The 72,089-nt window shown below is 37.4% G+C and overlaps 4 protein-coding genes across 4 annotated transcripts in view; 2 read left to right on the top strand and 2 right to left on the bottom strand.

Annotated features, from left to right (window-relative positions):
- The window catches only part of LOC135471791 (uncharacterized), a 17,444-nt gene extending 11,565 nt beyond the window's left edge, over positions 1-5,879 (bottom strand). The window contains exon 1 of the mRNA XM_064751132.1: positions 5,726-5,879. Within this exon, the coding sequence (XP_064607202.1) occupies positions 5,726-5,747 (22 nt within the window). The 5' untranslated portion in view covers positions 5,748-5,879. The remainder of the gene's footprint in view (positions 1-5,725) is intronic.
- Positions 5,880-14,855: 8,976 nt separating this feature from the next.
- LOC135469972 (transmembrane protein adipocyte-associated 1 homolog) lies at positions 14,856-24,580 on the bottom strand. Its single transcript, XM_064748645.1, has 11 exons — positions 24,499-24,580; positions 21,104-21,403; positions 20,492-20,624; positions 19,688-19,777; positions 18,472-18,544; positions 17,752-17,831; positions 16,976-17,104; positions 16,675-16,735; positions 16,257-16,359; positions 15,651-15,731; positions 14,856-15,213 (listed from the first exon to the last, which is right to left on the bottom strand). The coding sequence occupies exons 2-11, from the start codon at positions 21,241-21,243 to the stop codon at positions 15,018-15,020; spliced, it is 1,086 nt and encodes a 361-aa protein (XP_064604715.1). The 5' UTR covers positions 21,244-21,403; positions 24,499-24,580; the 3' UTR covers positions 14,856-15,017.
- A 147-nt stretch (positions 24,581-24,727) lies between these two features.
- LOC135470577 (uncharacterized) lies at positions 24,728-52,342 on the top strand. Its single transcript, XM_064749599.1, has 31 exons — positions 24,728-24,980; positions 26,114-26,283; positions 27,124-27,199; positions 27,825-27,889; positions 28,109-28,231; positions 29,058-29,205; positions 29,580-29,707; positions 30,082-30,252; positions 30,944-31,203; positions 31,646-31,823; positions 32,095-32,303; positions 32,591-32,687; positions 33,691-33,817; positions 34,375-34,579; positions 34,930-34,990; positions 36,584-36,724; positions 36,976-37,109; positions 37,542-37,677; positions 38,433-38,590; positions 43,330-43,480; positions 43,826-43,960; positions 44,616-44,801; positions 45,306-45,413; positions 45,663-45,791; positions 46,186-46,386; positions 46,889-46,996; positions 47,441-47,548; positions 48,209-48,312; positions 48,963-49,029; positions 51,218-51,324; positions 51,575-52,342. The coding sequence occupies exons 1-31, from the start codon at positions 24,848-24,850 to the stop codon at positions 52,176-52,178; spliced, it is 4,728 nt and encodes a 1,575-aa protein (XP_064605669.1). The 5' UTR covers positions 24,728-24,847; the 3' UTR covers positions 52,179-52,342.
- Positions 52,343-55,086: 2,744 nt separating this feature from the next.
- On the top strand, positions 55,087-62,772 carry LOC135470530 (uncharacterized). The gene is made up of 6 exons (XM_064749533.1): positions 55,087-55,305; positions 55,901-56,113; positions 56,949-57,080; positions 57,534-57,602; positions 59,383-59,506; positions 60,253-62,772. The coding sequence occupies exons 1-6, from the start codon at positions 55,239-55,241 to the stop codon at positions 60,695-60,697; spliced, it is 1,050 nt and encodes a 349-aa protein (XP_064605603.1). The 5' UTR covers positions 55,087-55,238; the 3' UTR covers positions 60,698-62,772.
- Positions 62,773-72,089: the final 9,317 nt, after the last annotated feature.

Here is a 72,089-nt window from a genome sequence, read left to right as displayed (position 1 = left end):
CATTATTCGCGCAAAAAATTTGTTGCAAATCTGATAAAGTGCTTCGACAGAAGGTGTCATCGGAAGGCAGATCATTTAAGGGCGGTGTCGTGTTTGGTGATGTCGCCAGGGATGTAGCTAGACTAACAGAGATTTAAAGGACCAAATCCCAAACAACAACAACGCCTGTGTCTTAACCGGAGGTGTGGGACCTTGACACCTGCAGGGTTGGATTACCTAGGTGTTACGTGATCAAGTCGTATTTGACTTCACTGGCCCGTCAGTGTGTGTCAACTCCGCCTGCCTTCTTCACTGACAACTGTAATAAACATGACATGTTTCAAGTTTGAAGTGTATAACATACAGGTAATGCAACATCAACTGTTACAAAGCATAGAAATCGGATTGGGCGTTTTGGGACAGGTATCTAAGGCGTGACCTAATCGAAGATCCAAAAACTCGTAGAGCCAAGATGACATACTCGTAAAAATTACATAAACATTCACCTGCGTCGCTCGTCGTGTCGTTGTAAACAAAGTCACATTCTTCGAAATACTCTTTGAGAGAAAGATAAATTGGTTAGTGAGAAGATATTTAAAGAATCTGTACTGCAAACTTCAACATTTAGTTTGACGGTTACCGCCTTATTGATGACGGACTATACTTCAGCAGGTATATAAAGGATATTTTAAATTTAAATTTACTGTTAGTTAACTAAATTAACTAACTATATTTGTAAGTGTTATAGAATTCAAATTTAAAGCAGACAAAGGGCAATATAAATATTAGCAAATGGCCTAGCAACATCTGACGAAAGAAATCAATGGTGACCCAAATATGAACCTGTCTCACTATGACGGGAAAACTGTTCTACATCCACGAATCATTTCTCTTATAAAACATGATTTAGCATGTCATTAATTGCAGATTATATATGCTTAATAATGGTGGGTACGTTTACATGGAAATGTATATATATATATATATATATATATATATATATATATATATATATATATATATATATTGATATGTATTGATTATACATGCTTAATAATGGTGGGTACGTTTACATCGAAATGTAAATATATATATATATATATATATATATATATATATATATATATATATATATATATCTTGGCCGTCATGTTGTCATGTAAGTCAACTCCAAGTAAGCTTACAGGTTCCTATTTGAAGTTCATCGTCAACATTTCTTCACATGATGTCCGCATTTTACATGTCTACAGCCCTAGTCTTGGACAGAATTCAAACACTTGCAGGCCCTCACTTAAGTTAGATGTGGTTTGAAGACAAAGACTTCCAACAAAACTTTCTATGGGACATTCAAAGAATTTTTTAAAAACCTGCCTCTTGCATCCTGGAATCAATTATACAATATATACAGGCCTTGTACACGGTGCACTGTTTTCTCAGACTATATTATTCGTCCATTCTCCATGAAACAAGTGCCATGAAAGGAGGCTGGGCATTAATCTGTATGTATACAGCTTGGATTTAAATAAGATAATCCTGGGAATTAAAAAGCCCTAGAAGCTTTCACACCGCACTGGAACGTCAGCGACAGAAAAATCGAAAACAAGCCGAGAATATTTTGAGGCACATAGAATAAATATCAAATTTGACAAGCGTCACGTTTAAAAGCCAGTCTAGAGAAAGAACCTAGACGCACAGCAAGAATAAAATTCAGAAGATGGGTTGCCTCAACTGGCTCCGTGTTGACCAACTGGGACATCTTGGGATTGTTGCTCCAGCACATGCCAGCAAAATGTACCAGAGATATAAATAACAAATACAATACAATGCTACGTGTACACGTAGAGAGGCATGAATACACTGCACTGCTATTTCTCTCAACGCGCCATTTCACGGTGCCGAAAAAATACAGATAAAGAGTAATGCAAGTACACCATGAAAGTCATGAAATGCAATATTTGCCGCCTAAAAAGTGAAAATGACAATTGCTGTCTTGAAATAAGAAACACCTATTTTATGGCGTAATCAACACCCTATGATTGATAGTAACCCAGCAAAAATCTTCGAACAAGATAAACTACTGACTATGACAGTTTAAAATATTCGTGAATTTAGAAAAACGCATCCATTAAGCTTAAAGATATGACAGTGATATGCACAATGCAGATAGAATCAACAGTGTGAAACAATGTTGTGAAACTGTCAGTGAAAACCCCATGCCAATTTTTTACTGTGTGTTACCTGGTCACATTACAGCTATTTCTATCTTTAATACATAAAAGGCGGTTTGTTTAATAGCTATTGTAGATTTGAATTCACCAACCCTAATTTAATCTATTAAGCTGATGACTAGGAAGACAGGCTGATTACTGAATTACATATTAATGAATTTTAAAGTATTCAAAATCCTCAATTTTCAACAAGAACAGTCCAAGCACGACAGAAATTTTGCATGATCAGCTTTCTTCAAACCAAAGTGTCAGTAATGCGACGTTTTAAATCTTGCCTTAATTGTGCTCGCGCATTATGAAAGCACAGCATATAGGTAAGTTTTAGGGACACACACTTTTACAAGCAGCACGTTTTCCGCACAAAGTGTCTCGACACCTCGTTGTGTGAGCTGACGAAACTGGCGAGATCTATTTGCTTTTGCACCACAAACATATGCTTTTTCCTTTCTGTCAACAACATTTGGCATGCTTAAGCAAACTTATCTGACTTGTGCGTCAAAAGTCGAAGTTTTTGTTAATAGTCCATATGAACTCATATTCCCTGACCATTTACGCAATCATAAAACGTTATCGATATTTGACATTAAGAAAAACTTGTGAAACTGTATATTCTAATTGTTCCACTGAAAGCAGACATATTCTACAAAGCATAATGACACTGAAATGTTTTTCTCATACTTGCTCACTGATCATGTATTAAAATCAAATGATTATTCGGCTGAATTCTGGGTGAGCTCATAACTGGAAGGTTTTTTGGCGTAGAGAAAGAAGCATCTCCGCATCTATTCCAGGTGCAGATGTTTCACAATGATCACATGCAGGAGCGGCGAAGTTGCAGAAAATTGTTAGTGTGTGCCGGAGTGCCGGACGTTAAAAAAAGCGAATGCGGACTTGGCCACAACATACACGGAAACGTCAGATTAAGGTCGGCTCCTCGCTCGCAGAGACCGGCTTTGAGTTCAAATAAATAAGGTACGTGAAGATTAAGCCGAGCGGATAGCTGTCGCAGAAGCGTATTGAGCAGGCTGTATGCTATGTAGAGGGCACATTTACCCACCAGGTTGCCTACAGCAACGGAAGATGAACACAATGAAACCGCCTAGAAAGAGTTTCATCTTTCGTAGCCATGCTGAGCTGATCACACTGATGGGACAAATGTTTTTAACGGCTAAGTTCTTTGGATTTATTGCCAGTGCTTGGAAACCCAGTCTTACCCCAAAAGCCATGGAGACATGCTCTGAACAGTTAGCACAAGAAATACCCCTTTGACGATTTCATTATTCAAATGGATCGTAATAGAAACCAACCATGCACTGACAAAACATAGCTTACGAATATACATCATATAACTGAAAACGGACTTCAATGGGGACACAACTCTTAACCTAATTATAAATCATCTTAGCTATAATGAAATTGTAGCAAATTTGCATGGCATTATGCAGGCAGTGTGCAAAATGTTTTATACCTGTTCAAAGTGTAGGTATATAGCGTGTGAAGGGGAATCTCGTTCGTCGATCTGAGGCATTTTGTATGTTTTTCAGAATTGCTTACACATGTCATTTCCACACATCCTTAAACTTAAATATACCCCAATATTTATTTTCTTGCAAAAGTGATAAACACATTCTTGGGATACAATGTGAAACTTTACTGACCTTGTGTCGCAGGGTGCAAAATTTGTCTGACATTGAAGGAAAGTTGAGTAAGTAACAGTTTTTGTTTTTATTTTGGCGGAGGGGGGTCATTTCTTTATATTTGTGCAAAAACATGCTAAAGGTCACAGTGAAAAGGCGCCACAAAAAACCTGTAACACGTTTGTAAATATAGGTGACCTAATCCATACATACATCACTGATATATGGAATACCACACACATAGACATGTAGATAACGTATGTCCAACTATATCAGAATTAGACTTTACGGAGAAAAAGAGATTTAACTCCATGTGTACCAATTGGTCACAATGGTTTTCATGGGCGTTTCTATGTTCAACAATCTGAAGATGAGTAAGCCACATCAATGGGTGGAGTCAACATGTTGCCAAGGTAATTTACACAAGGCACGTGTTCACTACCATTGTCTGTACGGAAAGAACACAAAGTGCCGCCAGATTTTGCCAGGGAAAATACATGTAAAAACGAAGGGAGGGATAAAAGGTCTCTTGTGATCCACAACATGTGTTTGAACGACCACAAGATTGATACCGTAAATATTGGAATCCGCATTCGTTTAAACATGAACGCTAAATATAGGTTGAACAAACACTCCAATATTGGTAATTCTAGTACGCCCTATATATGTGCTGAAGATGAGCCTATTCAACATCAAATAAAAGTCGGACTTTCCAACGTCTAAAACGCAAATCAGTCCCAAGCTCCTTCAAAAAAAACTCAATTGGTGAAGTATGTAAAAAACAACAATTTCATGAGTAAGAAGCCGACTGATATGGTCCTGAACGTCCAGTTTATCAAGTGCAATAAGCCCAATCAATACATATTTTGAAAGCAAAATATGTTTAAACGTGTAATCAGAGAAAAACTTAACTTCATCCTTTAGCGCTGAAGTTGAATTGTCCAGGTTTTCCTTATTGTATAAATTCAACGTTTTAATCTTTGGCCTAATTTTGTGTAAATATAAGTCATGTGTATAAACCCAATTAATCAAATGGAACTTTTCCCATCTTTGCTGTCTTGTTTATCTCAAGAGTAGTGTCCAATCACAATCGATGCGCTGGGCAGAAAAAAGGTAAGTGCATGTTCAGAGTTAAATTTCCACATGCAGCAATATTTGAATATCATGCTGGATTTCTGTGTACGGCGGCAATTTTTTTTTGTTGTTGTTGTTTGAGGTGATACGCTTCCTCATTGCGTCAATCTTAGTGCAAGAAAGCCGTTTAGCTGTAAGGTGTCTTTCTCTGAAGTCCAGTGAGTCACAGCTGGAGTCAACCTTTGAATCCCAAGGAGCTCATCTCGGGTGTGAACTCAGCCCCTTACCCAAAGCTGTTATTGGCCAAGATTGTTTGGAGAGTAATAACTCTCATCCTGGAATTATATGCATTTAGAATGATGCTATTTTAAGAAAGGCGACCTTTCTTTTGCCGACGAAGGTGAAATGGCTTAGATCGTCGTCAGTAGTTAACGGACGATGACCTTGCCTTTTACATCAGAGACACCGTAAGGGTTCAATTCCACAATCCCATTTCTGATTAATATGGAAATTTAAAGCTATAGTTAAATGATCAGTTTTAGTATTGCAAGGACAATACTGATGATGTGGAAGAAATTTTGAATTAATCAAAATAAAAAAGACTTAAGATGGTGTTTCAAATTTTGACCATTAAGACAGAAATGGCTTTGTGCCAGGCCACACGTGATATAGAGAATTGGGATATTTATGAGTCTCATGGGATTAATTCTTGTTATGATATATTGTTTGTTATGTAACTTACACAAACGATAAACAATAAATCAGTAACTCGTTAATGAAGAGAAACTATGAGCATCAGATAAATACCTTCAGCTGTATCTTCGGACATGTCTCCAAACGCTACGGAACTGCTTAGAATGAAATCCAACTTGTGAGAGATGAATGTAACAGTCCGGTTCACTGAAGTGTCATATCCTTAAATCATTTGAATTTCAACTTCAGGTCTGGTCTAAGCTATCATGGATTGTGCTCTTTGTTGGAACGCTGACATCACCGAATCCTTTCCAGCATAGGAGTATACATACATATATACCATGTTCCATAGGTGTGGAGGTGCCTTTGTTATCACGGAAACAACGATATACTTATCTCGACAACAATGCCACGTACGAATGCCATATGTGACCCATATGTCGTAGATGAGTCATGATACAGACCACTTTCACTTATCCTATAGGCTATTTCAGGATTTCTGGCTTTCCAGGGGAAATTGTGAGCTCTATAATTGCTTATGGTTTAATTATGTATCTTGCTTGATACAGATTCCTAAGATTACTTGAATGTGTTAGAGTAAACCGTCAAAATACGTTCTAGTGCAACAATATGGAACAATTACCAATATATAACAACAGAAGGCAACAAACTATACAGAACAGTTTAACTACTACTTTGCACAAATGTTACTGTATTATGTTAATGAATTTCTGTGGTGATCTAAATATAAACTGGATACTCATTTAAACGACGTTTTATTTTGGGCTTCTATGTATTCCCGTGTAACTAAATTATGACAGAACACGTGTTAGCATGGTGTAAATAGGTCTGTATGTAGAGTCATGTTAAGTTAATATTGGTAAGCACGCAGCCTATTGGATCACTTTTGTTGCATTTTTCCCCTGTGCTGGGAGTTACAACCTGCTACCTATACTCTGGTCACCGCCAAAGTGTACACATCAGACTCATTCGTGTTTGTTTCTCAGGGATATTGAACAGCATCACATATATGTTAGGAGGTATGGTGATATTATATATAGACACGTTCCCATCTAGTAAATCATATCTTCAGGAGTTTGAGGACTGTTAGCTTTATCCTTATCCGATCGAACTGTCTACGTTTACAGCTTCTTGGCAAGGCTTGCAATATTTTTCGACAAACACAGAAAATCACTCCAGAATATACATGGTATGAATTATTGCAGTTCATCTGGAAACTGCCAGGAGCTTGCTGTCCACGTGATATTGAGAACGTGTCCGCAAACCGCATTGTTACATCAACAGAATCTAGTCCAAACACAATCATTGATTTATCGAAATTTGGCAAGTGTTAGCGCAACGCTCCGGTACAGTGCTATGTGTATAAGTAAAAGAGGGGGTATAAGGGCCAAGGGTCCATTCCAGAAACCCAGTTTTGACTTGAGCCAATTTTTTGTCAACCCATACCTTTCGATGCTTAAAATTAAGCTTGCATTGAAACACATATCTGTAGCAGGTATTCTGCTAAGATGTGCGTTACCTAATTTTACTCAAGTAAAATAATTCGATTTGTGGAATAGACACAGGTATGGTATACTTTGGCGATTGGCTTTCTTTTACAGGTGACAATATGACATTAACATTCCATAATAAGGGAATATATGCAAATTACACAAACTGACCATAGTCATATGATTTCGGTTGCATGTTACATCAAGGGCCTTCTTAATTTGGGGTGTTAGTAATGTAATATTTTAATAGACTCAAATTGTACTGGTTTTTAAAACATTCGCACAGCGCAAATTTCAATGTGGAGCCTATCTCTTACTGTACGTAAATTTAAATAAAGTGTATACATTTTAAACCGCATGTAGTCCACGTGTCTGACTTATTAGTTTATTGTTAAGTCCGTGAATGAACTAACGGTTATGGCTTAACGCCACTCCCCAATTACATATAGGATGCTTTTATATGGTCTCATGCAATCTGACAATTTCACTTTAGTGGAAACTGTTGCACTCAAATCCTTTATGCTGATAAAGTGTTTTCATTAATACTCAGTCATCATCATTTCTTCATCATTGGTCATCATTATGACGCAAAGATTATCTTCGAGACCCTTAATGTTGCTCACTGTAATAGTTGTTTTTCTTCATTTCAAGACTGGTCACGTTACATTTACTTTCTTCCCCTTTCTATAACATAATCACACATTGTTTTTACTGCCTGAGTTTATTTACAGCGTTTGGAAGAGTATAGAAATATTATTATTTTCAATTTAGACTTCCGTAGCGTTTTAACCAACAGGCCTAATCGAAACAACTTGTTAAAGTCAAAGATTTACGATTAAAGGGACTAATACCGAAACGATTAAAACACGTACCTATTATACGCTCTCGTTTATTCCCTTGGTTGGCTCCTCTCCCTTGTACTTTATTCCTCCTCCTTGGTTTGATAGCGTTCGTTGGTCGGACAGCCGGGTGGGCGAATTCCTCGGCTTCGTTAAATCTTTCCGGATCCTTATTAGATGGTTCGCTTTTAGGAGGCATTGTCTTGGCAAATTTATTGAACATATTCCATATTACAGCAATCCGATATAACACATCCTATCCGCATAGAAGAAACAAAAACTTGGCACGGTGATTATTTCATTCACGGTCTTCTTGAACATGTGGGTATGTCCATGATGGCCGGAAAGGTTGCATCACTGTAACACGCACGACTTTAAGGCCGGTTCGAAAATGGCTTCATACGGTATTCTGGTTTTATGATTTTCACACACGATAAACAAGGTGTCGGAAACCGAAGTTCGACGATGGTTAATGATCAAAAAGACTAGATATGACAGACTGAAGTTGTTCTCATGCCTTCAAACTTAGAGCATGAGAAGTTTTATGCTTATGCGCCACATGTGCCCTTCAATCAACCCAAGTGGAAAACACTTCTGACTGGACTCGTCCACTTGCCTTCTGAACAATGCGGTGACTCTCACGGGCTATTACGCTGAAACCAAAGGGCCATTCAGAATCTTTAATCACAGGGCAACTCAGCTTTTCCGTGCCTCAGCCTCTAAAACCTATGCAGAAGGCGGCAAAACGACTGTCCTGCCTTCCCGCAAAGTGTACGTATGAACGACGAAAGCCGTTATCGCATCCCAAAGCAGTTCTCTAGAATATAGCCCTCTTATGTTCGTTTTCATAGAGATGTATTAAAAATAATATTTACATGTGAATCATACATGGAGGCAGAATAAAAAGTTCATGTTCAAAAGCGTCCGAGGTTCTTGCACTCATATTTCCCCTTCGATGTCATCTACCCTCGATCTTGTGAGGGATAACGACCAAGCCCCTCTCGCGGAGAATCCAGACGTTGTCAACTGGTCGGGTTAAGGAATTGTCACTGTATCAACCGAGCTAGGGGAGAGCCATGAAGGGTTTGTTTGCATATGACGGGCTTTAAACTTAGACAACAAACTGTTTGTCTGGTCGGCTGTAGCGAAGGCTTTCTCTCAGCTCGGGCAGCTTGGCCGCGTGATCTTGCTCCGCGGCATGTCTTCTCTCACTTGATCCCTGTCTTGGCTGGTCTTCGCGAGGACTTCCATGGCATCCGCTCCTTTCCTGCGCTCCTTTCCCTACGTCCACCAACTATATATCTCCATACTCTCCCATCAACCTTACATACAGAACAAAAACTATGTAGAGGCACTGTTGAACTTCTTTTGCTACATAGCTTAACTCATGCATAAAGAGTAACAACACTTTGTATATAGGCATAGAATTTCATATAAGTTTCTGTATATACCGAAGTTTCTTAACGATGTATTGTGAACCAACCCAATTCAATGATAAAAATAACGACGCATTGTCTTGTCATGTAGTGTATTTTTCAGTCATGTTTTACAAACTATATCTGTATATTTGTCATTCTTAAGTTGGGTTTTCCATTCCCTTGCATTCTACACCAAGTGGCACCTCCAAATCGGCTTTGTATATTAACACGAAACTTACTTTAATAGATAGCTTATACATTATAGTCATAGTTTATTCTGGTAATACTTCACAAACATGTCTGCAGGTTTCCCTTTATGCTGTGAGCTCAACTCTTAATTTTAAAAAATGGCTGTACGTTTGTAATTCCGTCCATCTGTATGCCATATTCTATACTTTGAGCTCTGCTCACTTTCTCGTGTTGCCTACGGATACTTAATGTTTGTGATCATTGTAATTTGAACTCTGGTTAGTAAATAGGGGCCCAGATGAATGGATACATGTAGTATTGCGACTATTAACCCGGAAAGTCCATTTTGCTTGACGGCTGGTGTCCAAATATCTGTTTTGACGCATATATTCATACGTGCTGGTTGTCATGGAGGCTGAAATTCATATAATTACCTTTGAATAAAAATATATCAGTTGAGTAGGCAAATAACTTAATGGATGAGTAGGCAGAAAATCTGGATCTTATTCAATTGCCCCGGTAGATAGACCATAAACATTTTAGATACCATATAGTCTGTGTCTGTGTTTTTTAAATTCGACCTGATCTATCCCTTGCATCGGTAATCTTGTGGTTAGGGGAGACTACTCAGAAAGGAGTGCAACAGAAGGGCCAAAGAATACCTCCTTACATCCTTGCTTATGATACAAACGTCTGTAACTCGCCCGGCAAGTGATAAGAATTATGGACTTTTTTTCAGGGCCACAGCTTCCAAAAGGATTGACGGGAGTGATTTTCTGCTTTTCTGGGTGAAGTTAAGATTTATGATTGGAAGAAGAGGTTCGTTTCTCACCTCAGGGTTTCTAGTTATAAAGAGAAACCCTTGCCTTATAGAGACCTTTCGGGTGAATCTCATTTGATGATATCATATAGAAGAGAAAGGGGGCAATTAAGGTAAATATAAGCATATAGAATAAAATTAAAAAGAAAAAATCAGCAAAAAAAACTGTAAAAGAAAATTAACAATGTTTGCATTCTGTTCACCAATCATTATATCGCATAGATTCTGCTTAACTTATCATTCGCCAGTATGAAGTATGTAGCACTGCTATTAGTTGTCAAGATACTTTTATTTTCTAATTATAACCTTTCAGTATTAAGAATATATGTGTGCTTGGGGTTTTAAGTTGTACAATTTGTCAGTCATACGACGACGAGAAGCCATTCGGTGTGTGTAAATACTGTCTTGTGGAGGCGTGTCCATGCCGCCAATGTGCTTCCATTAATGAAGTATCATGCCCACGGCACTAGACATGATACCACATCCACAATACTCCATGACACCTCACTAACCAGTGCCATTTCATTTCTCTAACCTTTCAGCTCTGATCGCCAAGCGAAGCAGCGACAAGTGCCATTTTTGAAGTCTTTTTGAGCCCCATACCCGGGCTTTAATCCCTTCGACCACTATAGGTCACGGAAGCCGTTGTCAAAACAAAAATGATTTGCTGAATTAATTCAAAGAGTTGCAATGCTCATAGCAAATCATTGCATTTCTTACTTCCATACAAAAAGCCACTTTGACTTCACTGAATATCTGAATAATGATCACGTTACCAGTTAAAAATCCAAATACATCCATCAAGGGTAATATTATTCACCCTCATTCAACATCATGGTCTTATAAACTAAACTTCATTAAGAAGAATCCAAATTTGGACTATAACAAGAGATATTCGTGTATCCATAATTGCAGTTCTTGAAAACTTGACACCAAAAATAACACAAAGTGTAGGACAAAAATATACACTTCAGCTTTGTTTAGTGTATGAATATTAATAATCCACGCATCACAGCTGGAACATGTAAACTGATGAAGATTCCAACTAACATGTCATATACATATCCTTGTATGTCGTTTGCCTCTCACAGGGACAGATCTGGACAAGTAACGAACGAGGCCAAGCAATATTGCAACCTTTATTCGTGGTTTCAAGAATGTCGCCTGATTACAAGATACTGGTTTGTGATGGGAACTAGAAACGAAGGATTATGCTTGGCACCAACAGACTTGCATTTTTATGAGAAAAAAAAAATTAAGACAAAAACAATGTACAAGATACCAACGCAATAGAACTGTTTTATGACAACCAAGCAGCTTGCGTCTTAATTTCACCACACAGGCAATTACCATACAAAATGACAGTCCATAAATTAACTCTCCAAGATGAAGGTGTGACCAATGATGCTACAGGCTTTTCTCTCGTCATTATGTGGCACTGTTACAGCAGTGGATTGGTGCCAAACTACAGAAAGTATGAAATAACAACATTCGAGAAGAAAAGAAAATTCCCCGTGTAACGAGTTCTCCAGTCTAAAGTCAATAGTTATACCTCAATGTCACTGAAACAGTCCACAGCATTCGACAAACTAAACCCACACCCTGACCAAGAGCTCACAGGTCTATATATACCTGTTTTCCCATTAACCGACTGAATTCATGCATATTGTATGGGTATTTATATAAGCTGGCCACGGTCATGTTTTAGCACACTGCTTATCTGGACAATGCAATATAGCGTACAATATACATCCCAGCAGACACACAATAATCTATATCCAAACATCTTTGTGTTTATGTACAAGTAGTTTTGAAGCAATTCTTAGGAGACAAAACGACAAAGATAGCGTTAACATATTTGCTTTCAAAAATATCTATAACTTAAGGAATAATTCTTGCATTCAACATTGCGTTTATCACATACGTATACATAAACCATTTCTCCGTACTCAAACGAAGCAATGCCGTTCTCCACATGATATGCCTTTTTTCCCTTTCCCAGAGGATACGGCAGGCAAGATATGCATCATCGGGCAATATAACCGGGTTCTAATTGCTGGAACATTACGTCATCACGTCTCCCAGGAAAAAACGGGTCTTATTCTAAACTGAGTCGAACCACTCATTGCATCGCAATGCTTCTCTTTGTACTTCCTTTACATGGATTAGCATACACCCACGAAGACGACAGAAAACATACAATTCATCACAAATACAGTTTACACAGTATTCCCGTAAGCATTTAGTTGAAGGAAACAGTAACGCAAGATATGTACATGTATATCTACATGAAACAAAATTCTGTCCTTCCAGAACATCAAACAGGTCAGCACACGTCCAATTCGATACAAACATCTTCACATCTCAAATCTAGGCACAAGTAAGGTGTGAAAAATTTCACTTCCTTCAATAGCCAAGTAATACAAGTTATTTAACACTGTACAAGAGTCATTCGGAACAAATAACAAAATCAAAGCAAACAGCCCCTAGATGTATTGCACAAACCAAACAAATACATAACATGACCATATTTGTAGCATTACCAAGTCCACCTGTTGATTTAAAATGGACCTGAACATGCCTTTATTCATGCCCATAGAACTTGCACAACCAATATGTTTCTCAAATTAAGTCTCAGATAGATGTTTACTGTATACTCTTTACTTAGAGCTTGTATGCCATGCACGTTGCATATCAGATAAATACTCCATCAAGCTATAAGGGGGGGGGGGGGGGTGGGGGGGACGTTAAGGCAAAGGCTTTCACAGTTTACTTTTGAGATTTACAAGACACATAACAAAAATAGGGATACACATTGAACATCAATTTAAAACAAAATTCCTAACAACCTCGGAAGCAGTACTGAATGATGATGGAAACCAGAAACGCATTCTCTAGTTACTGTGGAGACCACTGTGGAGAATCATGTCTGCTTCCCTCAAGTATACTTCCAGCTATTATTAATCCAGAGTGATGCATGGCCTTGACTTCAGCGAGACTGGTCTTTTACACATTCTGGCATCACTTATCAAACCTATCTGAAAAAACAAGTACGCCGCTTTGCGAGTATTTTCCACACACAAAGGTAAGACATTAATAAAGCCTGCTAAAACAATGAAATAATGAAATTTGGTAACTTGCATCCTTGGCACAAATATAAGAGAAAGTAGATCCAAGACACATGAACTATGGGTTACAGTTGGTTTCATACCTGCATCTTAATTAATAAATGTCTGTATGATTGATGTGTGTGCATATCTATACATAAGTAGTGACTGCTGGCTGTCGAGATGACTTTCTCTGGAATTACTCCCTTTTGATTATTTTGTGTTGTTTCGGTCTGGATTGTAAGGTGTACATCAAGTCAATGATGGTTCTGTCAAAGCACAAAATCATTGTGTGACATTATTAAAATATGAACTGTACCTCCTTTTGTTTTCACTTTCTGACATTTACATGAGCATAAGTGGATATTCACATACGTGTCCTTTATACAATAATATGAAAATAAATACATGTGAAAATGGGAAGAAAACACTGACATATGAAAAAATACTCCCTTCTTGGAAGTTTGTCAGTGTCAGTAATTGCACTTGACCTTAATTCAAAAGACATCAGTAACAATTTTGATACAATACTGCAATCAATATTTCACTGAAACATTTACACTAATGTCTAACAAAAGCACCAAATGATACAAGCACTATTCCAAACGAGTCCTCAAAATACACAATGTAAAATACAGTACTACGAAAGCTTTACTTCAACATTGCATGACACACTGTGTGATAATATAATCTTAAACTCATTCAAAAGGATAACCCATGTGCAGCCATCAGTTACAGCACATGATCAAGGGAGGTTACTCAACACATTTTTCTACTTTGACAGTCTTTTTACATGATAAAGAGGAACATACACAAAAATACTACAAATGCTGCTTCTTATGCAAAGATTGTAAATACTTCATGAAATGGTACTTCCTGAGATTTAAATTGCAGTTATTTTGATTTGTTGCATACAAAAGCAAGTGACAGATTTTTAAACTGACAATGCAAACCAAAAAAGGAGACGACAAAGGTGGACAAAAATAAAAAAGAATGCAGAGAAAAAAGAGAGAACATTCACAAAACTCATGCCAAGTACATGTATGTCCATTTGACAACAAAAAACAATGAACTTTAAATAGTCTTGAAAATCTCTAACCATTTATATCAGTATCATATGATAAAGCACTACTTTTTGTCACAAAATGCTATCAGTATCCAAGGTAGAACAGCAACAATAATATATATCCATAACTCTGCGTTACACTGCCATATTAACACAAAAAAATAACTACTATATACACATTATATTAAACAATACATTGTGAAGTATTGCTATATCTTGTATTCAGTATAATATATATATATATATATATATATTAAGACAGTTATAAACATATGCAATATAGAACTACAGTAGCTAATATCACGAACGACATACTTACAACTTCTGCTTACATGTGAAATGTGAACTGCAAAGCAGTAACATGGTTAGCCCAGTAGGTTAGCATATAACATGTTTGACCCTTATTTATTCTCCTTGTTCAAGGGTCAACGGAGTCATGTTGTAACCTGGTAATTGTCACTGGATGGAGCCTGCCAAGTCTGGGTTGCTATGGCGGTCAAAGTGGGTACTGTCATAGCTGCCACTCATGATGCTGTCATCTGCTCCCGCATGCCCATTAGTATAACCCTGATATGGCAGGCTGACTATGTCCTCCTCTGGGACATCATCCACCTGGGCTTTGTAAGAGAATAATATGTTTGGCTGTGCAGCCCTGTAAAGGAAAACATGCAGCAATATCATGTAGGTGTCACACTCCTGCCATGGGTCATACATACAGTTACATGTCAAGACGTTTATTCTTATATTCCAATCATCAAAGCACAATAAAATATCAAGTATTAATTAAATCCTGTTCCGTAATAAGATAAAACAACCTGACACAAGTAACAAATGATAGACATTGCAAAGAAATACATAACAGACCCAAATGTAGTCTAAACTGATAAATATTGTAGTATTTCAGTTGTCAAAATACCATATTCCGTAAAGTTCATTCATGGTGATTCCAATATCAGAAACATGATAATGGATACAATTTAGAAATATACCACTAGAAAGCCTGCTAATTAAACAAGGCAAGTGCATTAGTAACAAGGAAGGTCTCTATAAATGTGGCATCACTAATATAACCTGTTGCCATATACTTACTTAAAGAAGTCCTTGAGAAAAGTATAGTACACCAGAGGGTCAAAGCAGGTGAAGTAAATGTAGGTCGTCAGATCAACCACACTGCAAAATGACATTCATTCAGAAAATTCATAGGGTTGAAGCACAAACAACAGCAATCAATAATTCCAGTGCTAGACCACTAGCATGGAGACACAAGACACTGGGAATTGAATTATAAAGCTTCAACTGTTAAACCAACATTATCTTTATGAGCTACATGTACAGTGTACATAGTGCACTTTCATGTTTAGTGACATTCAGAAATGATAACTACAATGAGATGTACAATGTTAGGGAAATAGAACACTCTGTTTTCACTTACATTGTTGACTAAATGTCAAGACCACTTCAGAAACACAATAAATGTTGCTGATTCCTGGCCACACATATAGTTAATCAATGAAAATTTTCATCTCTTCAATGTCCAATCTGGAAAACCTTTAGAAATGGATGAATGTCCCAATGACTACTTTCCGTAGTCTCAGAAGAGAATTTAGCGAGTGTGTTGTGTGCTTATATCTGTTGCAGGGGTTATCGAGTTCAGTGTGAATGAGCGCAAACTGGTACCAGGCTGCCTATACTCACCACAATCCATTTTGCACCATGTAATAAATCAAACAGCTGCCCACAGCCTGTATGAGGTTTAATGCTGCGAGGAAGGCAGCGTAGTAATAAAATGATCTCTTTGCTGGAAGAAATTCAGAAAACATTTCTAATAAAATGTACATACATGTAAGTAGAGGCTATCACTATACACTTACTTTACATTCATCGATTTATCAGATTTGACCTGCAATTTTCCCTGGCCAACAGGAATCGCACTATAATCAACATCATTCCGCACAATAACCTGTGATATTTGCACATTTTACACATGAAGTTATAAGTAACATGCACATATACATGTGCATCGTCATTATAAAACAATACAGATTTGAGACAGTTTCCCCAATTTATCCCAGTAAAAAATGACAGCTGTAAGAGGTCTTCGGATAATACTTACAAGGCAAAGATAAACGTTCCTTCAGTTTTGTATAGGGTAACAGAAATATAACGCTGTATACCTGTAAAGTAAAAACAATGTCAACTGTCTCATAAATATTTCATATGCAATGCCTATCTTATAGATGTAGATAGATGTCATACGTTACCATCAATCATTTTTCAAACAAAAATAATGTGGCGACAACACATGTTGTAAATGACATTGTCTATTATTCATTCAAGTTATAATTATATGTATATTATAACAGGTGCAATATTTATATATTAACTTGAAAAACATGAAAGAAAAATGCACTTACAACAAAGAATATCAAGGAACTTGTAAACCAGAATATCATTCCTCCATGTGCAAAAATGTCAAAGTTTTCAGATGTAGATTTTTTGTCCACATGAAACCGCTGATCTGGATAGAGGAATTCCAAAGTGCCCTGGATAAAGGTGGAGTATTAAAGGAAAATAAGTAACAAAAATAGCTTCTTTGCTTTGGGTTTGTTGTAATGTTAATATTTTTTGGCCATATCGTGACTGTGGCTTCCTTGTATGAAGCTGCCTCAATGGAATCCCACGACAAGACCATGGACACAGCACCCACCGAGTCACAGAAAGGTGACAATGAGTCTACCTCTTTGTGCTCAGTAGCAGGTGACAACTGATAGAATTCTTCATGGTCTTTAATGGTGTAGCAACTAAAGAACATAAAATAAACCAACGCCCTTAGACAGGTACCTGCCAAACCTCTTGACTTGAAGCTACAGACGAAGCAGCGAAAGCTGGATTTGAACAAGCAAACCAGTCGTTGTATAATGTACATGTACCAATATAACCTATTTTAAAGACTTGCAACTGTTATTATCATAAAATATACAATCCATTTAATGTGCATTCACCATCTCTATTTTGAAGTCTCCCAGATTAAAGGCCATCAAAAGTGTCCTCACTCTAAGAAGAGATAACATGAATATAATGACTGACTTGTTAAACTGCTAATACAAATAATTTTGTTAACCAAACCCTGATATAGACTTTACAATGAAAGCAATCCCACATGTATACATAAATGTTGCCTGTGGTGTACCTGAATGATGGAGTAGAGAAGAGCAATACAAGATGTGACCACAAGTACTCTCTGTATACTTGTTCTGATGTCCAGATGACCTGTAAACATAAACACACATATTCTGATACATCAATCAGATTTAAAACATCAAATTGTACATACATTGTACATAAAGCAGCAGCAAACATCACGCATCAATAGTCTACAAAGGATGCTCATTCATACCATGCATGAATTTTCTCAGATCTTCAAATAATCCTACTAATACTGAGTGCTTACAGAAATAAAATTTTCAGCCATTTCCATACAAATTCCTCAGGTGATTTCTCACTTTCCTGGAGCGATGTCCTTTTCCTGGAGTGACATAATCTGAAGCGTCTTCTATCACACTAAAGCCTATTCAAGGATGACATGGTGTTCTGAGCAGGAGACATCAATTGGAGTTTTGTGAAGTCATAGTGGCATCAAATGAGGTAATTTGACGCCACACCACGAATTTATATGCACATCACCCAACATTTTGTTTTTTGCACTCAAGTGTAATACATGACCTTTGAACTACCCAAGAAGCTTAACAAATCTTTATGTGATAATCGTTTGTACATACTATGTACCCATGTCGCATACTAGCAATTTAAGCCTGAAATGTGCGTGCACCGGAATGGCTCTTTAACACTCTACATCAGAATTCAAGAAGTAAATGACTGTGACACAATATACACGTGCAGCTGTACCTACCAAACGCAAGCCCGAAAATGATTACTGACATCTCAGTAGCCAGAAGAAAGAAACGTAAAATCAGCCATAGCATCTGAAAATAGCAGACCAACGAGCTCAAGTCTTTTCATTAAGTACAGTTTCAAAATCATTAAGTACAGTTTCAAAATCATTAAGTACAGTTTCAAAAGCCATGGAGTCTATACATCCCAAGCACAGCATTGTGTGTACATTTAGGAAAAATGTTTCTTAGATCTTCCCTTTTCGATTACATTACACCAGCTGACCATATAAAAAAGAAACTAAAATATTTTTGCTTCCTATGCAAAAATCAATTCATTGTATTAGGCATTAAAGGGTTCGCACACCGGACGGCCCAAAAAATCCAAAGGCTTTTCAAGTACTATCAAATACTTAAAATACAAATTCAAGTACCTCAAACGACAGTCACAATCTCCGCTTTCATGTACAAACTGCAACAACAGGTGCAGCTTGAATACTTTTTTAGTGTTCGCGCCTTTAGTCTGTGCAGACATCACTGATAATCAGACAACCCATCACTGATTCTTATCAACTTTCCACTCTCCATCAGAATAAAAAGCACAGCTTAAAATATTTCCGCACAAGGCAAGTAAACAGCGCCACTGTCAGTCATGAGTAGTCCATGGCAGACTTGCCCACAGTGGAGACATCTATACTTCGGAGACTCAATCGGCAGTATGCCAGTCCTTGATATCTGGGAACTGCAGCCATTTATCGCTAAAATGACAGTTGCCTGGCATCTCTAATGTTTTTTTTTTCACGCACCAAATCACTCTATATGACTACAGCGTAGGTTCTTACCGCCAAACCAATAAATGGTGATCTCGGCACTCTCTGTAGAAAAAAGGAAGTCTGTAGTGGCACAAAACTATAACCGCTTTCATACCAGTGGCAGCCACTTTAGGTGAATGCCTGTTGACAGTTGTTTCACAGATTCATACCACCGAATAACTTTGTTCACGTGACACAAACAAAATCAAGTACTTTCAAGGACCTCCACATAAAAATGGTCAAATTCAAGCACAACCTTGAATTACCAAAATAAATGAAAGTACTTTCAAGGTTTTCAAGGACCCCTGCGAAGCCTGCCTGTAATTTGATCAGAGAAAATAAGATTTCAAATGGTGTTAATCAAAAAGGGAGACAAATAATTATTGTCTTGAAGGTCTAGAAAGTAATATAATATAAAGGTTACCTTGTCTGCAACGTCCCCTGCCAGAATAGAGGCATTCACCGTCATTGACACAATGCATCTCAGCACACTTATGACAGCTACAAGAAACACCTGCAAATATGAACTGAATGTTGTATACTTCAACCCTCCGGGCATTCCCATCCAGTTTCCAGATGGTTCTAACCTTTCTGGTCCTATATTTACACCAGTTTAAGAACGTGAAACACCAAATATCTTGTTATCCACTGATTTCCTCTACAAAGCACATGCAAACAGGACTTGCATTTGTAAAATAGGTACAAAGCATAGTGCATATAAATATCTGAAGCAAAGAACCTCTCAATGGGGATTTTCAGTGAACTCATTTTGTGTCTTTCAGTAGGATTTCCCATGACTAAATGCAAATCGTAAGGCAAAGGAGAGCTCAAAAAACTCCTTCTCATCCATATCAAGATGGTCCAAAGCTCAGAACTCATTTGTTTTTCTCTTTATTATGTCACAATGAACGGTTTGCTCATAAAACATGTATGAAGTGCAAACACCATGCAACGTCACAGAAAAAAAAAGACGTCTCCTAATGTCATTTGGACCTTCTCGTCCACGAGTCTCCCACTGCTTTTAACACAGCATTGCTACTTTTCAGTGTTGAAAGTGTTCAACCACCTAACTGATCTGTACTGAATGCAGGTTACAAAAATGTATGCCACTCAGTTTAAATTAAACATGTACCTGTCAGATCTGATTTTAATTATCTGCATGAATGTCTACAAGCTTCTACAAAAAATGATCAGTAATTATCTAACTTTCTAATGTTGTTGAACTCACCAGACCATAGAATGCTGTGAATATGGGGCTGTTGACATTCCTCAGCTTGGCAACAACAATCCTCAATCTCCAGACAAGGAACAGGAGAAAGAGTGCATTTGGTATAAGGATAATCACATCCCAGATTCTTACCCTGGAACATTAAGGTACATTTAGATGTATGGTACAATTTATTGACACAAATCCTTGTGTGTGGTTCATTAACCTTTGTAATAACTCACACAGTTTTCAAGTATTCTTTCAAAAACCAATCCTCCTCCTGTACAAACTGTACAAAAATCAGATTAGCTGGTGAAAAATCATTTGATTTTACTATAATTATCCACCAACTTATCTTACTTAATAACCAATAGGAGATTTATCGTACAGTATATTGGTAGTACCCTGTGTTTTATTTACATCTACCTATAAGAAAAATAATTACAGAGCTATTAGCCTAATACTATTCACATTCTTCAATACACAATATCCCAGTACTTATACAGCATGCTGGAGGTGACTGCTATTGTCCTTGAATATTTTAAAATACTACCTACACATGTAATAAAATAGTATTTACCTAATCGAAAGGTGTAAACAACACACTTATAATATCATCACCAACAAACTTACCTAGAATCTCCAATATCTGCATACAGTATCCACTGACAAGGGTGTTCAACAACATCAGAGAAATTTGTTGATGGTGTCTGTGAAATTTGGGGGTCAGATGTATTATCAACAATGTCCCAAGTCTGATTGCCATCACCCATGTTGACAGCACAAGTTCTGCTCCAGAAAATTAACACAAATAAAAAATATGACTGGTTGTGTCCATGTAGCCGCAACAGAAATGAGTTTCACACCTACTTGGTATGATATCACTGCGCTACACGTCTTGTTTACTGACACTTGTTTGTAAAGACCAGGAAACTGTAGGAACAAAACAAAAACAAACACAAACATTATAAATGCAAATTCAAATAGATTTATTTCTTTATTTGATTGGTGTTTTAATCCATACTCAAGAAGATTCCACTTATATGACGTCAGTCAGCGTTATGGTGAGAGAATACCAGACAGAGCCCCGCTGTAACCCACAACCATCCTCAAGGCTGCTAGCACACCTTGCCACGACCGAGAGGAAACCAACATGAGATGGACCTGAACTCACAGTGTCTGCATTGATGAGAGGAAATTCAAATTGATAATGTGCCTTAGACAGAAAGTGAATTTGTGATCAAAATTTTTTTATTTAGACACTTGGGCCATAAACTGAACAAAAATAACACTTTTTTCAGACCACTCTTTAAAAAAAAATTTCTTGTGCATAACTCTGCCATATCAAATAAAACCTTTTACTGTCAAAGCATTGACTGGTAGCAGATTACTTCAATCATAAGTTGAAAAACCGGACATGTTATATTTTATCTATGACAAATTTCAGGCCTACTTTTGAAAAAGTGTGCAGAGGAACTCGCCGTTCCCCTGAGCTTAATTTTCAATGCATCTCTTCAAAATGGATGCTTTCCCACAGATTTTAACAGCTAACTTGATTCCAATTTTCAAAAAAGGCAATCGACTGACGTTAGTAATTACCGCCCTATATCTTTGTTACCACTCTTCAATAAAATTTTTGAAAAGGCTGTATATGAAACACTGTTTCAACATGTTCAAAACAAAACAGCTGTAAGTCAACATGGATTTTTTCGTAACCTTGACACAGTTACCAACCCAGCCTGTTATGTTGATGGTATCACTAAGGCTTTTGACGCAAAACTGCTGACCGATGCTGTGTATCTAGACCTATGTAAAGCTTTTGACAGCGTCTCTCATGATATGCTGATACATAAACTAAAGCTTTATGGCTTCCAAGGCCCAATGCTCAAATGACTGCACTCCTATTTCGAAGGCCGTTCTCAATGAGTTGTCCTACAGGGCCCAGAATCGTCATGGAAGCCCGTATTATCTGGGGTACCGCAAGGGTCTGTTTATTTTATATGTAAACGACATGTCTTCTTGTGTTCGGCACTCTAAATTGTCACCGTATGCACATGACAGCAAACTTCATAAGCAAGTGTGAGCTATTACAGGATGACCTTGAGAGTTCAACAAACGGCAGCTTAAGTTAAATGCGGACAAGTGTTGTGTCATTTCCTTCACAAATAAGACCAACAAAATTATATCAAATTATAGTATAGACACATATGCACTTGAAAGAGTTGAGACTGTGAAATATCTTGGGATAACATTAACCAGTAACCTGAATTTTAGAGTACATGTCACCAATACCATTAGAAAAGGTTATAAAATGCTTAGTTTTCTCAAGCGATTGTGCATGTCTTTTACAAGAACCAAGTCACTTGTATCACTGTACATATCTTTAGTTCGCTCTAACTTGGAGTATAGGTCAATTATATGGTCCTCCACCCAAAAATATCTCTCGTACAAGTTAGAGTTCGTTCAAAAAAAGTTTATCAAATATCTTTGTTTTAAAACTAATGATGCTTATTCCTCTAAAAAATACAGTGCTATGTGTAAAATGCTGCCAACACTATATGAACACTGCAGAGCTGCTGATTTAAAGTTCTTACACAAATGTTTTCACTCATTCATTGACTCGCCTTACCTAGTAGAGCAGATGAACTTTAATTTTCCTGCCCGGGCCTTACGACAAACGGCAACTTCCGGTCTGCATCAAGTAGAATTAACGCTTGAAAACATTCTTTTTTACCTCGAGCCATGAATTTCTATAATGACCTGAGTTCTAATCATTCCATAGAAATTATTTTCTTCACAACAATCATTTAGAAGGTCAATTCACTCGATTCTTTTTTAACGGTTTTCCTGTAATTAACATATTTCATGATCTTAACAACGCCTGATTATAACGGTTTACAATTCTTAATTTTTAATGAAATTTAAACAAGAATATGTTCACCCATGTTTACATGCAGGCTTATAACATTTCTGTACCAAGAATTACATCATATGTTTATCTGTGTTTACACTATCTTTGTACAAAAATTGTATTTTTTATTTACCTAGCTCTACATATGTGTATGTTATGCTTCTGTTACTCTGTATGCATCCCTGTTATCAGACCTGTAAGTGGGCTCCTGGCCTGTTGGCTCTGAATATTAAACCAAATAAACAAATATACAGCTGGCAGTTGACTGTCTTTTTACTTCACAACATAGAGAGATTGTCAGAGATTATTCTCTCATTATAGGGCCTATAAGAGAGATGAGTTCTGGGAAGTTCTGTGGGGGGGCGCCCACACATATACTGAAAGACTTGGGGTTAGAACCCTGGTGGTGCATGGCCTTCGTGCATGAGCGTTTTCTAACCTCAACTTCCAGTATTTGTGTGAGCACCCATATGCAGAACTCCAGAGAACTTGAATTTCTCCCAGGCCCTATTAATAAGAAAGAAAAAAGCTCACACACTCAAAAATAACACACAAACAATAACTTTCCAGCAAAACTTTATAAGCTATAGGCCTACATTGTAGCTCAGCAGTTGTAAAAAAGAAACACATGTACCCTACATGGAAAAATCCTTCATATATAGGCCTATATGACAAAACATTTCAACGTGTTAAGTTCATGCTCTGATAGACATGACTTTGTATTCCTAAACAGAACTATTTCAACAGTGTTTTAACAGGACTACAATTACTACTACACTGATAGACAACACCGTTCATCAGTACATGTACTTCCTTATTTGCTGAAAATGAAACAACTCATTTACAGATTAGCTTGAATCGAGATATTTTATACCCTCTGACAAGATATGAATGAATAGTGTATTAGGGCAATCAGCCAGAAACTCCCTCTAATGAATATCACCGATAACCGGTACGCTTTGCAGCATCCCAATGAATCACCGTCCGATTAGTTGGTGTTGAACTGTCACTTACTGAAACTCGAGTTTCTTGAATTCTCTCCCATTTATACAACTAAAATACTTAGAGGCGAGTTCAATCTAATACAATAGTCTAGCACTTATGAATTTGCCCTTACCACAACACAAACTTCCCTATACACGCCGCTTTGAGGGAAAATGTCGCACAGTCTTACGTCAAACTAGTTCCTCCATTTTAAACAACGCCATCTTCTGGATGCAATTCATAGTTTGACGCGAGTAATCATTCTCCGCGCAGGCTATTTCAACGCGTTTTAACCCATTCAAGACAAACACCTCTGCTCACCCTGCGCGCGTGTATCATCACAAGCTTGAGCCACGTGATTTTATTAGGGGGCGGCAGTCTGAAACTAATGTACTGATTTTGTTTTGATTTCTGTGCGTGTCTGCAAGGATTTCATGTTATACCTAAGACAATGACTTGAAGTAATCAAAAAAGCTGAAACCATGTATCCGTTGTTTGAGCTAGTCCGCCTTATATCTTTTGGTCATGATGCCGGGGTGTCAAAAGTTAGCATTGAGGGATTTGCCTGGAGAGAGGTTGGGGAAGCAAATTTATTGGCTTTGGTGTGTTCAAACGGTGCGTGGAGGTTTAATCAGTTTAATATTAAATTAAGAAGTCATGAAAAAAAAAACCATCTGGGTATGATAGGGCCTTACGCGACTTACTTCGTCATAAATTCTCTAGATGCTCAATTCCAAACTATTGTTACGTTGTTGAAGTTAAATATGCTGGTTGAGGAATGGTGTTCCAAAATGTGGTGTTTTTGAAGCTGGTGACAGGGACTTGGAAATGTCTATGTCTTAATTTGGAACTCCCTTAAATTGAAACTAATATATTCACCCCGACCCCACCCTCACCCCACCCCACCCCACCCCACCCCACCCCACTATGGAAGTGGTTCCATTAACCACAGGTGCCCATAACCCGCAAAGTGGTGTCTATAAAGCAGTTCCATTCACCCTGGGTAAGAAAACCTGTGTCCATAACACGCAGAATGGGGTCTATATATGTATATGTGTGTGAGTACCGGTTCCACTGTGTGGCTGGTATACAAGAATAAAATTTAGATTATATTTCAACAATGATTATGGGACAATCCCCAAAATATATACCATATTGAAATAAAAGAAGAATGCAGGTGTTTTATGTACCTGTCAAAGGTCTGTCGACCGCTTTGGTGGCCAAATGGTTGGAGTCCACCGAGGTCAGGTCATAGCAAAGACTTTAAAAGTGGTACTTGTTGTTGCATCATTTGGCACTCAGCACTGATAGGTTAGAGCAAGGAAACAAGATTGGTTGCCCCAGTGTCAGTATAATGTAACTGGGTGGGTTGTCATGTCTGGTGTCCTCAGCAAGTTATGTCAGTCACAACAGAATTTTGGCTGCATGGACTTGCCCTGCCACAAGTAGACACAGTATATGTACACCTAATGGCTCCTATGACTGAAAAAAATTTATGCACGACATCAAACCCCAAGCATACATACCTATCAAAGTACATTCTATAAAAAAAACCAGGCTCTGTATAACTTACAAATGGTTTTGATGGAAAATTCTTAACACAACTAATTAGTGTTTCTAGATGTCATTCTTGTGAACGATTGAAGTTAATACACTTTGATAATTTATAATACCACAGTGGTTTTACCTGAATATAACCAGGATCTTTCATTCAGTATTTTAAATGTTGATAATATTATGTTTTTCAGGTTATGTGGTCTTGCGCTATTCGGTCAGTGGGAAGAGACCAGTAACACGGCAGTTGCCATGGCATGATGATAAACAAATTGTGTCCCTTTGCTTTGATCCTACAGCCACATGGCTGCTTATTTTAACATTACAGTCTGAGCTGTTCATTGTCCCAGCATTATCACTATTGGTAAGAATGGATAATTAAATGGATGCAGAAATGTGATTAAGTTTACTACAGAAAGTCCAGTTATGTTATGCAGCTAGCAGTTGGGATGTGATTTTGTGTTCAAGATTTTTTCCAGTTATGATTTCTAGTAAAACTGGCTAGTTTTATACAGAAAGATAAAATGCAAGTAATATTTGCTAACTGGTAGATCCATGTAACCACAAGGAAAATGTGAAGGACTGTAATCAGGAGGTCTGCATAAAGATTAATTATGCATTAATTGGTCATGTTTAGCATGATATTGGTGGCCTAGTGGTTAGCGTGCTAGTGTAGCACATTGATCCAAGAACCTCTCAATTTGAGGGGTCTTCATGGTTGTGGGGGTTAGCATGCCAGCACAGCACAATGACCCAGAATGCTGGCTTCCTCTCCAGACATATTTGGGAAAGTCTGAAGGCAACTTGTGGATAGTCGTGGGTTTCCCCTGGGCTCTGCCTGGTTTCCTCCAACCAAAATGCTGCCCGTCATCATATAGATGAAATGTCCTTGAGTACAGTGTAAAACTCAAATAAATAAATAATTAAATAATTGTTTGATGGCAGTCAATTTTAGGATGCCAGAAACCATAGTGTTAAGGTAAATCACTGACCAAGTTTATGTACTGATGAACTGCCCCATACATGTGTGACATATCAACTTACACTGGGTACTGGTGGAATACACAGTGATCTCAAATGAACGCAAGGCTGCACAAATGGGTCTACAAGAGCAATTGACTGTTTATTGCCACCTTATTCTTTATTAACATAGGCTACTATGTTCTTTTGCACATTATTATGACATCATTATATTTTTCTTCAGGACCCACTTGCACGAGTCAATCAGCTATGGAGACTTGATGACATCACTAGTTTGAGGATCCAAACATTACCAAGAGGTTGTTTTAAATATACATTGTACATCACAGCATTAATGTCTTTGTTAGTGTTGGCAATACGTTTTTATTTCCTAGTTTTGTGACATTTATCATATCATTTCATGAAATATTCGATCTTTTAATTGATTATAGCAATATTCCATAGCGTACTGTATTTCACCTAAAGTTTGGAAAGAAGCCAATTGGAAGGTGTATTGTTTCAACCATTTATGGATATTCAACAAAAAAAGCATAGAATAGAGTAATTAAGAGTTGATAGATTGAATAGAAATTCTGTCTAGTTGGATCTATCAGCCGAAAAATACTGTTGGCAGCTATCATAAAATCACGTCTTTTAGCCGTGTTAGTTTGTGAGAGATCCCACCTTATCACACCAAAACCTGTGTGAACTGGCAAGACTCCTCAAGTGCCAGTTGTGCTTATTCCTCTAGAATGAAAAATATACATGGCAAAATTTTTTTTTGGTAGACTTTCCTCATTTCCCTTAAGACCATAATCTTTTGTTGTAGAGCTCTTATTCATGTATCATTTAATGATCACCTGCTAATTTAAAGCACATTTATGATGTCAGGAGTGTCAAATTTTTCAAACTTTTCATATTTCTCATTATTGGTTTGTCCTTCAGGTCCATCTGTTGTGTGTTGGTGGCACACATTAGATGACTATCAGATTGCAATAGTTGGAACGAAAGTAAGCATTAAGATTTGATCCTTCAAAGTGTGAAATGTGTGTGCATATATGAATCTTTTGAAAGTCTAGTAAAATTTTGTAATTTTTCTTTTCTTTTCTGTGTAACAAATGACATAAAAGTGATTTGTTATAACGTTTATATTTCTGGCTGTTACTGCTAAATGCTCTTCATGTCTATGGTGGTATGTATTTATGAATAGGCTCATTTGTTTTGGATAGGAAAGTAGGCTGTTGTTTGTGGACTTGAGGCGACAGGATGTCCTGACAGAGATGTCCGTGAACGGTACTGTAAGCGGATTGGAGCTTGTTCAGGATGATGACCAGATGTCCACACATCTGCTGGTGAGTTACTGTCTTCCTCTTTTTCTTCATCTGACCATTCTGAAGTTAATGGATTACTACTGATGGATCACACCACATGTGTTGAAGACACAAAAGGTAACAAGGTAAACCTACATATGTGTGAGAATACATTGTACATACCCTAATTTTCACTGCAACTAATGCATGTTTTTAATTTGCTTTTGGAGACAAAACTACAGTGGTTGGATTGACTAATTTCATAGGTTCACAGAAAGTGTAAACTTTAGCAGTCTACACAGAATAATGCAATCAGAATTTGCTTGAATGAACACCTTGCTAACATGTGAAAAGGTTGAGGAATTACAATCTATAATACCTGGACTGTGAGGACTGTGAAATGTATGATAGTACAGTCTGTGGTGATCCGATAGACTCAAACTGTGACAGGTTTTGGCAGGGATAAGACCCAAAATCGGACAAGATGTGAGAGTTTGACTTGTAAAACAAAGAATGTGACAATTTGACGTGTAAGATCAAAAGTGTGACAAGCTGTTACAGTATGACCATGTGACAAGATGTGACTTTTTAACTTAAGAAAACTATATCTATAAGACTCAAGTTGTGACAGGGTGTGACAATGGGACTGTAAGATCCAAATTGTACAAACTGTGACAAGGTGTGACAACGTTACTTAATTTATTGTTATTAATCATTCACACATTTAGAAATACTGCAAATGTACTCCAATGTGATTTTGGCAATATGATTTCTACATAGAAACAAAAAAATGTTTTTATTTGAAGAAAAGCATGTTTTGATATTTCAGATTTCTATGAAATAGTTTATCTGTTTTGTTGATTTTTAGATAACTTTGGATAATAATGAGCAATGGAAGTTGTTGTTGGAATGTCAGACGTGTGCAGCAAATTGGAAGAAGATCCAGGAACAGGATTGGACGGATCTGGGATATGATCATGTGGACACAGCCATTGTCAGTGTCATCAACCAAACAGGTCACAAGTTATTCAATCTGATTTAAATTTTAGACAATTTGTTTTTTAACACAGCAGGAATCATACCCGTAAGGGCTTGTTTCATCCTTTCATATCTCACGATGCCTCATGCAGCACTCAGAAACAGATTCTTTTTAATTGTGCAAATTGACAAAATGATTTGTTTTTTTTTTTTACTTATACAAAGCTTTTACAAATATCGAAAACTGCATGCCAAACAGCTGTAATGAAGAAGGGTGTTCACCCTTATTATACATGTCAATGGTGTAGTTACCTCTTTCGGAACAATCAGACATATTTTAGTGGGCATACATGCTGTGATTAAACTTGTTCATGACAATTTTTGTGATAAGTTAGAGATACTTCTCTTGCAGATATGAACAAACACTTGTTTTACCCTCTGAGATTTTACCAGTTTACCTCACCTGTGTACTTGAGCCCACAGTACGCCAAAGGACGGCATTTTATCTCTGCTCACGATGGCAGAAGTTGCCAGTATCAGGTATGGTCAGCCTATGATAAATAAACATTTAAAAAATGGTTTTTTTAGATGAAACTTTCAAGGAGAGCTCTTAAAAGCACTGTAGTGTTTTGCAGAATATTTGTTATAAATTTTGGGCTGCACAATATTACTCTTAGTTTAGATTATCAGAAAGTCATCAGTTCTTTGTATGATATTTGATCTAATCGACATTTTTAGATGTAATTTCTTAAGTACATGAAATTGAAATCTTTTGAAAATATCTTTTTGAATGATTCATATATGGACACATAAATGTACATATCCATTACAAATTTCATAAATAAATCATATGGTTGTTAATGATATGATTCATTTTATTTAGATTTGCTTAAAATTCACACTATTTTTTGCAGATTTTGGACAGTGGTATGGAGCAGTCTCCGTTATTTGTGTATCAGGTTCCTTTGGGAGCTGACAACCTGATCTTCTCAGACAAAATCATTTTTTGTACCACCAATGTGGGTGGCAAAAAACTTAATATTATTTCTAATCAGAGAGCTGAAACCTCTATGGCTGATCAACAGGTATGTATCATCTAATAGTGAATGCAATAGCCTGTAGTGTATGCTTGGAAATATGTCCTAGAGTTAAATATAAGTTTTAAATTTTGTACAGTTAACATAGAAATAATGCTGTGCCTGTTGAAATTATTCAGATCTGTGAAATGGTGTAAATCATATGCCTCTTTTTCATATACCTGGCACTGCTAAGGAGCAGTAATTTTGCAGATTGGAGGAATGCAGATTTTTGTATGTACCACTTTATACCCAAGCGGGGTCCATTGAAATGATTTGTCATACCAAACCCCAGAATCACAAAGTGATTTTAGACTTAGTCAAAGTTTCAAACCTTTAGCTTGGTATGTTCCTCTCCTCCATTTTAGCTGAAATTTGTTTTACACTAACTTGCCCATAATTTACATTGTGAAGCAATATTTTGACCTTGTTATTTAAGAAATAATAATTTTAAAGTGATTTGAAATTTTGACTTAAGTCTAAAATCGCTTCCTGATCCTGGCACCTCAAGTACTATACTTCCTTGGGTCAGCAATAGAGTTAGTAAGTATGAAATCAATAGAAGGAATGGTTATGGACAGATTTTCCATCCTTTGTAGTTAAATTATTGAGATAAATATATAACATATAATGTAGTCAACACACAATATAAATCAAACTGCCATAATATAATCCAGTACAGTGTAGGTTTATTTTGCAGGTTTTCAACACGGATGCCACCTTTCAACAATTCACTCTAAGGCAGGATGAAAAACTACTGGCTGTTCTTAAAAAGTCGTTCCCTTTCTACTGGCACGAGAAGAGGGAGGAAGAAGAAAAAGCCAGAGTGTCTCAGTCAGTGACAGGAAGCCAAGATGTAACACTAGATGAAGGGGCAGACAGCATTCGTATTACAACTCACACGGTTTTGGATGGCTGTATACTGGTGTCAAACTCAGCCGTATATGAGTGTAGACCAAGGTGCATTAGTATTTTAATTAACTTACTGTGTCTTTATTTGCATTGAATAAGTACATGGTGAGTGCACTTAGGAAACATATTTAACCATATGAAAAGAACTATGACTGGTGATTCTAGAGTGCAGAAAGAACATAAAAGAAACAAAATAGTTTTAGTTATTATATTATACAACTTCTATACATATATATTTCACACCTATTGCAGAAAACTCTGAAAACTAAGTTGGAAGGAAAAATTAATAAGTACATAAAGTTCAGCCATTTTAATATGCGAGATTATCACTTATATGACAAAGCAGGATAATTTTAATGTTGTTACATCAATAGAACCCAACATTCATATGTACTTGTAAGTATTCATGTAAGAAAAGTAACACCTGTAGGCATGACTCATAATCTGATAAGTTATTTAATGTCCTGTCTAAAGTCAGGGTTTTTTTCAGGGTTTCCCCAGAGAGGCTATTTTTGGATTTTGCTATTCAGCAGAGCGGTCCATCAGTAGCTGAGAATCTTGGGATAGGTCTTGGGCTTGATGTGAACTCACTGTTTGAATTGGTGGCGGAGTACAAGTTGGCCAAACAGGAGTACAGTCAAGCTATCAAGCTATACCAGCTGTCAAAGGTTAGCTGCTTTTGATTAAACTGCCATGTAATATCCCTGTGAAGAAACTGTGATGTCCAACACAGAAGAAATCATTTAGTTCAGGTATAAAATGTTCATAAACAGTGTTTACACTGTATATAATATGAGAACTGAAACAATTATTCAGATTATTGGTATATCCAACAGATTGGTATACCTTCATCAGACTGCTTGGTTGAAAAAACACTGTGAGAATTTTTGGGGGGTTCAAGTACATTTGAAGTTCACTTGACTATGTCTTTATTTTTAGTGCTCTCATGCCAAAAGGGTGGCAAGTTTTGCACGTCATGGTTGCATCCCTGAGGTTATGACCTATCTGAAGCAGGTTTTGACCAATCAGAAATCAGATGTTAACACTGGTGAGAAGAAGCTGTTGGCAGACATGGCACTCTACTGCTTTATCCATCAAATACAGGAAAGTGGAAGCACCAGTGCAGCTCCTCTCCGGGCCTCATTCAGGTGAAACAAATTGCTGTTTTATTGCGTACATGTGTGCTACTTTTGATTTGTGTATTTATTTCATTGGTGTCTTTTGTCATATCTGAGATGGTTTTAATCCTCTGTCCATTTATTAACTAAACATTGGTCAGGGGCTGATTGACTGCAGAGAGAACAATGCTGGATTTGAAGGAGACAGTGAGAACCTTATTGGAATATCCGCTATTTTTTTTTTTGATGCCATAAATGCAAAAAGCTTCCATCCTTAAAAGATTGGAATAAAGTGATGATAGGTTGTATTATTTTAGGGATTTCTTGATGGGCAGTTTCTCTTACAATGAAAAGACAGCCCTGGAACTTCTTGCAAAACATAGATTGAATGACCTGCTGCTAGAGCTAGCAAAGGTGAGTTATCATTTTATTTATTTATTTATTTGATTGGTGTTTTACGCTGTACTCAAGAATATTTCACTTATACGACGGCGGCCAGCATTATGGTGGGGGGAAACCGGGCAGAGCCCATGGGAAACCCACGACCATCCGCAGGTTGCTGACAGACCTTCCCACTTACGGCTGGAGAGGAAGCCATCATGAGCTGGACTTGAGCTCACAGCGACCGCATTGGTGAGAGGCTTCTTGGTCATTACGCTGCGCTAGCGCGCTAACCGACTGAGCCACGGAGGACCCAGTTATCATTTTAGGGAGTCCACTTATTTTCGAGCAGTTATGGCGACAGAACATATGAAAGTATTTTATATGCCAGAAGGCTGATTGGTTCGCTTTGAAGTCTGTCATACAGTTCACAGTGACTTCATGTTTCTTTTTGTAACTGATACTGGTTATAGTTGATCATTATTTGGCCAAAAAACAGCATAGTCTGTTTAGTCTGATAAGAATAACTTGTCCACTTTAAAAGTTGTAAAAGAGCTGTTTTAGTGGTTAAATACGGCCATTAACCGATCACTTTGCCAAATAACTATGGGAAATGCAAAATTCATTCAGGAACAAAGATAGTTATCTTAACTTGTAGAGAGGTATGTACCACTTGTAAGAAACGTGCCTCTTGTCAGAAGTCCACTGTACCTTACAGATAATGGTTTAAACCTGGTAATACCTGTGATACACCTGTGGACACCTACCTCTTGTCAAATAATTACTGTGTCTAACACATACATATGCAGACATAAATTCCCAGGAGCCTCTCACCAATGAGGTCCAGTTAATTCTGGCTTCCTTTCTTGTCTTATATGGGAAGGTCCACCCTCAGCCTGTGAATGGCAGTTGGTTTCCTCAAGCTTTATGCCTTGTTTTCTCCCGCCATAATGCTGACTGAAGTTCAAGTGAAATTTCTTCGAGTATGTTCTAAAACTCCAATCAAATAAATAAGTAATGCAAAGATTTTTATCAGGCAAGAGGGCTTATTCTGGAGGCTCTTCAGTTGATGGCTGATGATGGCATCTTTGATATTGGAACATTGTCTGCAGGGGCCTTAGTCACGAGGGGTTTTGGCTCACACCTGGCAAGAGTCAGTGAAGGTGAGTTGGCTCTATGATGAAATGATCTTCCCCAAACTTATATTTTTGTACTAGTAACGATAAGTATCACCTTATTGAGATAATGTGGGATAGTGACTGTGTTGTGGCTGTGGCGGTGTCAAGTTAGACTTTTTGCTTAACCTGTGCAGGAAATATGCTATGTAAATGTGCATGTACATATCTGTTGATGCGTATGGTTGCATGTCATTCTAGTTTGCTGCACTCAAGGCCAGGGTATGTTTCAACGGGAGGAATTTTTCTGTTTATCAACCTTATATTTACCAAATGCTATCTTTTTCTGATCTCTAGCGAACAAGCTACCCTGGATTCATAGAAGTTACCTGTACTATACCTGTATGTGCGAAAATAAGAAAAGAACTTTTGATTGTAAAATTTGGGAAAACTAAACTACATACTTTCAGGACAGGACACTAAGTTTTGTCTTGATATTACAGTATATAATGAGGTGGGCCTCATTAGCTGAAATAGTTAAAGCATTGTCTACTTGTAACCATCAGGCTCTTGAACAATGAGATCATCTTTCATCTTTCATGCAGGCGCCTTCTTGGATTGTATGCCCCTGGAGGACATGACAGAGTTACTGTCCATTAGGCCTCAGCTGGCAGTGCAGCACATGGACAAGTTAGAGCCCGTTCTACCTCAGCTTAACCAGGAACAACTCCTGAAATTGGCCCAAATCTTTGACCCCTCCAAACCTATGATCAGAGGCTACCTGATCAGGGGTCAGAGATCAAGGACACGGTGAGTATCAATATCAATCTGCTGAATGGTACATTTTATTTTGGCCAAGAGACTTTCTCTTCAAATAGAAGCTCCAGTAATTGCTTACAATGAAAAATACAAAGGACCTTCGTGGAATTCTGGCCAGTAATAGTTTAATGCATCCAAAGAGGATATTATTATAATATAACTTGCAATTTTAAAGTCATCATTTATACCACTTTGATAGCCTGATTTTGATTTGATTATTCTCATAGTGGAATGAGAGTGAATAAGTTGTTTGGTACCTAATTGTTAGAAACATATGCTCAAGGGGAAAGACTTTCAAGCATCTGTTAATTCTGAATTTCTGTGTGTATTCTTTACTTCAGAACGACCAGTATTAGCTCTCTGGCATCTTACAGTGGTGAATTTGGAGATAGTTTGTCTCAGGTATTAAAATGTTTGATCAGTGTTCCATTACTGCTTAAATGGGCTGGTATATTGTTCTCTTTTTGTTGCAGTTAAAACTACAGATCCCTAGTTAGCAGTTTATAACGTGCCGCAGATCCATGTCTAGTTGGAGGTCCACCATGCTTCTATGCAGCCACAGTACACGGCGCTCTGCCTCTAAAATACACTTTATTCGATTTGCTGTCCTTTTCTGCAAAACAATACTGCAAATACTTTAATGGGCTTGTTGTATTGTATTCACTGAACAAAGCTTCTGATTGCAGAATGACTTTTTTCCCTCCAAATATCGAAGAGTAATCATAAAATCAGAAACCCTTGTTAGCCTCATAATTCCTACTGCTAAAGGAGGTTTCTGAGATTCTAACATTCATCCAACCGCGCATAAATAATGAGCAACCGTGGATCGACAAGCTCAGATCAACAACTTTGCACAACAATTAAACTTGAACGTTAGACCATTGCCAACAGCATGCCTTGTTTGGGTCGGCTGGAGAGGAAGCGTCAGTCCACCCACGAGAGACTAGACGCACAGAATGAGTGTATTCAATCTTTTTTTTGCGAACGGGCCGAACACAATTCTCAAAGCAACAACAACGACAGCGTGAGGCCTCATACTCACAAGTCAATCTTGTAGGATAAGAGAATCATTATATAAAGTTCTCCTCAAGCAGACCAGTCAACACTATTCAAGAAAATGATTTTTGTGTAATTTTAAAAAAAAACCATTTGAGTCTAATGGTATGAATTTTACAAGTAACTTTATTGATTGACTTGAGTGACACAGGACCTTGTTTTGTTTCAAATGCCTTTCATACCTAATACTATTAGTCATAATTCCTGAACATATAACATTCACATCCATGGTGCTATGTCTAATTGATTTAGTGGTAATCAAAGAAAATAAAACAAATGAAAAAGATATATGAAAAGAACATAGATAAAACAATTTCTTGCTGTTTAGGCCTTAAGTTAATAGATTGTCTGCTAAGGAGTGCTTTAAAAATGTTCTTTCCCTTTAAGAAATGAATTTAATGTGATACTTATGCAGCATCTGTAAGCAAGGTTTACATGTATGTGAAAATATCCATTTTTTTTTACCGGTGGAGGAGCTCCACATATATTCAGTCTATTGCTGAAACTAGATCTAAACTGGTCATGAATTGGAACACAGCCATCTCCAGTGATGGCAAGTTTTTGGCTGTCAAGGGGGAGGGGCCGTGTGCACTCAGCTATTATGGCTAGGACACTCATCCCTCCTGCCTTTCATATACCCTGGCTTAAGGTCTGAAGTAACTTAATTCTACACAATGTTAAGTCAGGTATGCGTGTCAGAGTTAATGGCTAATGGACACTGCTAGGTGATTATGTATTATTGTAAGTAGTATTGATCCAGTTTAGTTTCCAATGGCCTTTCCTTATTTTTTTTTGGGGGGGGGGGGGAGGGGGAATATTCTGTCACTTCAAGAATTTGGCTCTCCTGTACAGTGAAACAAAGCAAGAATAACTCTATCATATGCAGTGCTTTGTTCAATATATATATTTTTAAATTTTATATTAAATTTTTATTTACAGGATTCCAATGTACCAGATATCTCTAGGTTGATTCACTTCTTTCTCACTGTGATCTTGATACTGAATGAAAAGCGCAAAAAAGCAGATGGTGGTAAAGCACTGACGACCATATTGGATGAGTCATTATTGGATACTTCAAAGGTACAGGTACTCCTTGAGGCCTTTTAAGAATGCCTTTGAACAATGCTTCTCATTCTGACTGAATTAGGATACAGTGTACAACTTCATGATTTGAAGATTTAGTCATTAATCCAGATTGAAAGCTTTATAAATATTTGATTTGTCCACCACTTCTGTTCTAAAAGTTGATGGGTGACGGTGTGTAGAAAGTAAGTAGAAAGACTTTTAGAAAATTCACATATTTGGACTTATGTCGATTGGCTGTTTTTTAGGAATCTGATGACTCACTGCCTGAAGAAAGGAGACTTTTAGCCTTGCAACCATGGCCCATAGGCTGTGGTCAGAATCATGCAGCCATTGTGAGGAATGGAGATGTTTACACCTTTGGAAGGTCACAATCTGGCAGGTGTGTTTGTACTTTTATCAAGAAATGGCTTTAAACCAGGATTTTTGTCAGGTGTATCTGGCAAAGTTTGGTGGTTTAGTCAGTTGATCAGTTGGTTCTCCAAATATGTACATATAAAGTGAAATATTCTTAACTGCAGTGTTACAAGCACTAACCAAATAAAAAAATTACTTTTGTGGGCTGTAAACTGTTTCCGTTAGAATGTTTTCAATGTACTTTTACTGTAACGTCGTTGTGTCCTTAACGTGAAATCATTTTCATGAGCTGGGAATGGAATGTTTGACATTGATGAATGCCATGTGCTTGCCACGCCTCCATCAAAATTCATTGCTTTAAATTTGAATAAAGTAATTTTTATGTTACTTGTGTGTCTTTGCACACTATTCTTTACAATAAAATTTTATGTTTCTTGTTTATACATTTATTATTTAGACTAGGACATGGAGATCTTTCTCCCGAGAATGTTGCATGCCCAATAACTCGAGTGGAGTCTTTGCACATGCTCCAGATTAAGGTGTTGTCAGTGGCGTGTGGAGGGGAGCACACTGTCGTTTTAACACAGCAAGGGGTGAGTAACTCTGCTCATCCGCAGCACATGAAAATAAGATATAATGATTAATTGTCCAGAGTAATTTTATAGGGCAGAGAAAGTTGGAGTACAAGCCAAAAGTATAAATATATGAAGATGAATCGTGTTAGCTTGTCTGACTCATTCAAATCATGTTCTAGGTATTACTTGCATCCAGGAAAATTATCATAGTTCTGTAATTGTTCTACACTTTCAAATGTTTGCAAGATGTTTATTCCAGCATATTCTGAAGGCATTATCTGTGTAGGCTAATAAAATCATAGTTTTTTTGAAACCCTGGATTTGCACTAACCAACCAACGTAGTTTTGTCTCCACAATCAAATCAGGAAGGTGCATAAACCACACTGAAAGTTGCCCTTTTATATGTGAAAATGTTGAGGAATTTGGGGTTAAGATAGACATCTATCATAATCCCAGGTACATGCATCTTTATTGTATTTTATTCAGAAAAAAAAATTATGCAATTACTGATGTTGCACTGTGATTTTCAAAATGTTGCAGTTGAATTAAAATGTCCACAGTTTTGTGTTGAAGACCTCAGGATAAAAAATTAATTACTATTTAATTTAAATATTTAATTAATTTATCAATTTGCTATTGTTATTAAAGATTTAGAAGCTAAAAAGGCATGAACTGAACTGAAATCAGATAATAGCTAATAAAGTTTAATATTATATTGTGTGGCACATCCTTTTTTCTTACACAACATGTCACCTCTCTTTCTTCTCATCAGGTGTATAGTTGGGGCTCATCAAGGTATGGGCAGGTTGGTGTGGGAACGTCAAATCAGACCTACAGTCGCCCGATGTTGGTGGAGAAGTTGACAGACATACAAGTTGTTAGCGTGGATTGTGGACAGTACCATTCACTTGCCCTCACAGCTAGTGGATTGTGAGTAAAAAAAAAGTATTAAATTTAAATTTATATAAAACACAAGACCAAAATTAGGATTGACATTAAGGCTTTATGATAACTATAAGACTGATAATGCTATGCAAAGAATGCGGGCCTTGTACAGTCTAGGGACAGTGATCCTTCTTTGTAAGTATGATATGCAGTGGAGTATGTTCCTTTGGGGACAGTACAAGTGAACATTACAGTTAACTGTCATATTGACATGTACTTGTAGTGGTCTGCAGTTCACGGTCCCCAGGGGACAGTACATGTGAACATTACAGTTCACGGTCACTTTGACATGTACTTGTAGTGGACTGCGTTCCACGGACCCCTGGGTACAGTACAAGTGAACATTACGGTTTACGGTCATATTGACATGTACTTGTAGTGGACTATGTTCCTTTGGGCCAATGAGGACAGTACAAGTGAACATTACGGTTTACGGTCATATTGACCTACTTTTGTAGTGGACTATGTTCCCTTGGGCCCCTGGGGAAAGTACAAGTGAGCATTATGGTTTACGGTCAGGAGTCTCTCACCAATGCGGTCGCTGTGAGTTCAAGTCCAGCTCATGCTGGCTTCCTCTCCGGCCATACATGGGAAGGTCTGTCATCAACCTGCGGATGGTCGTGGGTTTCCCCTGGGCTCTGCCCGGTTTCCTCCCACCATAATGCTGGCCGTCATCGTATAAGTGATATATTATTGAGTACAACATAAAAGACCAATCAGATAAATCCCTTGGGCCCCTGGGGACATTACAAGGAAACATTACAGTTTACGGTCATAATGACTTGTGGTTCAGACAGTTAGTTAGTAGGTGAGCATTACATAATGACATGTGGTGAGCTTTGGTCCATGTTAGTAGGTGCGATGGTCATGACTGATTGCATGGTATATCACACACAACAGGTAATGATTGACATGAAACACCATAAGGGGGAAATGAAATTATATGCCTGAATGCAACAGGCATAAAATGATACCAAATAATAAGAGTAACGAAATTCCCCAATAATGTAATAGACATAAAAGGTTACACAGGCTATACTACTAAACCTGAGAACATCTTTCAGACATAAGGCTAAATTATAAAGTAACCCTATACTCCACTTTCGCTCTGATGTGTTTTTTTTAATTTAATACGGAGTGTGTGTCCGTCTGACTATGTGATTAATCATGTGATCTGACACCCCTATGCAACCTGTTGCACCCCCAATACAAAAACTTACTGGAGTTTCGTTAACCCTAACCTAGCTAGAATGCGTGACTAAAACTTCTCTGGTGTGAGCATTGCCCTGTTTTGTTGGAAATAAGGATTGTCTTGGGTGTTCCCTACCTACAATCTGATCGAGTATTCAATGTAAGCGAAACAAAGGTTGTAGCTGTTGTAGCTGATGAGCAAATCTAATGCATGTACTTGACAAATATAATCGGCTGGTTGTGTACTTCAAGCCACAGAATTTGAAGCTGAGCTGCGAAATAAATCAGTGTGTCCTAATTTAATCTAGGCAAAGTGTCACTATTGAAAACAGTGCATGGCTAAAAATCTTAATAATGCAGAAAGTCCTGTTTATAAACTAAGTGGGTGTTATCACTCATGGTTTCTCGCCATAATTCAGTGTGATATGGGCATGGAATTGCTTGTGCTGTGAAGTTTATCACCAAATTCTGCAAAGCAGACAGAGAAATGAGCGTACTCTTTGTGTTGGACAACAGTTCTGCACAAGTTATAAAATTATGTACAGCTTGACAACACACCCTCACCCTCATCGCGTTGACTGGATGATGGCCGTGCACTTTGACCTACCGTTCTGAATGATCTGTACTGTTGTTACATGTCACAGTATATGACTATACATTTCCTCACTAATTACTACCCCATAGAAAAGCTGCTGTGACCAAAGAATATATTACAGCGTATGAGGCTAACCCTTGTTATCTTTGATACTTGAAATGTACCCATGCCATGTAGAAGTGAACCATTCACCTCTTTACCACCCTGCATATCCTACATCTGATTCACGAGCTATGTACGATCTGAGCGCTTATGATGGCGCGGGTGTCAGTGAAAAAATAGGTGCTTTCCATTCCATCTCTGCAAGAAACTCTACCACATTTAAGATATCTGTGTGCATCTGCACTCAGCCTGACCTTGTGATGCAACTCTTTCACACTGGTAGCTACTGCTAAGAGATATGACATATGCTCTTTCTGGAATAATAACTTTGCTGGCAAAATTAAGATGGCCTAATAGACTGAGTAACTCCCTTCTAGTGATGTGAAGCACGGGTTTGACCTGCGGATGGTCGTGGGTTTCCCCCTGGGCTCTGCCTGGTTTTCCACCCACCATAATGCTGGCCGCCATCGTATAAGTGAGTACTACGTAAAACACCAATCAAAAAAATAAATAAATAATAAATCATTGTTCATCTTATGATTATATTTTGGAACTCTTCTGTGTTAGAGGTGCACTTGACATGTCCATGAGCAAATTGAAAGCAGGCTTTGCTTTCACAGTCAGACTTGCAGATTAGATAATTAGACAGTGATACCTAACAGCTACCACTTTCTACCATATGTCAGAGTATTCAAGTCACAGACAGTCATCACCACAGTCAATCAATAAGTGAAGCAGCACTAGATAAAAGAGCGGTGGAAATCCGTCCTGCAACAAGGAGGCACATTACATACACTCAAAGGATTCCTTTGTCGTCATATGACTGAAAAATTGTTAAGTACAACGTTAAACCCAAGAACTCACTCGCTTGTGACCTCTGGTTCTGCTTTAGTTGATAGCAGGTTTCTACAATCATACTTCTCATGGGGAATATTTTTTACACCTGTATGAAAACCAAACCTCAATCCAAAAATCAAGTACTTCACAAAACTATGATCCGAATCAGCTGCTGTAGACCCTGCTCTTAGTTATCTGTGTAAATGACAGTAGATACATTTGAGTGGTGCCTGAAATACTCTGTGCTTGCTTGCTCATCTGAATTTTGTGGCTTGTGGATTACTGGCATTGGATGAGAACATAAATCAGGCATTTCCAGTGTAGTTGACTTTTGTCAGGTTTACCTGTGTTTGGGCATCTACTCAGAGGATGATCTTGCTTGATTTACACTATAATTGGGTACTGCGGTGTCATTAAAATTGTTTGAAAATTCTCTATTATTGTAATTTGTTCTGCTTCTACCTAGAGCATCGACACCACCCTTAAACCTATTTGTGTGAAGTTGCTTACCTCTGTACCCCATTATACTAGTACACTATTCCTAGTTTCATTATAACTATAAGTCTGTGGACAAAAACGAATGGCACAACTGTTGATAAATACCACAAGCATTAGCTTTTACATTTGCAAACCATATGGTAAATGGTTTATTGTCCTGTATAGTCTCTTTTAATGTTTAAATCTCTGATCCAACATAGCTACAGCCCTGGCGGAGAATGCACGGAGTATTCGTGGAAAGTAGTGCCATCAAAATGACTGGTAATATCTACTGTGTCCCTGGTATAAATGTCCAGCTTCTCTGTAACCGAGGATCATTGTTTAATTTAGATGATTCACCTTTACTGACTACAACCCTAGACTGATCTAGATCATTCATGGTTAGTATTGCAATATTAACGTCTTTCCCTTATATGATAGCGTGTCTGGTTTGCGGTGATGTTCTGTGAATTGTCTATGTTATAACGTTGGCCATAATCATTCCCAAAATGCTGATCAACGTGCCTGGCTCTGCTGAAAATTTTTTTTAGATGTTTCCCCCTTTGTCAGCTTTACAGGGAAATTAGTTGTGACTTGCTAAATCCAGAAGAAGGTATTATGAGACCAATGCCAGACAGCTTTGTTCTTAACTCACATCTGGTTCAGTTTTTCTGGCTTATCAGGGTCCCATGCTGTTGTAGCTCTAGTATCCTGGCATGCTTGGCTAACCCCTGCTAAATTGGACCTGACTCTTGGTTTGCCTAGACCTAGAAATGTATCGAACAGACCTCCTGATGGGCATGCTGAGAGCTTCAGTTAGCTATTTTCCTTCAAAGTTTTTCTTTTCTAGCATTCAAATTTGGAGCCACATTAGTTTTTAACCTTGTCTACCCTGAGCAGCAGATTGCAATGTGAACCAGTCTTTGTTGCCTAAGAGATTAACTCTTTTATTGCTATTAAAAGGTAAAACAAAAGTCCTACTGTACTATGTGACCTGTCAAAAATGTTGGGCAACTATTCACTTTAACATGGGTGTGTGATTCACAAAAAGGAATATAGAGTAGACAAAGGATGGAAAAAACTTATTAGCTGAACATTTGTAGACTTGAGAAATTGGTAAAGAAAAGAGGTATGTTTTATTTGTGCCTCTGAAACATGGTGAGTTAAGTCCTAAGTAAATTAATGTCAACAAGGGCTTAATTGCCTGACATTTACCACAAATAACATGCTACAGTTGCATTGTTTTTAACTTTCACAACAGACTTGAAACTCTGTATTGTTATGGTACGTTGTTCAACATCTGGGAATCTATTTTCTCTTTAAAACTGATCATCTCCCTTATAACTTTTTGAAGAAAGAGAGAAAATTTTGACAAGGCCCACTGAAAATGGCCTTTAGTTTAAAACAATTGCATATTTTATGTGAGGTAATGTCTTGTCACAAAAATACATATAGATATTTTGGAAAATGCCGCACAAATTTTTCATTTGTTTACACATGTCTTGTAATATGTCTTTGGTAGAGTATACAGCTGGGGATGGGGTGTGCACGGTCAGCTGGGCCATGGCACAGCAGAGGACTGTCTTGTGCCCACAAAAATCTTTGCCTTGTCCTCGAAGATGGTGACTCGAATTTCAGCTGGTTACTGCCACACAGTCATACTCACAGCTGAGGTATATTTATTTCAGGAAATTATTTGAGATGGCTTGTCTGAAGCCTGGATTTGTTGTTTGGCTGCATACTTTTCTCATTTTGTATCAAGATTTTTGGTAATCCCTGGACATCTCTCAGTTTTAGTGTGGTCAGGGTATAGGTTGGAAGCGAAAACTTCATTTTGTTTTAAATCTTTGTATTTTGATACCACAGCTTTTGTGTCTTGAAGACTGGGTTCTAAAGAAAGGAGAGAATGAAAAAAAGAGTAAACTGTCATTGAAACTTCTTCTTTAACATATTTCTCAAATACTCCACAGATATGTGAGAGCATGGCTCACACAGATTTTATTGACATTTTTTTTCAGGGAGAGGTCTGGACATTTGGATGTGGCTTGTTTGGACAGCTTGGTATTGGCAGTGCGAATAAAGATTCCATCCCAAAACGTGTGCGGGATATTCCAGGAAAAGTCACCCTTATTGCCACAAAATACTTCCACACGGTGCGACTCTAATACAGCTGTGCTTTCCTTGTAATGAGTGTTTTTAAATCAGAATTCTTGTTTAATCAAACCAGTCTATGTCTGTAGGGTTGAAAGTGTGTGTTTGTGAAGAAAGAGGTATTTATATTCTATACATGTTATAAACACATATTCAAATGATTTTTGTTTAGCTGTGGAGGTTTTAATTTGAATACTGATTTTAATTTGAATGCTATCATGTTAATATTTCAAATGGGAAGAGTGTCTTAGAAAAGTGATTAAGATACTTGCCTATTAGTTTCTATGACACATAAATTGTAAGGGAGTTGAATCCAGACCTGGATTTAAGAGTGAATTTGTTCCTTAACTATCACTGTTTGTGGGAGGTGGGGGGGGGGGGGGGGGGGGGGGGACTCGGTGGCAATTATTGGTTAGCGACACTTGAGCTGTATTTGGTTTCTTATAATCCACCAATGTGGAGTGCATCTCTTTGTCATATGTGGAAAAGTGTGTCAGTAACTTACTTATCTTTAGTTTAACCCACTCCAGATTTCTCCAATCCTAAAACTTGCTACAATCAAATAAATGAATAAATAAATATTCCAAATTTTCATATTCATGGCAGATAGTAGGAGTTTTGATCACATGTTCTTATAGGAAAGTTTTAAACTTGCAGCTTGCTCTTTTGGCTAATAACAAGCTGTTTACATGGGGCTGTCATCCAATGGCGTTGCGACAAACAGCCCACATGATCAAGCGTCACAGGCAAGGCGCTGTTGGTCATCATCAGAAAGGTGTAGTGGAGAAGTTCATGCTGCCATACCTTGTCGACACCTCATATGTCCACTCCAAGATAACACAGGTATTTGGAAGGCTATTTAAGGATTGAGGCATATTTTCACTTTGTGAGGAATCTATGTAAGGTGCTTGTGCTCATGAATAAAAGTCTGAACATAACAAATGGGAAAATAACTTCAGTTGTGTAGAAGCATACATGTTTGTTCTTTTATGTCTTTATGACATTTGTAGTATTTATGTGGTTTGGAATGCCCTTGAAAAGTATGTTTTAGGTTCTTATCTACATGTATGTACTATTTATTAATTTCCATCTGTTGAAGAAAAAGGTTAATTATAATTGCAACTGTTTTTGTATTGTTTAATTTATGGTATAAAATTTGAAGAAAAAAAAATCAAAAGAATGTCTTTATTGAGATAAATGTGGTCAAACTCAAAATTTGACAGAATCATTGAAGGATTTCAGCTGGTAAACAGTCATCAAAAGATGTTCATTTTGCAGTGAATAGTGACAGATACATATTTTTGTCTGCAATATTTTGTGTCATACATCCCATTTTTCCTATTTCAGCTGTCTTGTGGGAGTTTACACAGTGCCTTATTGACTAGTGATGGAGAGGTATACATGTGGGGCAGGAACATAGATGGACAGCTCGGAACTGGAACAAGACAAGAGTCGGTAAAGTCTGGAAGGAACATTAAGCGGAACAAATGGCGAACCTCTTAAAATTTGGGTGGTAACTAAGTTGAATGTTTTGCCTGATTCTGAGACTTCGTAAGATGTATTTTCAGGTTTGTTAGGATGCTGGAAAAATGTATTTTTATTGTTATACCTTCTTTTCCAGTCATAGCATTTACAAAATATGCAAAAGTTTTGTTTTATTTGTTGTTTGATTAATTGCAGTATTGCTGTGCTTTTCTCTGGCAGCAATACCCAGTGATGTTAACAAGCATCAATGACAGGAGTATTAGTCACCTCACCTGTGGTGGAGAGTTCAACATTGCCATGGATACAGATTTCCTTATTTGGGTCTGGGGCAAAAATGAAGCAGGTCAGGTAAGTTTTAGTGTACAAAACTGGGTTAATTTTTCGAGGAAGGAGTTAAATGGTGTATAAATATGAAGATTACTATATGATAGCATACCTTGCAATCATATTGCAGTATTACTACTCCATGTACCCTGTTACCTGTTCTGATTTGACTGTTGCTTACATCTTTGTTTGGACGTGTGTAATTTTTGAACTGCTTTCCTAATTTTAAGTAACAGACATAGACAAATACTCTGGTTTAGATGAAGGTTTTCCATGTCTGGCTAGGCACAAAATATGTGAGATTATTACCAGTTTCATGTGGATATTGAACGCTTGGCGTATGCCAGAACTTAACTCAACCCAACTTTTGTGTCTAGTTTTTAGTTATGTGACACTTATCCATGTTCTTCCGTTTCAGTTGGGTATAGGCCGGTCTGAAGGACAAAACAGACCTCACCCGAGCCGACAATCCATGAAGAAAAATCCTTCCACCATGATGTATGACATTGTGCAGCCAACAACTCTCAAAGGTGTCCCATCTGTACCCATAGCAACATCATGGCAGCGTGCAGTGCGATCTATTTCAGTGGAAAGTTCAGATTCTGAGTCAGGACTTTTGGTAAGCAAATTTTTTTTTTTTTTTTTTTTTAGAAAAAGGTTTTATGATGAACATTTGCTGGATTATCTTTTCCAAAGGAGAATTATGCTATATTGCAAGAAATTTAATGAACACATGTATATATAGAAATAGCCAGAATAATTCTTCAACTTTTTCAGCCACCTCTGCAACCAATATTTTTAAACATTCTGACAGAATTAAGGGGGTAGAGAAATAATTTGATTAGTTTTTTAAATATTGCGTCTTTAGTGAGACAAATGAATCATTTTAGTGTTATTTTCATATTAATTGTATGCATAAATTTCACTAAGAAAAGTACTTTAGAGGTCAAAAAGGTTGAAGATTGAAGACAGTATGTTATACTGCAAGAAGTTTAATATATATGGGAAATAGCCAGTATAAGGCTATAATCAATAGATTTTCACAATATTTTTAAGATTTAGAATTCAGAGTAATTACGGTAGCCAAAAGGATCAAATTATGGGCACATTCTTTATTTCAGTGGTCAGTTGAGAGCTATGATGAGCGTGACCCACAAGTCACTCTGCCCCAGCTGGACAAGATGACTGACCCACCCTACAGCCCCAAAGTACTGGCGATAGTGTTGGAGGTCAGCAGTTCTTTGTTTTACCTTCAGTATTAGAACTAGAACGAAGTTTTCCATATTGCATTCCAAAATAAGTAAGAAACATTAAGACTGAATATGTGTATATTGGAATATGGAAATAAATGTACTCACACTCCCTTGATAGTGTTTTAGAGTGATGGCTGGCCTCTTCCACAAAGCAGTTTTTGATTTGTCAGTGTTGAAAAGTTTAGTGTAATAGATGTAGTGTGTCCTAAAAAGTTTGAATTATGACAGCTTTTAGTCATCTATTAATACCTGATAGACTCATTCAACTTCAAATATCTTGAAGTCCACAAAGAGGTATTTAAATGAGATTTCAAACTATTGATGTCTCAAGCAGTATTGTGGAATTGGCCCCTGGGTCTTAATAAGACTAGTAGACAACCTGGGTCCTCCACAACACACACAGTGTTTCTGTTCTTGTAGTCTTTAGGAGAACGGTGTAACCTGCAGAAATTGTGTAGAGACTGCCTGGATTGCGAAGACTGGGCGTCTGCCGCTGAAGTACAAATCTACCAACAAAATTATGCTCAGGTGTGTTAGTTTTACACTTTCTTTGCCTAAACTTGCTCTTCTTATAATGATGATGATAGTAGCATATAGCTGTCTTTCTTTGAAGGTAAAGAAAATGAATGTCAAGGGTGACTGACCATATAGTCAGTTTATATGCATCTCTCCAATAACTGATTATCAAAGCATTACTGGTACTTCACCATGAGGTCTTACCACCCATAGTTAATTGCCAGAACTAATAACAGGTGTTACCTTTGACTTCTCTTCAAGACAGAAGAAACTCACTGTGAGTCTGCTATAAATATAGATGGATTTATTAATGATACATATGTAATAGCCATGTACATTGTACATGTATGAATGATTTAGTTGTAATTTAAAGCTGAAAGTTAGAATATTAGCCAATCGTAATATTTGTCTGAGACCTGTTATTACCATGCCAAGAGAAAGGTGATACATATTCGTTAACCAGGAGTACATTTTCTATGTAACTTTAAATTATCTTATTTGACAGTGTTACATGTAGCTCAGTAAAGGCAGTCAATATTGGGAATGGGAGTATGAAGCTAGGCTCATCTCACCCCAGCAGTTTTAATACATGATGGGTGTGGCATTTAAAAAAAAAACCATTTTGAGTGACCTATTCAAACATAATATAAATTTTAAGTAATTACCAAACAGGCTCTAGGATATCATCTCCGCCATTTGTCTGACCAAAGGGAACACTTGGGCAGTTTGGAGGAATTTCTTAATCAGAGTCGGAAGGTTTTGGATTATCATGTCAGGTAAATGTGCATCTATATACACATGTATATTAAATACATAAACATAAGTCTATGATTTTCTACCTGTTAACATGTTAGGAATACGGAACTAAGGCTGGGACGTGTTTGGCCATTGGTGTACGTAGAGGCAGCTGACAGATGGGTAGTTGTTGGGTGGAGCTGGTTGAGGGAAGGCCATGTGCGGGATGGCTTGTTTTATGAGTTGTATATGTGTTCATGTCGTGAAGTAAAGGCAGAAGGTCTAAAACATGAGTGCGTCATTTTGTATTGTGTTTTAACACAATATACTTAAAAGCCTATTTTAAAATTACATGGAAAGGTCTTCCAGTAACCTGTTGATGGTCGTGGGTTTCTCATGGGGCTTCGTATAAGTGAAATATTCTTGAGTAAGGCGTAAAACACCAATCAAATAAGTAAATAAATCTGAAAAATACATGTTACCATTTAATGTAAGGTAATTTGAGCTTGAGTTTAAAGAATAAATGAAAATAAGTACATGTATTTATCGGATTTATACAAATTGGTTAAAAATATATTGGGTTAAACATGTGCAAGAGGGATCTGTTCATTTTATTCTTTTCAGTCTTGATTTATTTATTTAAATTTGAAGAAGAGACGATATAATAGATTTTTTATTTATACTGTGATAGGCAACTGAAGCAGTGTCCTCTAACTGATCAACTGGAGAGGATGAACTGGCGTGTTGTGTTGCTAGAGGTTAGTGACTAGGGCTCAGCTTCAGACTGTTCTTTGGAGTGGAACATACAGAAAAACAACCATAATTTTAAGGAGTTTTTCACTAACTTATCACCCAGATAAACTCTAGGTGAACAATCACGTAGAATTTTAATTTCATGACATTGATAGTAAATGAAATAAAAATGACGAATTCTGTCTACCAATCACCCCTCTGTTTTACAGTTCCTACAGCAGACCACTTTGTTCATGAAAATTTCCTTGAAATTTTAGCTGATTTACTGTGTTCTTGTTCATGTGTACTGGTAACAGAGATAGCATATATAAATTTAATCACTGTTGGTGTAAAACTCAGCATCAGGAATCTTTGAGATTCCCCGTTTCGCACTAATGCTCAGCTCTTTGTTGGCAATAAATGGTTGACAAAGCTGACATGGCTGTTCAGGTGGTCTAACATGAAGGGTGTAATTTTGGAGATCTCTTTCTTTCCAATCGAATCACAGAGGTGTATGGGTGAAGATTGTGTTTCACTTGTGCCAAAGCTCAGTGGTTTACTTACGTTTTCCCCATCTGTGCAGCATTCTTCAGTGCAGCATAAGGAGCCTCCATGGCTAAAGGGTTAGCTTGGTAACACAGCACAATTACCCTGGAACCCTTCACAAATGCAGTTGCTGTGAGTTTAAAGGATTGGTGTTTAGATATGCTATTTATTCATAATTAGCTATCCTTGTATGTATTGTTAAATTGAGTGTAAAAAAAAACATTGGAAAAAAAGTACAGTAATCTGAGTAATATGTCATTAAAATCACGAGCTAATGATGCTGGGTTTATGCATTTTTTGCGCCGAATGACTTCATACAAGTCCAACCTTTACGAGCTATCGGAGCTTCGCCATGTATTTCAGTGTTCAAAAAACACACAAGTGACAACAAGCACGTCAAATTTCTTGACGAAATTGTTTGCTGTTCTGCATACGGTTATGAAAAGAGGTCGTTGAAGAACCCTGGAGTTCTTGAATGTCTCTTTGACACAGGCTATCCCAATGGCTGTCTCTCCTGTGGACCAGTGAGTGAACTTTTAACAAATTGTGAACTGTACAGTAACGCAATGGCCGTTTGACGGCGACCGGCAATGCTAGTGGTTTCTAACCGGCTACAGATGACGATTAAACCCGAAAACAGTTCAAGACTAATCATGTTGCTTGACTAATCAAGAATTTATGACTGGGATAGAAATACTAGTTGTTGATTAAAATTACTCATCAAAGGTGCGAAAACGATTGACCTCTTTGAATATTGCTCAGGATTACAGCCAGCCTTCCTAATACCTATTTGACGCGCTTGGGTAATTCCGGCCATAATATAACTAGGAAAATTAGATAGCTGTAAGATTTTTTTTCAGTATTGCCTTGATTAAATGCACGAATATTAATTCCCACGAACCCATTTTTGAAGTGAATCCACTCTGGAAATAGAATGATATTTATTGTGAAGCGGACAGAAAGAAAGAATAGTAAATATTTAATCTGAAGTGTAGACCTACAGTGTAACACAGGCTGAAGCTAAAGCTTCCCAGTTCGTATTGCCAGTGCGGTTGGAAATGCCTGTACGAAGATCAAATTCAGCGTCTGAAAACTGTGAATCTGAAGTCTGACCAGAGATGCCAGTGTCATAAATCTGAACTGGACTATGGGTTCAAATTAATACGGCAGTATATTTGCTTCTGGGTCGCTAGAATCCATCTCGAAAATAACGTCTGTATGGATACGAATTCCCAGGTTATACAGGCCTGCTAGACGTGTGTTGGCCATCTATGACGTCACCCGCTGAGCCTTACCGGGCGGCCGGCTGAAGATCGGTGGGAGTAGTAAATCTATCGTTTTTGACGGATTTAAAGTCATAATTAGCTTTCTCAGAGATCCCCTGGTAACATACTGTTAAACAGGTAATAATCTTCATACTTAGGACAAGTAGATAAATCTGGACACTATTCCTTTAAGGCCATCCTACGCTGGCGTCCTTACCGGTCGTAGGTGAGCATGATCGTGGGTTTTCTCCTGCCATAATAAGTGTATTTTGTCATCTCATAGACTATACTGGCGTGGCCCTTCTTTGCGCTGTTATGAAGGGAGGGGTCTCTCATAAATCAGATGTAGATTTGTTATTTTCTTGATTTACCTGTATTTGTCTATCCTTTACATACCTGTCAGGTGATGAACTTTTGGGAAGACAATCACCTCCCTGTGGCACATCTTGAAGCTTGGCTGCTTTTCCACTTGGACACATTTGTACAACCCTTAAGTCTTATGTTATTCAGGTGAGGCGAGGTTGTTTTGTTGTTTATTATTTAACCGAACACGTTATTCATAATGATATGTTACCGGGTTTATGTATTACACAGTGTTCCAAAACAATTAAGTTACAGATCAAGGTCAGACTTCGAACCGTTTCATCAATTTTATGACCATTTTTGTTCTTTAGTGGACACTGATAGAGCTATATTATGTCTGACAGTTCAAATTGGTATTTTTGTTCATATTATTTTAAAGTCTCTCTTTCATTTGTAGAGCTGAAGAACAAAATCACTCCAACAGCATTGGTATTCCAAAACGCATCCGAGGCAAGATGAACACAACTTTCCAGCTGATGGTGCTATCCAAGTTCTTAACACAGATTCAGACTGAAGAATCTGCCGATGAGGTCTCTGATGTCTTTGGGGAGTGTTTAGCTCAGTCTGGTGATTCCCAACAAGCACTGCCGCTAAAATCTGGTGATAAACTTATCCCGTACGACAGGCTCTGGCATGAGGTGTTGCAAAATGTCCGAAAGGACTGGGACATGCACAACTATATTTATTTGACAGCCCGTGATATTGACATTCTTCAGTTACAAGTCGGTAAACAGAAAAGCCAGTCAGCTTCTCAAAATTCACATCAAGATTCTAGTGACACTGTCAAGGACGGGGATGTTGTTGTCTTTTCTTGTGGACATAATTATGCTAACAGTTTCTTTCAAAAGGAAATTGTTCCAGAATTGAATCGTGACATTGGTATAGGTCCACTTGCTCTACCAAAAACAGCCACACTCCTAACCCAGTATTATAACAGAAGAGATTTTATTCCTATGGCATGTCCTAAGTGCGTGCTGACCACTGTGCAAGCCATAAAATAACTCAACATGTCTTACATGGCACTTATCCTAATCATCAAAACCATTTTTGAAATGGTACCATGTCTGTGATGCTCTGAAGGAAGATATGGTGTAGAATGAGATTGCAGCTAAAATTGGAGAGTGGTTTGAAAAGGCCTTCCATATTGCTAGCTTACCTGTGCAATAGATACAAATTATTTTGATTTATAATCAAATACAAAAGTACATATATATATATATATATATATATATATATATATATATATATATATATATAATTTGTGCCTCTTTTAAAGAAATATTTTGATTAATCAAATATACATGTACATGCACATGTATATAATTTATTTATACAGCTTATCTAATAAGAAAAGACAACACCCGATTAAATGCTTATGCATCAATCAAGTATCCCTCATGAAGTTTAAAAACTTATATATAAAAAAAATTAAAATAAATATACACATCGCACACAATGAGAAATTCGAAAGTACTGCCATGTTATCAATTTTGATCAATTGGGGTGAGATCTCTATTACCCAATGGGCAGGGTTGTTGATTGAAAGAATTACAGATTAAAACCTGATTTATTGAGTATGTTTGTACCGGAATGAACATTTGGTATGGTTTTCTGAAGTGATATAAATTATTCTTAGCTACGATAAATCATTCTGCTGGCTTCATGAATATAAAAGACGTTTCATTTATTGATTCTAGTTCAGTTACTTGTTTTATAGCTGCCCCTGTACTTTTGCTCTGTAATATTGTTATAAAGCTTGCTATGTAAGGCAAGTGGATTACTACGAGTAAAATTGTTCAACATTGTTCATAATATTCTACCAGTCTTTGTTTTGAATTTGCACACTGTGTATAAACTCTTTCAGAATGCCATTGATAAACTGAAAGCTGCAATCACCAATAGGGTCAACTCCGCAATAACCAATAATCACAGTGCTATAGCTGTATGAAAATTTCATATAACGCACCTAACAGATTGCATCTTCTTTATCGCTGGCACTGAGGTTACATGCTGCAGCTGATAGAAAATAAAACATAGCAGATCAGTTGTATATGATCTAACCATCAAGCAACGACTATAGATTTCCTAGATTTGCAAATCCATTCTCTCATGATTTTTGACTGAAACGCAGAAACTTTTTGAAAGTTTTCCAAAGGTGTTTCCTGAAGGCAACCAACACAATTAGTGCTAACTCTAATAAGTAGACTTACAAATGGTCTCTATGGATAATTTTGTTCAACATGAAGACTACGGACTTTCCGTTGGTTTTAAAAGTTCAGATCCAGACTTTAAGATAGGTGCATGTGACAGGTGCTGATTTCCATGCATTTAGTTGGAATGCAACTTCTTTAAAGGAAAAGATTAATTAATTTGCAATATATATATATATATATATATATATATATATATATATATATATATATATATTCAATCTTGGAAAACACTGGGCATTATCTGGACTTGTAGCTATTGACTGATCATAAAATATCTAGCAATTCCCTTTCCAGAGAGATCAATCAGCAAGCCTGTTCGTTAAGTTTTCTTTCATAATAAGAGAGTGTTCAAATGCTAGTTAAGAATATCTGCTTTTTCAAGTTTCTTGTAAACATGAAGCACCTTGTTCAAGAGAACATACACCGAATAGGTTAGCTAAATTGTAGAAAGTTCACGTGCACCATTAGATCCAAGTAATATAAAGTTTCGCCATTCTGCTCGAACCATGAAATTGAGAGCCGTTTTAAGTAAGTCAAGCATTCTGGGATCGCCACTGTATTCTGTGTAACTAGTATTCTTTATGCTGAAAGGCTTAACATTTAAGAAATTTCAAAAAAAGTAAAAACTCCCTGAAGTGGTACCAACTTTGAACACTCATTAAGAACAGTTATACATCAGTGGATTGAGTGGTGTGCACATTGACAGATTATCAGACAACACTATTAATCATCAATACTGTACTGCCACTGGTAATGGCAATGTTTGATTGTTTGCTTGCATGTTTAACCTGGCTGTCGACAGTATTTTGACTACTTCACGATGATGTCTGGAACGCCAAGCCGATGACACCAGATACGACGACCGATGCATCTAGTCACAGTTTATACAGACACGGGACCAACCAATATTTTGTCTGTCACAGTAGATATAACAGAAACTAGGATATCCATGTACATATCACGCTGAATTTCAATGTGTGAAACTGAAAGTAAACGTAACGGATCTTCGTATGCATTTAAACACTTGGAAGGCTCCATAATATGAATAATTAGGTCCTATTTAGTTTTTGTTCTCTGGTCCTGTAATGTGGGTATGAGCAAATTTGCATGCACAAAAGTAGAAAAACACGGTATGTGTATTTACGTACTGAAGTATCCATTTCCGAAAAGCGAGAATAGGATGGATTCTGTACGGAAGTGTCTTACTCACACCCGGTTGTAGTACAGTTCAGCCTGTCCTGGGACGAGATTTTCTCACTTCTTCACCCCCAATCTCCCAAACAGGCCAAACATGTCAATCAAAATAGTGCAATAATATCTCGGCCGATCTAATAGTGCATATGACGTTCTCCACGGTTTTAATTAATAGACATATATTTTTAATATTTACTCAACAGTCTGATACCCAGTGTGTCGTTTTAGAAGGAAAGTATACTTTAATTTAAGTAAAGGAAGGGAAATGTAATACTTGTAAAATGAAATATTTGACATGGCCGCTATTGTGGCAACAGAGGTTTTTTTAATGATTACAAATCACGAAGCAAGAGTAATTCTGCGAGGCGTTCATGTATATCATGCAGATACTGAGTAATTTGATGTAACAATACACAGCATGCTGAAGTATACTAGTGTATGATAGTTACACGGTTGGTGACGGGTGTCGAGTTAGCATTGAACAAACAGTATTAAATGCTGTTAATGACACCAATAAGTTATTGTGTAGTTTTAGGTTTATATAGCCCAGTCATGGGACTTTAGTACAGAGGACCAGGAACATACTTTCAAAAAAGCTGACGTTCAGACTGGAAAGTACTGCGGAAGTTTATTCCGAAAGACGAATATTCATTGATGTGCGACAAAACAATGTATTATCACGTTTTCTTTGTTGTCCTTCAGAGTTGTTTGGTAATACGAGGTAAGTGTTCCATCTTTTAACATTGTGTTTAGATTAAATATGCTAAGATATATATCCCTATGGTCGATTGTGATAACATTTTGCGTAACATACAGTCAAAAAATTTCTCTGTTAATTTTAATAGAAAATCTGTTTTCTTAGTGATACTAGAATGTATTTTGTTATAACAGCAGATTGTTATGATAAATATGACACATATTCTATTAATTTAACAAACATTCTATTAGACTAACATGGTATTATGTGGAATGTGACAGAATATTATGTTGTAATAACAGAAACATTCTAGAATCACTCAGACTACAGACATTCTGTTAAAATTAACAGATTCATTTCTTGAGCGTATGTTTTAATGGAAGAATACAAGAGCATTAGACCAAAAGGAAGAACACTCTTAATGAATAAAAGATCCTTGTCTGAAAATATATAGAATAGACTGATCTCTCATGGTGTATTAAAGAATAGAAATGTTTCGTTTTATAGGCCTAACCGTTTTGTTTGGGTTTTAGAACATGCATCCAAGGGGTTGAGATCTGATAGGATTGCGCATTTAATTACATCGCTAGTTCTCTTAACATACCTATTTTCTTTGTAGGAGATGAAGCATCAGAAGCAACTGTGGATCCCAAAATAAAAACTATGCAGACTGCTTTTAGTAGTTTTGAAGTTATCCCAACCACCACATTAGAGTCCACTGTAAATGGTAGCACTAACGTGACAACAATTACCACACGTATGAATGGTGATGGGGAAGAGGGACAGACTGAGAGCTCACCTTCTCTAGATGACATGACGTGTAAAGACATTGGTAATTCCTGTCTCTTTTCTTTTATGAGTCAGCATGAAGATATATATATAGACTAAAATGTAATGTAACCTATACAGAGCTCTATATATGCTATATAAAGCGATAGTAAGAGAACCGTTTTATCAGTGCCTATATTCCAGTTTAATCACAACTTTTCAGAACTTAGACACACAGCGTTTTAGGGCAAGGGTAACAATTTAATAACAACAAATGGGTTATTAAATTGGTTAGACTTGTCAATCGGAAGCTGGATTTCAATTCATGCAGCATATATTAAGGGGTTACCTGCATGCGGATACAAGCGACAAAAGCTGTGGTTGACAGCCCTCTCTGTTACGTTTGATTAGATCATATTTATTTCTACATGATCTATTATACACGGTTTTATAATTATTTTATGTCAAATTAAAAGGAAATGATGGACTTAGTCTGGGAAATACGATTAATCTGTGATTAAATTTCCAAACAAATAGGCCCATGCACATGAATACTTGTGAACTCTTCATGATGGAGATGGACGGAAGCCAATTGGTGGCACTGTAAAATTTCGACATTCCCTCGCAATTTGGTTCGTCTTATGTCGAAATTTTTACATTTACGTGTCCGAATATGTCTATATTCCTCTGTATTTACAGGGTTTGGATAATAACACTGGCTGATCCTGCATGTGTGTGTGTTTATTTCCATCTGAGGTTGTGCCATCCAGATGTTCTCTTTCTGGTGCATGAATATGGACACCGCAACAAAAAAAATCAACAAAATCCGTCACTGAAGTTACCAGGTAACACGTTAGAATTCATCACACTTATTGCAATATAAACTTTTGTTATATCAGTACGGAAATGTGGCCCCAAACTCATTAACAACATTGCTAATGATGAGGGAGAAGACGAGGACCTGCTGACCTCTCCAGATGATATCTGCAAACGTGCCTTCCATTGCTTTCAAACAGTTTTCGAACGAATGTGTGAGTACTTTTACGTTATACCAATACAATCCTAACCTCTTCCTCTCAGTGAGTCCTTAAGCGTGTAATTGTAGGTATTGGTACATGCTGTTGTCATTGAACGTATATACCATCCGCTTGATGCAGAAGCATATGTGCATCAGCGTGTGAAAACCTAGTTTTCCTCATGCCTACAAAGAAGTGGTCTGTATCAAGGAAGAGAATACACCATTCTCTATTTTCCCACATGTTGTTGTGGTTTACGGAATATTTGTCTGAATTGGTCACAGAGCACGGGACGTTAATCCAGAAGGTTCCTGGTCATTGAGATTGTGAAAATATCTCTGGTTTGTTCTATGCATCAGCATTTTCAGTATAATGTGGCCGGCTGGTGTGTAAAATATTGTCTGTAAGCCACACACTAGTACTTGATGGTGTTACATATTAAGCTGTATTATTATTTTCTTTTTACAGCCCTGCGCAGACGGGCAGGAAGGCGCCATCCGGGACATGCAGGACATGAAGACGATGAACACACTGTTTGTAGGTGACCTGTTGATTTTTCTGGGGAACAAAATGTGCTTCACATCATATGGATCAGTGTGTGCTCAACATCATAGGGAACACTGTGTTCCACATTCAGGAACATATGTAATTAGATTGGCATCTAATCATGGGGAACAGTGTGCGCTCCAAATCATGGGGAACACAGTTTTTTTCCCTGTGTTCCACATACTGCGAAACACAGTGGGTTCAACATTCAAGGGAACACAATGTGCTCCATGTTCTGGGGAACATTGTGTGCTCCACGTTCTATATCGAGTTTCTATTCTATATCTATATCGAAAACTTAGCCGGCGGAGATTTAAATAAATCCTTTTCCGAACTGGGAAACTTACACTGTTGTTGGATACTTTAGCTGAGGGAGAGAAAATGTGACGATGGATTGCTTATAGGGGCAAATAAACAGTTTCACGATAGATTTACCTTGAATTAATGAAAAAGATCACAGTTCCGCTGTACTGTATGGTATTTCAGTATTAAACAGTCAAATGTTTCTTATGATAAATCTCGTATGGCAAAGTGAGTCATACCAGTGACAGGTATTTGGTCAGACATGTTTATCTCATAAACTAGGGCCACGTGATGTTTGAACATGTCAGGGATTGTGTCTAGGTGTTTAAGACAATGAACAACCCCAACGACGACTTTGTGATTATTGGTGTGCCTGACATTTAAAATACTACAGCATAGCTAATAAATCCAGACCATTGACAACAATGTAGTCAACAGATTGTCACACATACCCATTGGAACTTGGCCTCTGGTCAACCTAACCTATGAAGTACGCCTACTTGACATTTTTTTTACCTCACCCCGTCCACATCGGAAGAATAGTCACGAACGGTGCTGCTTTGGAAAACCACATGTCGCCACTCGTCGCCATATGACCGAAAAATTGTTGAGTACGACGTTAAACCCCAAGCACTCACTCACTCACATGTTGTCACGTCATGCCATCAGTAAATGGCCTACTGATTTCTTATCTATGATAGATTGTCATCTTCCTTTCATATAAATGAGTAGAACTGACTGACTGTTTGTGTTAAACGGCGTACTACAAAAGTCTGCATTTATACCACGCCGGCAAGGTTTCTTGGTGAAGGAAAATGGTGTGCAACGGGATTGGGAATTTAAATGTGACAACAATTGAAAGTGCTGTGTGAAGTTTATTAAAGGAGAAGAAAATTTAAATATCAGTCAAATACCAATGAAAAGATTATGATTTTCCTCGCAGGTGCATGCCATAAAAAACATTCTAATATGTACCTCAAGTTGATAAATTATAATAAAAGTCAGTGCCAAAATCCACTGTGGGCGACTCCATTTTGCCTAAGAACTAGCCCTGAAGTCTTCTGTGTTCGGAGGAGAATTGCCGTCCGAAACGACCGAAGTGCAGTATGTACATTTCCGGTAGAACTCTTCTTCCCAGAAGGTAGCGAACTGTACAAGTCGTTTTCCGCTTGACGATCGGGAAACCGAACAAGCCGGCAGTTTTAATGACTATCCTTGGCTGAGCATAAATTACACCCCAGCATAAATTACAGGGTGTTGAAGATGGAGGACGCGATGGTCTCATCGATTTATGCCAGCTTTGCCGTTTTCAGGCTTTACGAGTATGGTGAGGAAAAATGGCAAAATTATGCAGCAGGCACCACCAGATAGAAAGAAATGTGCTCTTTTCAGCATTTAGTGTCCCGTTTTTAGGTTTTCTTCTCCGTTAACATTCATATGTAATTTTCAGTATGATAACTTATTGTAGTAAATCATCTTGGAGAGCTGATCGGGACCTTTGGCACCGGCATTGTGATTGGGGTGTTCATGGCTCTACTCATTGTGAATCTGATGAAACGGCGTGGACACCAACCATCGGAGACCCGCAGCAGGTAACGTCCACGCATGAGAGATATGGCACACCTGTAGATTGATACCATACTTTTGTGATGTAGTAACTTAATGACTCAACTGTAAAAGGGCGGATGTGCAATGTGTACAGAAAATAAAACATTGTCGCAGGGAGTTGTCTTACATGGATACAGCAGTGTATACATATACAAGTTACAGAGGTTTAGTTATGGTAAACATTTACAAATTTTAGAACTGGCACTGGCTTCCATTACTTTTTCTTACATAATCGTTGTTAGGATTATTTGTGGGTCAAAGCGCAAAGTACGATTAAGTGAAGGGGTGGGCTTATTGTTTCAGCTGCAACACTTCCAGAATAATTTATGAGTGTTCTACATGTTGTTCACCGCTTATCAGATTGTGACCAACCTGTATCGAACATGTTGCCATAACTTCATTAAAATCACGGGACTAGTGGTAAATAGTCCTCAATTATGGCCATTATAATTATAGGTATCTTCATAGCGCCAGCTTGATGTTGTCTAAGGGGGGATAACTCTGTGGTATAATTCGGTGGGTTATATCACTGAGTAATGGGCTACATCACACTAATTATCTTCCCTTGTGCAACATCTAGATGGCCGAATGCCCGTCTTGGTCATGGACCACAACTGAGAATTGTTTCTCATTGTCTACGTCATTTCTATCAGGTTTATAATATCATAAGCAAAATTGTTGTCATAACAGCGAAGAGAACCTCTAAAGTACTTGTTCTTACGTCCTTCAGAGAAGATCGATCTGATTCCAAAGCCGGGTTTCCTGGCATGCTCCGTGGTCCCATGCCTCCACCAGCACTATCCTCTGAGGGTATTTACACAGAGGGGCCCATCATCATGCCTCATACGAAGTACGACAGGGCCTCATCCAAAGGCTTGTATGAGGAACTCGACGGGAACGAATCTGGAAGTCCCAAAAATGGGCATCGTCCGTCCAGCAAAGAGAGTGGCCAGAGCGTTCATAACGTGTACTTTGTTCTGGAAGTGGATCCACAGAAAGGCGAAGAAGAGTCCGAAAAGGAGGAGGACGCTGACAACATGCCCAACGAAGACATGGAGAATAATTCGGAGACAGGAGTATCATCGGTAAATCGCTTGATACCACAACCTAAAGCGAGGAAGCCAAGGAAGCCACCAAGGAGGCCTAAGTCGGATACGGAGGAATCCAAACTGTGAAGAACAGTCGACTGATGTCATGTGTGCCTAAAATTCTGATTAATATCTTCTAGATGCAGTATGTTCGTTCGTTAGTATTGCTGCATGTTTATTGCTAGGTAATAAACATCTGACAAATCGCCCACCCAACAATTAACATGTATAAGCTTGTATAATTGAGTGACATCATTTCATCTTTTGCCTCATATATACCGGTCTTATTGCGTTAGCTGTGCTATAGATATATGTAAAAAGTCTGTTCATTCATTTTTTGGACTTGTGTAACAACAGCCTATGCCCCACTTACCTTTATAATTATGTCAGATTGATTCACAGTTCACAACTGAACCTGATATTTAAATTATATCAGTTCAAAAGTGACTGAAGACAGTATGTATGTAATTCATGTTAATGCCAGGTTGAAGCCATTTTCAGCGGATTTGTCAGTGTTTTAGCCAGTAATACGTTTCACCACGGGATTGATCCTCATTCAATCCAGGGCATACCCACTGATGTATCAGCGGATTATAGTGTTGATAGACGAATACAGAACCCATAACACCCAAATTTGAATTTAAAAAAGTACATTAATTGAGTGAAAAAGAAAAATCCATATAGTTTTCATACTTATGTTCAACTTGTTATTTTTGAATTTGTTCTCGGTCCACGAGATAATTTCCCAAAATATTAACAACGAGCTCGAACCCTGAGATGGCACCTCAGTCGCCAAAGATGTTTTCTTCGCCCCAATTGTGTTCTTGTGACTAGTTTTAGAAACCTTAACACGGATCCGGAAAAAAATCTCATTATACTTAGTCAAAAATGAAAAAAAAAATTGCGGAAAACAATGTAATTACATCGATAGAACTTTCATTTCATCAGATATTGTCTATTTGCATACGTAAATATCACGGGAAATGATATTTTTATGGATAATGTAGACCTCACATTGGCCCGGATATATGAAAGGGAAAGATGTTTTTATCTACCGTTTCTTTCACATAAAGCATTAAAATATATAAATACTCGCATGGCAGTATAGATTTACCACTGGGTTGGTATTGTACGCGAATCGCCCTAGACAGAAACTTCCCCTTAAGTACGTACTAGAATGAGTTTTTCCAGAGAAATTTCAATATTATCATGTGGCCTTCTAGACTGAAACGACTTCATGGAGTATTAGGACGTATAATTGGAAAGTTCCGTGTTTGTAGATGTATGATAGAAGTCCTTGCCCGGTACATTCCTGTGGTCAAAGTGTATAAACTAAAAACATCCCATTTACTTGTATGTATATAGTATCTAATATGTGATGGAGAAGCCTTTAACTCGGGCACACCGTTAGAAATACACCTACATGTAGGTAGCCTTCATTAATTCTATACAGATATAGGGAATGAAGTCACAACAAAATAGTTTCTTTCAGAATATAAATTCTGCTTGCTTCGGTGAGATTTTATTTTTCATGCACATTTGTAATTTAATTGTACCGGTATAGATATATGACCTGTTTTGGTGTATATGTGCTTTATTCGCAATTTCATGCTAAAAGATATTGAAATGGTTTGTTGTATAGATTTAGTTGTTTGAAAAGTCAGATAACAAACTTTTGATGGAAAATAGAATAAAGTATGTGTATAGCTAATAAGGTTTCTCCATGTATTATCTTTAATTTCTATTTGAAAGAAGACCTACATACATAGATGTTCCCATTTTGCATTTGTTTTTTTTTTTGTTTTTTTTTCGTGCTCCTTACACTCTATAGCCCCAAATGATATATACGATTGTATGCATCTGTTTGTTTACACTTTGACATCAAAAGCCACATGTGTACCTGGAAATTTTACAAAGGACTAAAGAATGTTTATAATTGGCCAGGTACGGAATTTTATTATTTGTATATGGAAAAGTCGGTCGACCGTGACTCGTGAATTATAAAGCCAATACGTGGTGGTTTACTCTGCCGTAACGGTATATGCCTTTTATGCTTGTAGCTTCACATATGCAAATTGTATAGGTACCACATATGTCTGCATATTTATGAAATGTTTCTTTACGCGTAGCGCATTTTATAAAATAAATTTAAATAAATCGCTTACAGATTTCATGACGAAGCTTTTAAATATAATTAAAGTATTTGCTTCTGTGCTTCTTTCAGTGATCCATCTTGAGAGGAATGTATCTGCACATTAACCTGTTAATATGGTTTTAATGTTAGTCATCGAGGGACGATGCGTGGGGAGGTGAAAGGCCGGGGGAGGTCAGACTTACGGACTACCCTTCTTTGCCATTCAGGACAGTCCATCCAGCTCTCGCTCTTATATCTGCAGAGTCGTTACGTCAGAATGTTCACCACTATAGATGCGTTTAAGCGTAAAATATTCCTGACCAGGCTAGTAGCGAAAGAAAAACGCATGTATCAGTAAATTGAGAAACGTGTACACTGTCCATGAAACACGCAGCAAATGTATATGGATGATTGTTCACAAATACCAATGCTGTGAGTTTTGTTAGTGAATGAAGGCGGAATGTTCGCGGTGATCCACCGACCTAGTGTGTGTTACTGCATGACGAACTTTTTCAATTTCCAAGTTGTAATTCCGTGAAAGAAATCGTGATTGTCACAACCATTAGTTCCTATATCAAATCACAAATATTATATGGTAGGGTCTATTTAATAAATATTTATGTATCCATATAACAAAGTACAGTTGAGGCGTATGATGTACGATTTGGACGTTGTATCATAATGGAAGCAATAAACTAAATACTGTCAGAGGGAAGAACATAGGATGTATCTTCTAATTGTTCTTCATATGACGAACGCAAGTTTTTTTTTTTTTTTCATTCGTACGTCTACCTGCACGGTGTTTCTTGGTATGAATCTACAAGTAATCAGTGATACCCCACTTCAAGGGAGGGTTTGAAGAAGGGTCGTGAATTCCGACTTCCACAGAAAAGAACGCCATGTTATTGTTGTGTTGTTGACGAATGATGAAAGTATGTTAAACGATACAACGAAGGCATATACGCCTCGAGGCCATGCATATGCATGTAACTTACATGCGCACCTATTTTTGTGAGTCGTCTTTTTTTCTTTTGTAAATTTCTACCCGAGCAACCTTAGCGAATTTTTGTGTGTGTGTGTGTGTTTACCGGTTCGGACTAAAGATGTGTGATTCATAAATAATTCATTTTTGGTACGCATCCATTAATCTGCGCCTCCCGTGATATAAAGTTTTAGACTTGGTTATTAGAGAGCACAATTAAAAAAGGTTTATAGTTATGTTCTCCAATACAGCTCTCGCGTATATATATCATGGATGTGTCATATCCGGTTCACTCCCATTTCTAGCGTGCTGATTCAAAGTGAGCAAGCAGATGGAGTATACCAATTTTTTTGTATTTCCGAACAACCTTTGTTCATGTTTTTCTTTTGCGATATCTCATCTTGCCTCCAATTACCTGACTGAATCACAAATAATGAATATGAAAGTCTTCTCAAACAAGACTTAATTTTAAGAGTGTGTAACATATTGTTGTTCTTCGTGGTACACCGTGGTAAAGATGTATTTAGTGGAACGATCACAATATGGGCATTGGCTTGTCCGTGAAGGCATTGTCTTTGAAATGTAAGTCTTCAAGGGTACATCAGTAAATTTTAATAAATGAATGTGTCAGCAAGCGAATAACCCTCGAGATATGAGTGATATCTAAGTCATCTGATTGTAATTTTCAGCACATTCTCGGTTTCTATGAAATGAATTATAGTGGTTGACTGTAACAACGCTAAACATAAAGCTATCTTGTATTAAGTAAAAGTCAAAACCCCAAACAACATGAAAACAATATATTCAATTAATGTATCAAAGTCCATGTTTTTATGGATCCGCGAATCTGATATGCATGTTAAGGGTCTAGAACTATTTGAATTTTACGTGTTTGATTATTCTGATCATATAAACTCTTTGAAAAAATAAACACGAAGACAAGTGTTAGATTGCACTCAGACTTTTACAATACATATTGCCGACCCACACTAATGGGGTTTCTTCCACGTAAATTGAAGATGAAAATGTCAGCGGAGTAGTCCTTTGTTGTGAGCTAGCGTGCGTGTACATTTATATTTGTGAAAGTGAATTTTCTATCCTATAACATTTCCTAACATTGTTTACATAGCTCTATGCGAGCACTATGTATAAAGTGTGCCTGGCTAACGGTTTCAGCTGCTTCGGGAAAAAATGACGAATAAGATACAATTTCAGGTGTGTAGTGTATGGAACCAATAAAAAAACAATTGTTATAAAATGTAAGAAAAAAAAAACGGTTTAAAATTATTCAAAAATAGCAGCTGAAAAGAGACAGTGGCCCAAATAGACACAAAGTATAAAGAATGCCTTTTTTGTTTTCACCCATTCCAGATGCGATGGTGCGATGCTCACCCCAAACTCTTTTGTGTTACATCTAGCTGAATTTGGTAACGACTCAGGTATCTACTTAAAGACATACTGGTCAGAAACAAAGATGGCAATTTTTTAACGTTATATATATTCAGATTGTTCACAGTTTACCACTGTCTTCCACAGTAGATGTTGTATAAATGTCAACCCAAGAGCCGCTCCTGGACGTTTTTTCGTCAAATAGAAGCCTTTGTAAACGAGAACAAAACCATTGTAACACAGGGAGCAATGAACCGAAACACAGCCTCATCGTGTGAATATAAACTGAGTGCGCCGACTCACCTCACGTTTCGTTGATGTATCTTTCCGCGCTGCACGTTAGATGTCTGAGTGCAGAGCCGGACTGTGTAAGCCGTATTAAGTTCAACAAACTGAGCACTGTATGGGACGACGTTTGCCTTAGGTGTCAGTAATTATGTTTTCATGACCAACCAAGCTCGGAAAGACTGTCGACTTCAAACGTTTAAAAATGATGCAGGCTTTTACTCCTGCATTTCTGTTGTATTTCTTTTTCATTAATGGATTTCGAAATGTCATCGCTCAAGGTAAGTTAAGTTTGCATACAAAGCTTTATTTTAAATACGTCTGTCGTTAATCTGTTTCACGGTTTTCAGTGAGGGAAATGAATAAGATATAATCAGCTATGTTGGAAAAGATTTTTCCAGTAAATGTTTATTATCAGTAGAAATAAGTGTATTTTTATCATAAAACAAATTTTACTGAAGTCCTGCTGACCATGTGACAAGTTTTTTTTATTTATGCGGGGCATAAATGCTTTCCAGATTTAAGAAATCTTCAGCCTCTAAAGCCCATCCATGTTTCTAGAGATCAGCCACAAAAGTAGTCTCCACGATCCATTTAAAAAAATTAAAACTCTAGCAAAAAGTGGATCAGTGTATAAAGGAAAGCGGTTGTCTCTTTTGATGATGCAAGGAAGGGAGTTTATAGAATTCGATAGATGCTCAAACCATCCGGCCCATTAGATCCAATGAATAGTATTGCAGGTTGTAAAATTTACAAAAAATATTTCACTTTAAGATTTTTGAATGAGCTTCCTACATTTTGATTAAACACCAACAAAGATGATTTTAGTCCTCGAATATGGAACTTCAAATATTAAGGCAATTGAATGGGACATGTAGGCCTATATGTCAGCAGATAAAACCCCTCGCCATGCATACGTTTATTTGTCATGGAATGGACGGTTTACAACATTAAAATACACCATTCACACGTCATCCAACAAAAACGTTCCAACATTTATAATGTAACAAATAATATCTATACAATTGTAGCCTGAGAGCTTGTCGGTAGGTTCTAAATAAATTTACATTGTTCCAGTATTGTTTGTCATCAGCAATAAAAGAAACATATTCAATAGTGAAGTTAAACCTTGTATATATTTTCGTAAAGATGTGTACAGATGACTGTATGAGATGACATTCACTCAGCATAGCCATACAGGTTAACATTGACCATTTTGAAATTCTGTTAACCGTGAGCGACAATCAAGAGAACCACTGTACAAAATTCTTAACATCACCCATGAATGAACCATAAGGCATGCATCTATAGGTTTTTTCGCGATACAACAGGTGTAAAAGTAACAGTTCTTCAATGAGCGACGACTAACAGCCCTCAGCTATAAAATCAATCACATCCCTCCCCCCCCCCCAAAAAAAGAAACAAAGAATATGTAGCGTTTGTGTATGTTGGCATTATGTAAACTCTGTTAACAGTTAGCACACTATTTGATATTCAAATTCCTATAAATACAGTATAAAACAGTAATAGTGTTAGAAAATCTTAATTTGCAAACTGACGGAAATGTTTCTTCATGTAAGTAGAAAAGCTGCGTAGGAGGAAAAACGCAATAGTACATAAGTCAAGTAACTATATCCTGTCGGGCATGTCAAGGTATCTGTCTTGAGAACCTAACCCCTGTCCGATGTGAACAAATTGAAAGAATATGCATACAGACAATGGTTCTGTTGTTTATGTTAGCATGTAATGCTTCCAGACACGTGTCATTCAACTTGGCAGTCCAGACGCTGCTCTGTCTGTTGGGCTAAAAGGCACGCACCTGCACATATATATCAGTCCAGGACATTTACTTTACTGGAGTTTATAGGTTGTGAATTTTTTATTTAAAACGTTTTACGGTTTATTGCATAGAAAAGAGACGTATAGACGTTAAGTGTTTAAGTATTAATGAAGAAATATGAACAGAATTGCAACTAAAATGCATGTACAAGGTTTACTTCTGCCTGCGAATGATATACACCTGCACTTTGTTGCATCTGGGTATGCGAGTAGCCATGACACACCTGCAGGCTACAGAGAGTTGGACACGTTCATAGGAGGGAATGTTGTATTTCTTAATTCGATAAATTAGCGTTGGTCACGCAGGACAGGCTTAAAAATAAGTTTTGAGGAAGTGTCCAACACGCCGTTGCTGAAGCGAGAGGCGTTAAGAAGAGTCCGCTATTTGCACAACATGAACTCACAGACGTGAGCCACAAACCCGCTGTACATGACAACCTACTTAAACGATCTCCCAATCTAACACAGCACGTTATTACATACACGTTATTGTAGTGTCTGTGTCTGTGTACAAGTTGTGAATACTCGACTATATATTTTGCGAAGTGGTAGAAAATGTTTCAGTATATATGATCTACTTTCATTTGCACATTTACTGACTGGTACTCGAAATTACTCAAATATTGTTAGACAGACATTCTAATGTATAATATTGTCTGCTTCAGTTCCAATATGCGTATGCATTACCTCAGTTGAGTATTATTCGAACTGTTCATGTGAATGCATAAATAGTAACAAATTACACGTCCCCTATAACACAACTGCTTAAGCAGAGGTATTAAACTTCACTGGCTAAACTACAGTTACCTACTGTGCTATTTTGTCATGACATATAGCACACAATAACATTAAACAATGTAATGAGATTTATTTTGATATAAAAGTTATAATGCTAGCAGAACGTTCAGGATTTTCGGCGTTCTGTTGCCTTGACTATTGGTTTGGTTTGTGGCTCCATATACATGTTTATTTCTTTTTACACACGCATTGTTATAGTACCACCAGTTATGCGTGTTCAAATTCGTGTCGAGATTATCCTGACATCCTAAAAAACTGATTTTTTTTTAAACGCCTGGAATATCAACATTGCCATATATTTCGCTATATAATAGAGAAATTGTTGTTAATGGGTTATTTAAGTTAAACGTAAATCGAGCTGAATGTTCTTTTTAATTGACTTGTAAGTAGTATGGATTAGTGGATTAGCCAGTATATAAATATAGACGAAGTTGTTAGTATACTTTTGCCTACACAAGACCATACATAAATTTGTATCGAAAACGTTATTCCTGCAAAGCAAGCTGTATACTTTTCAATAATGAGACAATATCAGAGTATCGGGATAGATGAAAATATTCACATACATTAAAAATCCAAACATCTGCATATATAAACCAGGGATACATGCATATGAATGCATTACATTAGGGAATTTGGCATATTCAGGTTTAGCCTCATCACTTGTCTCCTCCCGTGGAACACATTTAACATTCATCAATAAAATTGTTTCAGGCTTTGGTTAGAATCATGTCGTACATACTCTAGAGAAAGAGACTGCGTGTGTGTGTGTGATGTATATTACTGGAGACAAAGGTTGAGACGGATTGTTTGTATTTTTTGACGTCACTCCCTGCCTCATCACCGTGACCTCGGCGTTGTTCAGGATTTCTGTACATAATTTGCTCTTGGTGGTGTACAGTGAAAGGTAGAGAGCGTACATGTGCTGTAAGGAGTATGATTTAATATGTCAATAAGGGTTTAACATCTGGATAAAATGCAATCAATATTCCATACGATTTACATGCCACATACATGAAGCTAGTGCAAGACTTCACAGATTGACCCTCTGTCAAACGAGAGGAAGTCAGTACCGTGAGCGATTAACGCGCATATGTATACGAGTAAGGGCTTAAATATCGTATTGCAGCACATTCCACAACTGTATACCGGTGTATAGAAAGTTGTCTTAGTTCCCCAAACATTTATATTTCTTTATGTATATTCTAATCACGAGTAAGGCAATCATGAGTCTTGTGCTCAACCATTTTTTTGTTTTTTGTTTTGTTTTTGGATTGTTATTTAACGCCACACTGAAGCTTCACTTATATAGAGGCAATTCAGTATATGTTCGAATGAGACCAGCCGAGAGAGACATATGTCATATTTAAATGGTCCCCAGGTAACACCATGGACCGCTTATATTGGCACCAAGGCCTGGACAAAAATAAAATCTAGGGATCTTGAAAATAAAAACAAAAGGAAAATTAAATAATTGAAAAACACGTGTATATTTTTGAGGTGATATCTCTATGAGGTTGTCATATCTCAACAATGACAAAGTGTATTTTTCGTAAAAAAGAGGTATATGTATTTATGTGTAGTGTGCACCAACTGATGTGTCCGAATGAAGGACTAATCCACTTAGCAGTTACCTTAGAAACAGCTCCTGCTGTCGTGCAAAGAGGTCAGGCCGCGCGTTAATGTGGGGGTATTTCAGGACGGCTGACGAATGCCCAGCAATTCCCTAATATGTGTGCCGTGTACCCGTCTACTCTCCCCCAAACTGAAAGAATATCACGTATCCGGCAAATCTGCCTCCTGGGAAAAATGCAGGATTATATCGTCTAACCAGTAATCGCATAACTACGTTAGCTAATACAAATATAATAAAATTTCATGGCTGGCTGTTTGTAAGTATTTCTATTTGTATCAATCTTTGTACATTACAGAGCCCACATTTGCACGCGTATATATGGCGCTCACATAGTAATAGTGTAACACGCCTAACTCCAATAGCTTCTGAGCAAAAATGTAATATGGGATACGATACAAGTAAAGCGGTGTTGTACAGGAAGCACAACATTTTTCTTCATTGTTTACTGTTCTTATTTATTTCTATGAAACAAGTCAGGTTAATTGTAGAATATCAAACACTATAAGTGTGCTTTTCTTAAAACAATTATTATCGTGTTCCTTTGCGTGCAGTGGTATAACTCTTTATTTCCTGCTTTTGTTGTTGTTTGCCTTAGGGTTCTGTAGCAAATACACGTGTGAGAAGAACCAAGACTTCAGCCCCTCCCTTATCCTGAAGTGTACCAGTGGTGAGTGCACATGCTCAGTTCAATCAATAAACACTAAACGGCTTACCAAAATGCCAATGATTTTCCCAACACAGCATCCACGCAAATAAGGTCAGGTTTTCTGTGTACATACATGTACCCATTCCCGTGGTCTAAAATTTGACCGCAGAATAAAGCAGTTGTTAGTATAGTACACAACTAACATGTACTACTATACAGTATTTAGTTTTACTGTTCGCGCGCCCCAAAAATACATCGAAATTTGGAATACATTCGCACGAGCGAAACCCATATGACGCTTATATTACATTGTTTACTGAATAAATCCTGAATAGTACAGACACGTTGTTTCTCTTCCTAGACAAAAAAAAAATCATCTCTACAACAAACTTTCATCATAAATATTCCGACATTAAGATATGCTTTCTTTTGGTATGTATACCCGGTTATATGAACACATCACATGTGGAAGCCGTTACACCATTTGCTATACCTCTACAAAAACACGGCGAGGTAGCGAGGTGCATGCATTATCCCGCTTTACCTCCCTCCACACATACATGCATACGGGATATAGCAAAGAACTAAATACTTTGTGTATTCGTATATTTTCAGACAGGCCAGAAATCATTAGCAATAGATCTTCAAATTTTGAATGCTCAGCTGATCTCCACCTACTAGATCTCAAACTTGGGATCACAATATGCTCAAGAACAGGTGAGTATAGGCCTGTGCCATCTCCCGGGAAGTCCATTAACTCTGTATGTAAGAAACTGCCCCATGTCCCCATGTCTTATCGGGAATACTACTTCGTTTGACTTAAAGTGCTACTTCAGATCCAAGAGAGGCCAGGCGGAAATATTAAACTGATATGAAGGATACCACGTAGAATATAGCTAGCACCACGGTTAAAGTAAATTTACGATTTTCAAACGACTTTATGTAACAACTGCATGCAAGTGAAGAGAAACAGAATCTTTGTGACATCAAAATATTCCTTATGTGACGATGAATCAGGCAGATATGACGTCGAGTAAGGCAGTTATGACAGAAAACTGTTGTTTCCGTGTTATCCTCACAGACTTTCAACAGCGGCTGTAATACAAAACATTTTTTTTTTACAATATGAGGAAGTAAGTCCGTCTTTCTCCATCCTTATCATTTGGCTCTTAACTGCCTGATGCGTAGAGTTATCTCCCCTTCCAATACATTTGTACGTGTCGTGTGTATGTGATGTAAGTCTACATGTGCGTATGAGTCCAGCTTCTTGTATATGTCATGTTTTTACTTTACCGCGCGTGCTTTCGAAAGGTGCCATATATACATGATACCTTGTATTTGACTTGGTAATTTACATTCCGTTAAAGAGATTCTGATCACGCAGAAGGGATATGTCCCCTCGTTTTATGGACATATTAAAACTATACTTTGATAAGTAGTTTAGAGTTAATCGCACCCTTTCTATACCGCTTGCAGTTTATTGGTCATTCCAGTATATTAACTGCCTTGGTTCTGTTCGTAGCCCCAAGCTATTCCATGGATGTAGTGCCCGATCCAACAGCGTCTCGAGAGCTACAGCGTCTGTACCGGTACCTCCAAGCAGTCGTCTCACAGACAGCCAATACCAACGCCTTGTGCTATCCCCGAAGTTAGTGATTACTTCACTGATTCATTTGTAAATTGTCCAATAGGGACCCACTCACATACAAAATTCACATACAAAACAGGGATAAATGAGATAATTCTACTAAAATATACAGCTGAAGGTAT

Source organism: Liolophura sinensis, chromosome 7 (assembly GCF_032854445.1).
Source record: "Liolophura sinensis isolate JHLJ2023 chromosome 7, CUHK_Ljap_v2, whole genome shotgun sequence".
Taxonomy (NCBI): domain Eukaryota; kingdom Metazoa; phylum Mollusca; class Polyplacophora; order Chitonida; family Chitonidae; genus Liolophura; species Liolophura sinensis.
Note: the sequence above shows the minus strand (reverse complement) of the source record. Positions and strands in the feature narration are given on the sequence as shown.

Excerpts from the sequence above, each read along its gene's own strand:
- LOC135469972 (XM_064748645.1), bottom strand. The coding sequence starts at position 21,243 with ATGGGTGATGGCAATCAGACTTGGGACATTGTTGATAATACATCTGAC. Across the intron at positions 15,732-16,256 it reads ATGGTGCAAAATGGATTGTG|TGTGGTTGATCTGACGACCT; the intron begins GTGAGTATAGGC and ends GTCATTTTGCAG. Across the intron at positions 15,214-15,650 it reads TTTCTCAAGGACTTCTTTAA|GGCTGCACAGCCAAACATAT; the intron begins GTAAGTATATGG and ends TTTCCTTTACAG.
- LOC135470577 (XM_064749599.1), top strand. The coding sequence starts at position 24,848 with ATGTATCCGTTGTTTGAGCTAGTCCGCCTTATATCTTTTGGTCATGAT. Across the intron at positions 26,284-27,123 it reads TCCCAGCATTATCACTATTG|GACCCACTTGCACGAGTCAA; the intron begins GTAAGAATGGAT and ends ATTTTTCTTCAG. Across the intron at positions 27,200-27,824 it reads GATCCAAACATTACCAAGAG|GTCCATCTGTTGTGTGTTGG; the intron begins GTTGTTTTAAAT and ends TTTGTCCTTCAG.
- LOC135470530 (XM_064749533.1), top strand. The coding sequence starts at position 55,239 with ATGTGCGACAAAACAATGTATTATCACGTTTTCTTTGTTGTCCTTCAG. Across the intron at positions 55,306-55,900 it reads GAGTTGTTTGGTAATACGAG|GAGATGAAGCATCAGAAGCA; the intron begins GTAAGTGTTCCA and ends TTTTCTTTGTAG. Across the intron at positions 59,507-60,252 it reads CCATCGGAGACCCGCAGCAG|AGAAGATCGATCTGATTCCA; the intron begins GTAACGTCCACG and ends TACGTCCTTCAG.